General features: G+C 43.6%; 1 protein-coding gene across 1 annotated transcript; it reads left to right on the top strand.

The window, feature by feature from the left end:
- Positions 1–2,110: 2,110 nt before the first annotated feature.
- HSPH1 (heat shock protein family H (Hsp110) member 1) lies at positions 2,111–25,462 on the top strand. The gene is made up of 18 exons (XM_075420135.1): positions 2,111–2,399; positions 3,030–3,087; positions 6,025–6,165; positions 7,981–8,103; positions 9,792–9,891; positions 12,844–12,977; positions 13,458–13,702; positions 14,593–14,821; positions 15,744–15,850; positions 17,187–17,320; positions 19,465–19,670; positions 20,400–20,531; positions 21,250–21,387; positions 21,812–21,937; positions 22,460–22,567; positions 22,660–22,779; positions 23,936–24,097; positions 24,605–25,462. Exons 1-18 carry the CDS (start codon positions 2,293–2,295, stop codon positions 24,803–24,805), a joined length of 2,571 nt encoding a protein of 856 aa, XP_075276250.1. The 5' UTR covers positions 2,111–2,292; the 3' UTR covers positions 24,806–25,462.
- Positions 25,463–60,948: the final 35,486 nt, after the last annotated feature.

Below are 60,948 nucleotides of genomic sequence, written 5' to 3'. Positions count from 1 at the left end.
ATCTCCCCTCTACTCCTCCCTGACCCTCAATACCACTTACAGTTCCGCAGTGGGAATTCACCTCACAGATAGCAAGTCACTATCAATATGTGCTTCTGCTGTAGGTCAAGTAAGAAAAACTTCATTTCTGTACTGGGATCCCAGCTCACCGGAGCCATAGCTCCACCACTGCACCACACAACACTCTACTGCACCGTCAGACAGATCGTGCCAGCAGAGTAACTTCCAAGCTCACTACTGAGCTTAACATTTTTCTCCCTCTAGAGACCAGCTGCAAATGTGGGCAAACAGTCAAGTTTGTCTTATTTCTATTCAAGGATAAACAATTTACAGCAAAGGAGAAAAAGCAAAATGAATGTTTGGTATCTACTTTTATCATCTATGGTGACACTTAAACTAGCGGGTATGCTGTGTGTTTATCATTTGCCACAACAGGATTTTCTAAACAATGACTGAAAATACTAGGCACCCAGCTTCTTGTCACATAGGGCAACAGCTGACACACAGACGAACTGCTAATAAAGGGACTGGATTTTCACCTTCATGCTCTAGAGAAGTAGGCAAGGACTTTGGATGGTCTTGAAGGCGGCGGAAGTATTTTGAGCATTTCTGTACCACCCATGAAAAAGCAGGCTATGTAAGCACCTCAATACTTTGAAGAAGTCTACCTCCTCATTTAAATTTGGAAGTGCATTATCAGGAATATTTGCCACATCAAGTAGGGACAGGAAACCTCATCAACATACACACACACCTTAGTGTTTGGTCAACTGTCAGCTTATTCTCAAGCTAGAAGTTGCATCCTCAGCTACAGTCACACAATGGTCTCAACGGACTTCTCAGCTGCGTGGCTCCTCTGAAACAGGCGAGCATTATTTTAGGGGACCAATTCCTCCCCACATATGCTCAGCAGGGGTCAAGATCCAACACACAGCTGAATGTTACTCAACCCTGAAGCAAAGCTTTAGCAGAGACAGATTGCTGCGGCACAGCATCTAGAAAGGGAGCAGGGGCAAAATACTGCCATTCTGTCCCTCCCACACGGGGTCACTCAGGACTCTGAATGCCAGCGCCTCTCCCTGCCCTCTGTAACAGCCAGGGCCAGAAGGGCCGCATCTAACAGATGTTACCACTGACAGCCAAAATCAAGCTCCGCGTACCTGCCATCGCTCCATACGGAGTGCGGGAGGCTAAGGCCCGCATGCGGCAGGGGACTGGGTCCTGAACCAACAGCTAGAGCTGGACAGCTCGGAGGCAACGGGACATCTGTATTACAGTGGAGTGTGGCACTGGACACAGAGATAAAAGTCCTCTTACGGAGGGCAAGCGATCTGCAGCATTAATATATTTAACCTGTTCTGTTCCTCGTCACTAGCCCTTAAGAGCACCCCAGCAGCAGAGCTGGGAGATGCTGGTAACCAGGTGATAGTCGAGTCCAGGGAGAGGTTTCCCAGCGTACCAGAGGAGCTGGGACGTTACCACCAACAGCTACCTCTCCTCCGTTCCCCCACGCGTAGGGGCTCAGCAAGACACGGGCTCCTCCAGGCGCACAGCTGCGGAACACCCCCGGGCAGCAGCGCACCGCCGCACCGCTGCCCCGGCAGCTTCCTCAAGCGGCCCCCGCCGCCGCGCTCCTCCCGGGGTCGGCCGCGGCCCTTCCCCTCGCCATCCGCGCTGGACACAGGCTCCTTCCCCCCCGCCGCCGCGTACCGCCATTTCCAGCGCCTCAGCGAGGCCGCGGTGCCCGCACGGCCCTCCCCGCCCTCGCAGCGCTCTCTCCACCAGCGAGCTGCAGCGGAGCTCTCCACCCGGTCCCCCCCTCCTGGGAGCGGGCGGCGGGGGGACCGCGGGACCGCGCGGAGGAGAAGCCGCTCAACGGCCGCCACCGCCTTCCCGGCTCGGCCACGCCCCTTCCCGCCCGGCCCCGCCCTCGCCCCCGCCGCGCCGGCTCCGGCACCGGCCGGCGCGTCCCCTCCCCGCCCCGCCCCCTCCCTTCGCGGGGCCGGCGGCGTCCGCGGTCGCCATGAGAACAGGCCGCGTCACCGGGCTGCGGCGCCGCTGATTGGCGGGAATTGTTCGAGAACGCCGCGGAAGGCGGAAGCGGAAGCCGCACGTGGAGCCGGCGAGTGGTTGCCGCAGTTTCTGGAAACTTCGCCTCGTTGTCATATTTAAAGCGGCGGTGCCGGCTGCTCTTCTCCCCCCTCCCGCCTGCGCGCGCCGTGTTGGGGCCGGCGGCCGCAGCAGTGCCGGGAGCGGACCGGGGCGGGGGGGCCTCCCGCTGGCGGCGGGGCCATGGCCGTGGTGGGCTTCGACCTGGGATTCCAGAGTTGCTACATCGCCGTGGCGCGGGCCGGCGGCATCGAGACCGTCGCTAACGAGTTCAGCGACCGGTGCACGCCGTGAGTGGGGGGGGTCCGGCGGCGGGGGGGTGAGGGAGGGGGTCCGGCAGAGCGCCCGAGCTGGAAGGTGCTGGAAGGTTCCGGGAGGGGGGGGGGGGGGTGGTGTGCCTGTTCTGTGGGGCCGGGGCAGTGGGCGGGGGGGGGGGGGGGGGGGCGGCAGGGACCCGGGGCCGGAGCGCGGGCCCTGGCTGGGGGGGGGTGGGGAGGAGGCTCTCGGCGAGCTGCGACCCCCGGTTGCCAGGTGAATCCTCGCCGCGGCAGCGTGGTTTAAATGGGGGACGTCCCTCCCTCTCATTCTCTCTCTGTGGTGGGGTGGGCTCTTATGGCCGCCCCGGCGCAGGCTCTCCTCGCCCCGCGGTCGGTCGGGGGTGGGAAACCTCAGGCTGGATGTGGGAGGCGGCCGTGAAGCTGCGCGCAGCCGGGCGCAGAGGGGTAGGGCGCAGCCGGGACCCGGGAGCTCCGTCGCGCTCGGCTGCCCGCGTAAACCGCTGCCGAGACGGACCCCGGGGCCCGGGACGAGGGCCTGGCCGGAGCGGGCTGGAGGAACGCGGCGGCGGGAGGCGTATCGCGACAGTCCGCGGTCGCGTTCGCCGGCCGCACGGAGCTGATGAAGTCTGTTGTTCTTTTCAGATCGGTGGTTTCGTTTGGATCCAAAAACAGAGCTATCGGGGTCTCGGCTAAAAACCAGGTAGGTCGCTTCCCACCGTTTGTGGACGGCAGTAGATCGCCCAGGGCAAACCGTTCGAGTACCGGTGGGTGCACAGACTTGGCTCTCTGTAGTTAAAACCAAATAACTTCATTTTCCTTGTTACGCCTTTTTATTTTAGAAAGGCTGCGCGATGCTGCCGTGCTTCCTTCAGAGAAACGCAGGGTGTTTTTTCTAGCATGCTGCTGATTTCTCTTTCGTTAGTGCTAATATTTTCCAGTCGAACACGTTGCTCTTCCAACAGCTTAAGGTCATCGGGTTTCTTTTCCTAATGCTTCTGTGTGGGATTTTCCCTGTGCCTGAAGGAGAACGTTTTAAGTGCTGTGTGTGGTTTCCTATAATTAGGTGCCTGGGGAGAGTCTTGGCTTAAATTCGCAAACCTGTTTAGGTAGCTTACTACCTTTGGTTAATCCAAAAGGTGGATTTGAAGGTGTAATTCTTTGGGTGTTTTTTTTATTGAGGTGCTCTGGGAGATTGAAAATACTACTTTGACGAAGAAAACTTTCAATTTAAAAGGAGAGCTTAATTCTGATGAATCTCAGAATAACTAAATGTAATGGCTAAACAAATGAGCAGGTGTGGTGGTGTGCTGTAGGCGGTTATGTAACTGCTGCTGGTGGAGACCAAGGCTGTGCTCGCGGATGTGGTGGAAGAGCTGCCCTGGGTTTTCAGGGAGAGAGCCCTCATGGGCACTTTTTCCCCCACTGTAATAGCTCCCCTCTTAATTTTGAACAGACAAGGCAGTACAAATAGCTTATGTGTTTGCAATCACATGTACACTCTTGGTTAGAGGTTAACATCTGGAGTAATAAAGTAAATGCATATGTTTCTGGTTTTTTCCTCTATTTTCTTTTTAGCGTTGCTTTTGTTTGACTGCTTTCACTGTTTCAAGACAGAAACTAGTATGATTCATCAGTGTGCAGAAATGAGTTGTTGCTCAAAACAGCAAGTGCTCTGAATTCTATGTACTAGAGTGTTGTTTCAATATTGTTAGATTATTCCAGTAAATGCTGTTGAAAATGTGAAGTAAGCTGAAAGTGAAGTAGATTCTGTCTCTTGAATTGCATTTAAAGGCATATATTTGCAATGATGAACACCTTTGACCTCAATTGCCTTCAGACTAACCTTTATAAGATGTTACTCTATTGTCTTTCATGCTTAGTTGTCCTAGCAGTTGAAACTAAATATTTTTGCCATAGGAAAAGAATGTGAGACTTAAAATGATAAAAGATTTCAGAGCATTTATTTTTCTTGCTGTAATTGGTCTGGTTTGGCTGGCCACCTGAGCTGTAAATTGTGTTTGTCTTGTAAATATGGATGTTTCTTGATGTGGACAACAGAGTTATATTTTTAGGGTGTAATAGCTACTTAAATCAAGGAGGAAAAGGATCCTTTTCATTTGAAGGGGTTTCTTAGTTTAAAAAAAACACACTAAAAAACTCAAACAAAAAAACCCCACCAAAAAAATGCTTTTTGACTGGTGGTTTGAACAATGTGATTATGTGCAAGAGAGCTCATAATACTCAGATTACTTTAACACTCGAGATGCTGTTGGAGCAAATTTTCAGAGAATTTATGTTCCCTTTAGGTAAGTCTGGTGACATTGGAGATGAGTGGTATGTTAGTTAACAGACCATAATTCTCAGCTTTCTTAATTGTGACTAAGTGGGAAGATATTAAAAGATGCTATAGACCTAATGGCATACAATTGTGCTAAAAATATCTTAAGATTGTTCTCTTAGAAAAGGCTCTGATCTTAATTCTAAATTAGGCTATAAAAGCTACCAGAGTATTTGTGCTTCTCTGCCCACTGCATGGTAATAACTTTTGCTCTTATGTTCTTCGGCAATACAGCTGTGAATTATGTACTGTTGAAGTACTCCAAGGGTATGGCTATACAAATAGATGAAACCTTGCTGGGAAATAATCTTGGACACAGGAACTTAAATACTTTATTGCATTAAAGTACCAGAACAGTTCCTGGTGTGATTTTTTGCCTGTACTAACTCATGCACTTAGTAATAACTGCTGAGCACTGTTTGGTTATTAGAATAAACCAGGGATGATTCCCAGCAGGGAATTTGGGTGTGACATGTTTTTCTCCCTCCCCCCACCAGCTTTCTTAAAGCTGTTGTTTAGCAGTGTGGGTATGGCCTGCTTCTGTGTCAGGGAACTTTTCTGTTGGAGAACTGGCATAGTTGCGTAGTTTTCTAATATAGCTCAAATTTTTCAATTACATGATGGAAAATTTTGTGTGCAGTAAGAAACTGATGCCTGCCTTTGGGGGCAGTGAATGCTACAAATCTTTCTGAGTATGCTCATTAGTTGAGTTATGCAATCTGTTGGTCCCTGCCTGAATCTATTCTGGAGAGAACAATGCCCTTGCACACTTTCTCTGCAACAGAACAGGATTCATTCTACTCTGAGATACTTGCAGTATCTCTTTCAGGCTGTTGTAGTGACTTCAAAAACAGTTGTTTGCACTTAATGTAATAGGGTTTGAAGTGAACAGCTGGAGGTTGAGGTGGCTGGGACTGGAGTGCGAGCTTATGGGTGTTGCAGCTACCTGTGAAGCTGGCTCCTATCTTTAATTGTATGAATTCTGCCTAAATTAGGTAGTAGATGCTATAGATCCTGTTATTGCTCATGTGATTGCTTCATGGTTTTAGAAGTACTTGTATAATCTCTGTAATACTTTTATATAAAAGTGTGTAAGTATCTATGTCTCTAACTCATATAATCTTTTGTAGTAATGAGTTGATGTAAAGTACCAATAGTAATTACAGGTGTTATAGAAACAGATGTGACGAGTGAGCAGTTGTCTTAAAACTTGACCAATGCTTGGGTGCATACAGAACAGCACTGACCACTGCAGGCTGAGTAAGAGTGTATTTCTAAATGTCTTGTATTTCTTTACAGCAAATTACTCATGCCCACAACACAGTATCTAACTTCAAGAGATTCCATGGCCGTGCATTTAATGATCCTTTTGTTCAGAAAGAAAAAGAAAAGTTGAGCTATGATTTGGTTCCTATGAAGAATGGTGGAGTTGGAGTAAAGGTAAATTTGTAGTGTATATTTTTGGGTTTTATAGCTAAACTTAAAAGTTTACATTTCGGCCCCTAGTCATGAAAATATAGGTTTAGTTTAATTACTCTACAGGTTTTCTTTAACCTTTCTCTTAAAGAAGAGCTCTTGTATGAGTAGACAGCTTTATCTTTAAATAGTGGATGTAAACTATCAAGTAAAGGTTAATGTGTGAGTAATTGCTGAAATGTGAGCTTTCCTGTTGGTGAATTGCACATCCAGCTCAAACATCCTGGCAGAAAAACTGCTAAGATAATTAGGAGATCGTATGGTTTTACTTCAAAGTATTAACCTTTCTGTCGCTCTTCTGTGGAATACATTGCAACAGCCTAATTGTGTGGTTACAAATGCCTTACAAATTAGTGGGAACTCTTCCTTAAAATAATTACTATAAATGAGTGACGTGTTTGTCTTTAGTGGATTGACTGCCTGGTATAAGTTACTTTGCAACAGATGTTAAAAACCAGTTTGTACCGTCTTGGAGGTTTGACTCTTGCTTATGCTACAAGGACTATGCTGATACAAGGTCATCTTTTCCTTAAATAGGTGAGGTTAATAACATCATATTAGTTTACAGAAGTATATAAAAATACTGATGATGAAGCCTTGCTGGCATAACAGATGATGCAGCTTCACTAAGGAAGATACTAACTTAGGGCTTTGCATTTAGTTTGCAGCTTTTCTCCATACCTTGAACGGGTGCCTCAAAGCTTCAGTATAGATCAGGCCTAGATAGTGGATAGATTACAGAAGAGATTACACATTAGAAAGAATTCTGATTGGAAGAGTAGTCAAGCTTTATGAAAGAGGATTTTACAAAAAGAGGCTTTTTCTTATGCTGTTTGTGAGTGGTGAGGTTAAAGAATAAATTCAGACAGAAATTAATATTTTCCTTTAATTAAAGTGTGTGTAGGAGTCTTTTACTGTATAAGAAAGTCTGATATTGGGAGAACAGTGCTACTTGGTATTTCTTCTTTGTTCTCAGGGTGTTTGGAGAAAAAATTAGATTTTTTTTTTCTATTTAACTGCACATAAAAAGCTTTAAGAATTGATTCATTAAGACTGGGATGTTTAGAGAACAATTTTTGTATGAAAACTGAAATGCTTAATTTTTCCCCAAATTGGACTGATGTGAATAAAAGGCAAGTGCTATCTTCAATAATCAATTCTAACATGGTCCTTCACTTAATCATTACCAATAGTTCTATTAAACAGAAAAATGGTCATTCAAGAATAACTTCTTGGTAAGGGGCCACCAAATAAACTTTTTGCTGTGATTCCTCTTAAGCTTTTAGTTGTTCTGTGTGCATAGGTGAACAGTTCTTGCACAGCTCTTCATTTCAGAGACTCTTCACATATTTGAGCAGAAACATAAAAAGGTCAGGGGAAAATAGTCAGCAAATAATTCTGGATTTTTTTTGCAGTTGGCAGTAGTTTGAAGATTGACAGCTGTTTTTATTTTTTTTGGCATACTGCTGTGTGACCATGTCTAGCCTGAGTCACATTTTAGACTTGTGTCACTTTTTAAATCACTTCCTAGCCATTTCCTTCATCTATAGAGTTGATATGGTTCTTGATGATCGAAGCCTGTGGAAATGGAATTATTGTTTCTGTAGACACTCAACTGGGAAATTAAACTGTAAAGCAAAGTTCTATAATGAAATAATGAAGCATGTCATGATTGATAAGAGTATTAGTCAGCAGTGTATCAAAAACCATTAAATGTAAGTAATTTTTCCTCCAGTTGAAATAATGGAGGAAATAATTTTACCTATTTCTTCTGTCCAGGTCATGTACATGGATGAGCAGCATATCTTCAGTGTGGAACAGATTTCAGCTATGTTACTGACTAAATTAAAGGAGACTGCAGAGAGTAACCTGAAAAAGCCAGTAACAGACTGTGTTATTTCTGTAAGTAATTGTAGTGCACAGGAACAGTATGTCTTTTAACTTCAGCTATTGAGGGCATTTTGTTTCTATTCGTGTAGAGTGAAAAAGAACACTGCATAAGCACTTACAAAGGGATTAAACCTAACTATAGCTTTAGAGCTTTTTGACTTAAAGAAATCCCAGGGCTGCTTCCGTATTCCAGACCCTGACCCACTTCATGAACTTGTTCTCTTGGAGATGTGTGAACTTTTAGACCCAGAACACTTCTGGAATCCTTCTGGGAAGGGTGTATATACCCTTCTGCTACAGCTTGTTTCCATGACTAAGCACACTAATTACTCAGTAAAGACACCTTTGTTCATCAAAGGTTGCCCTCTGGCAGCTGAAAACCTTAGTTTCTGTACCATTGATGTTCATCTCAGTAAGTTAATTTTTATTTTTCAATTTATGACTGTCCAGAAAAATCAGCTCAGGTAACAAACAGTCATTCCATTACAAAGCCTGATTGGCCTGTGTGTTCTCAATGACTCTTTGAACAAGCCTGTCTTGTGTCTAGGAATAGTTAGTTCTGTTAGAAGAATTTGTTCTCCAGTCCGTAACTGCAAAGTTAGTGTCTTCTTATGATGTAGTTTGTCCCTGAGGACATCAGAGATCACTATCCAGTGCCACTACTAGAGATCTGTAGCAAGTTTTCATCAACATATTCCTTCAGAATCTATTACCACTTCTTGCCTGAAGTAATTTTGGCCAAAACAGATTATCTTTATTCATTCAAATACTGTGTTCAGTTTTGGGCCCCTCACTACAAGAAGGACATTGAGTTGCTGGAGTGTGTCCAGAGAAGAGCAGCGAGGCTGGTGAAGGGTCTGGAGATCAAGTCTTATGAGGAGAAGCTGAGGGAGATGGGGCTGTTTAGTCTAGAGAAGAGGAGGCTGAGGGGGGGCCTTATTTCTCTCTACAACTGCCTGAAAGGAGGTTGTAGTGAGGCAAGTGTTAGTCTCTTCTCCCAAGTAACTAGTGATAGGATGAGAGGCATGGCCTCAAGTTGTGCCAGGGAAGGTTCAGATTAGATGTTAGGAAAAATTTCTTTACTGAAGGAGTGGTCAGGTGTTGGAACAGGCTGCCCATGGAGGTGATGGAGTCTCCATCACTGGAGGTATTCAAGAAGTGTGTAGATGTGGCACTGAGGGATATGGTTTAATAGGCATGGTGGTGTTGGGTGGATGGTTGGACTCAATGATCTTAAGATGTCTTTTCCAACCTTAATGATTCTACTATTATCCCTTATTCCTTTGCATCTCACATCTGTAATATTGCTGTATTTCCTCCCCTTTACTTTCGTAAACAGGAATACATCTGCTAATTCTGATTAAGGTTATTCCAAGTCTCTGTCTCCATAATACCTGGTTTCCTATTTTGCACCAGTAATTAAGGTTCCTAGCAGTTGTATACAAATAACTTACTTGTTGCTTGCTAATGTGTGCTCATATAAACTAGCTGATGCTAGTTTAATTCCATCTCAGCTTGATTGAATAGAATATTTGAAGTCTCTATTCAGTACAGTAGTTGCATGTTAAAAGACTTGTAGTGATCAAATGTATTTCTCAAAGAGGAGGAACAGATAAAATATTTAAATGGATACTTTCAAATAAACAGTGTAATGTCTTATCTTCTGGAAGTAACTTCACATTCTCACCTGCTTTCTTCAGGTTCCATCATTTTTCACAGATGCTGAAAGGAGGTCCCTTCTGGATGCAGCTCAGATTGTGGGATTAAATTGTCTTAGACTAATGAATGACATGACAGCAGGTAAGCAGGGTAAAATAGCAGTTTCTGAAAATGAAAGTTGTGATAGAGGGTATATTTAGTTACTGTAAGAAACGGGGCTGACTTAAGATCAGTCATGAGACAAAACCTTTTAAAAACTTATTGCACTTCTTTTGATGTACAGTCTTTCATTTTAATGTCTTCTGTGTGAAGGTGTCTTAAGATATGAAGCCTTAGTGGTAGTTATCTGCCTGAGAATTTAGGAGTCACCACATGTGCCTGGACTACTTGTCTATTTAGTTTACTGTCCAGACTTCATGGAGGAAACCTTATGATCCACAATTGTGGGATTTAGACACTGAAAGGAAGCTCCTTGATGAAGTGTCAACACTTCATAATTCCCAAGGCTTTTGTGAGTGCAATTGTGCCTTTAAAACACACACACAGAGGCAAGTAATTTTCCTTGCTAATCTGTTCGGAACTCTAAATACACATTGGCAGAACCAAGAGTTTAATTTGGTCTTTCTTAAAACAAGCATTCTTACCCTGTCTTCCTGTGTTTTTCTGTTTGCATTTGAGAGCGCATTTGTTCCATGTTTTTTAAATGGCTTAACTAGTGCTTGCTTCCTGGGGGATGGGCTGGGAAGTAGAGGTCTGTACCAGAAGACAAATTACTTTTCTGCTCCCACTGCCCACATTAGTTAGTAGTGAAGAGTTTACTTTGGGAGGACATTCCATGTGAGCGTTTTTGGTGCACACCAGCTGGATTCATGCTTTTAAATTTTATTTTATTTTTTTAAGGAGTAAAGTCTTAAATATGCGTTGATGGAGTAGTATCTTAAAATGTTTTTCCAGAATCAGTTTCAGATAGAGTATGTACATGGTAATATATAGGATTTCTAGTACATGGAGTTACTTCATCAGTATTGTGATCTTCACATTGTACAATTATATTTGCACCTAATGAAGAGTAGATCTGACCATATCATTGCAGAAGCTATAGATGCATATTTGTCATGTAGCTTTAGCTTAATTCTTTGTTTATATAGCAGAGTGCTGTAGAATGTGTGGTAGTGTGAATTCTTGAGCTGGGCAAGTGTGGACCCCACAGTAGGTACACTTTGTCCCGTGTGCCTGGATTCTTCTGAGTTACAGGGCTTGTGCATCTTGGGTGAGTGTGGAGAGAGAAGGAGGAAGGACGAATATCCAACCCTCAACTTTTAACCTTCAAATTCCATTTTCAAAATGTGTATGAAGAAGCTTTGTATCCGTAAAGCCAAAGTTGGTTTAGCAGTCAAAAAAGTATTTTCCAACCTTAGCAGTCAAAAAAGAATACCTTTCCAACCCCTTTCTGTATTAAAGCAGAAGTAGTCACATAAGCCTAGTTTTTGGCTCTGCAAGAACCATGAGTGCTTTTCAGGACTTTTTAGCAAGGAGCTTGATGAGCTTTGCCATTGTGATGAACAGTCCCCAGAAAAGTAGATAGTTCTTTCATCCACTTAGCAGAACCAGGAGCCTTTCTTTACTGTGTAGCCCATAGCATTTCTAATGTTCTTTTCTTTAGCTTGCAATGCTGAGTACTATCCAAGTTTTCCTAATATTTTCAATGTAAGGATCTTTGATTATATCTTTGGGAAAGGGGTCCTGAGGTATAGTAGAGCAGAAAAGGAAAATAGTTTTATTTTTTTAAACAAAAGTTAAATTCTGTTATGGTTTATCATTTTTTTGTTCATAAATTTATTTTTAGCTTGCAAACAAGGGCAATGTGTTCAGTTGGCTCAAAAATACAAATGTTATGTGGATAAACAGACCAATACTCAATTTCAATCAAATTTAGATTTCGAGGATCATGAAAGAATTCCTGTTTTTAATTAACCACCTCTTAATGACTGCTTGTGGGAGGGATTAATGAGTGCCGGTATTGGGTTTTTATAGACCCCAAAGAATCCACACAGATGAGAATGAGTGCACCAGCTGCAGGGGAACTTTATTAGACACCAGAATCCATAAATCTCAAGTCTCTGATCAGTGGGAAACTTGGCTGTACTTGTTCCAGATGGTCTGGAACTACTGCTGTTGATGTGAGAGAGGGAGTCGCTGTCGCTTTCTCATCAAGTGAGAATATGTCAGTGTAACTACAAAACGTTGCTCTTCAGAGCATGTATTCCTGGCCTTCCTTACCATCTTCTCTAATGCTCCAATTATCTTGCCTGATAATCTGTTTAGTATCTTGGCTATTATCTTCATCTTGGAATTTTTTTTCGTCATATGCAAATATACATTCTTGCACATTGTGTCTTGGCCAAAATCTGAGCCTTTTCTATGTAGCTATGTAGCCAAGACTCTAGGCTTTTATTTATCTTCAGTTACCGCATTAGCCTCTTGCCTAGCTTTGACACTGCTATCCATCCAGAATCAATGCTGCTGCAAAACTGTGTTCTGTTCTTTGACTTCATCCTGTGTTTACATGCTCCACTGGCTTCTGTTTTACACTTTTGATGCGCTTCACAAACTGTCCCTGCCTAGTGTTCTGTATAGACTGAGATTCTTCCTTTTTGCAGGCTCTGCTGACCATTTATACCATTCTCAGGCAAAACCTTCATGTCTGGTGAACACTCCTTGTAAATACAAAAATAGGTTTTGGTTTTGTTGTAAAGATGCTCTGTGTTTTTGATTTCTGTGCAAAGCTAAAATCTGAGTAGTTAATAAACAGATCAAAGTAGAAAACCCCCAAAAAGGGTTCTTGCTGCTTAGCTTTGCATGCCTAAACACTTAGAGCATATACGTGACTGAGGAAGGGATTTTTGCTTCTCAGATCCTACAACATGTGTTAATGGAATAAAGCTTCTGTGTAGGCAAGACTTTGCATAGGTGTATGTCTGAATTTGTCTTGCTACTCTTGATGCTGTAGCTTAACGTTCACAGGGGTGGAATGGTATGCAATTGGAGACTCACTAGAGATTGCATTGATAGTATCTGACACTTGCTTTGCAGTGGCTCTGAATTACGGAATTTATAAGCAAGACCTTCCAGCTCCTGAAGAGAAGCCACGGATAGTTGTATTTGTTGATATGGGACATTCTGCATTTCAAGTATCGGCCTGTGCATTCAACAAGAGTAAACTAAAGGTAGTAAGATCATATGAAAATAAAAGTTTGAGACATTAGAATAAAATAGTTTGTAAATCTGCATTGTTTTTAAAATTCTGAAATCATTTAATGTGTGGGAAATGACAAAGAGTTGAAAGGTAAAAGATTTTATGTGTGTCCTTCACTTCATTAGAATGGCTTCAAATAGAGGCAATTCCTTGCAGTACACCAGTATAAGATATAAAACAAATTAAAACAGTTTTATCTAAATGGATGTAGGCGTGGATTAAAATGGTGAATGCTTAGGATTGTCACCTAGTTACTTGGTCTTACTTCCACTGTAAAAGTGAAGAGCAATTTTTGGCTGATGTGGTTGATTGAAATGCTTGAGCCTGTGCGTTGGAATATTGACTCCTCCCTAGCCCTTTTTGAAGCAAAGGCTTGCTGATACTGGAAAACTGCTATTCTATTTGATTTCTACTGAGTGTAAGACTGAATAATGGTGTTCTTTCAAACCAGGTACTTGGCACAGCATTTGACCCTTTCCTAGGTGGAAGAAACTTTGATGGAAAGTTAGTAGATTACTTTTGTGCAGAAATAAAAGCAAAGTACAAACTGGATCCAAAAGCAAAAGTTCGAGCTCTTCTTCGTCTGTATCAGGAATGTGAGAAGCTGAAGAAACTAATGAGTTCAAATAGCACAGACATTCCCCTGAATATTGAGTGTTTCATGAATGATACTGATGTATCTGGGAAAATGAACAGGTGAGTTCTGTACAAGACAGGCTGTTGCTTTGGTGGTCATACTTCTTGAACAAGTGTTTCTGAAAGAAACTTAACAGTGATAAAATGAAGTGCAAGTGCTGAGTAGCTGTGGCATTTTTGTAATACTAGGATAACTAAGGCTGTGAAATGTAATGTTCAGCTATGTGAGCAATTTTTTGGTGTAATAATGCATGTATAAGAAGCTTGGGTTCTTTTTGTAGAATGACACATTCTTAAAACAGTGGACGGATGCATGCAAAGCAGATGGGGGGGCAGTCTGTATATTTAGGCCACCTGTATATCTTAGGTAACCTAAGTCCCATACTGCTCTTCCACAGTTGAAGCTTTGTTCCTTTTTTTGTTCTTACTGTACTGTGGATATTGGCAGAAAAATGGAGGACAGAAGCAGTGCTTGTGGGGGATGACTTTATGGTGTGAGTGTAAACGAAGTCTGTGTGTGTGTCTTTTGCACACACAGGCACAATTTAATTTGTAGTCAGTGCTAGTCCTGTAACTGCTGCCAAGAGAGCAGAGCAGTGGGGCTTTTTTACTTCCCTCCAGTATTTAGGCAACAGTTTTTCATTGTAAAGGAAGTACCAATGTCTTCTGTATTGTTATCTGTAACCTGTGCTGAGAGGCAAATGTATAGCACCTGCCCAAACAGTACCTGTATCTTATTTAACTACACTTACAGCAGCATAGGAAAATCTGTAAGCAACTGTTCATCTACTACGTTCTCTATGGTTGTTTCAGCCTACTCACAGGGTTTAGCTTTAAGTCTCTTTGCAGTGTTCTTAACAAACCTGGTCAGCATCAGTTTGGAAACAAGAATACTGGGAAGGCTTAGCTGTGGTACAGGCATTCTTTGGTTAATCCATTTCTTTTCTTAGGTCACAATTTGAAGAATTGTGTGCTGACCTGCTTCAAAGGATAGAGGTGCCTCTGCTTTTGTTAATGGAACAAACACAACTTAAAGTGGAAGATGTGACTGCTGTAGAGATTGTAGGAGGAGCAACTCGCATTCCTGCTGTCAAAGAGAGGATTGCTAAATTCTTTGGTAAAGATGTCAGTACTACACTGAATGCAGATGAAGCCATAGCTAGAGGCTGTGCTCTGCAGGTATAGTACTGACAATACCTGATAAACTGAAAAGTTGCATTTCTTGAGAGCATGTTTTTGAAGAATTAGCCAAGCAGTTGTGAGAATTGGCAGAAGTGGTCCACTTCAAAGCACACAAGGGAACATACATGTTCACTGGGTCTTTTTATGGGACTGCTGTTTAAAAAGTCCAGAGTACTCCTCTGTGGTGCCGTACTTCACTGAAAGTGCTTGTGCTGGGTGTGTCCTGTAAGCAATCCACTCTTCAAAAGAACAGGATGTAGAGTTCATTAATGAGAAGTTTAAGTCACTGTCAAGCTGAGGGAAGATGTATTAATGAACAAAGTGTATAAGAAGTATCTATGGAGACCCCAAAATATTGCAAGTTTGCATTTTCTGGTATCCAACTTTCCATCAATGTGAAACAGTCTTCTGTCTCCCCTATACTTTTACAGTTTCCAACTAGAGAAGTGTTTTACAAGTAAATCACTTATTCTGCTGCCTTCCTTTTCTCCTTTCCTTATTCTCCTATTTCACCCTCTCTTCTTTGACTTCTTTAGCCCATCTCACAAATTGCTTTCCATCACTAGCAATCATTTGTCTCCAAGGAAAGAAGCAGGACCTGTAAGATAAACCCCACTTCTTTTAGGCCTAAGTGATGTAGCACTTCTGTTCTTTACAGTCCTGATACTCATTTAGACTGTTACCTTTTTTCACAAACTATGGTGAAAAGGCTAAAAGTCCCACTAACCCAAAAGGTAAAAAAGCTTCAGTATGAGATTTTTGTTTTCTTGCCATACTCCACTGAAATCAAGCAATTCGCCTAGCTCTGTTTTAGTAAAGTCAACACAGTTCACATATCTTCTTCAAAGATGTTTAGCTGTCTCGGGCGGTTGGAGCAGAGCAGTTAACCAACTTTAATGCATGTCTGTGTTTTGTTTAGTGCGCAATTCTTTCTCCAGCGTTTAAAGTGAGGGAATTCTCTGTGACGGATGCTACGCCGTTCCCAATATCTCTGTTGTGGAACACAGAAGCAGAGGACACTGAAGGGTAGGTAGCTCAAACTCAGTTCTGTGAAGCTTTTGGCCTTCATAATTCAAAGATAATGTTCTTAGTTGCATTTGAATTAGGATCTTGGTGTTCTGATGCCGAAAACCTGTAGGCTGTGATGATTGACAAGGGAGGTAAAGTAAAGGGAGGTGCTGAAATTTTAACCATAAATCCTCATATATTAAAAAATAAGGATTAAAAAAGATATGATTGAGTGAGCTACCAACTAATATTCTGTCTTGCATTGCCCTTATCCGGTTGTTAAGTTTTAGAATACAAAATGAGCTAGAGCAGCTGCTGTATCTCACTTCCCTTTCTGGCTTTTTTTATTCAAGGTGTTCCGATCACCTGTCTGGATTCTTGCTTTAGTAAGAACATTATGCTCTATGTAAATACTGTGATGTTACATAGATGCTATTTATCTGGCTGAGAACAGAAATAAGGATTTAACTCTTAAAGTTTTGTAAGAGAAAAATCTTGCAATTGCAGTGTCTTAAGACTCCAACCTCTCTGCTACTGTGCCATGCCTGTGGGAAATGCAGTTGCTGTCTAGAATGTAAAGATGTCCAAGTTTAACTTATGGGAAGTACAGAGTTCTACAGGGACCTGTTCATACCTTGCTCATGTTCTTTGTAATTCAGCCTTTTCTTATTTGACTATCTTCTCTGGAGAAGCAGAATCTAGTTGTTCTGTCACATGCTTCTGAGAACATCCTGTGCGTTCACATTCTTGGTAAAGCTCTTTTCTCACATTTAGGTTATTAGATGACATCCTTCTGTAGTTAGGAGACAAAACTTAGCTGGAAATTAGAATCAGGCCGCTGTAATAGCGGACAGACCCTAGAGGAGGAACATAAAATAAAGTGGGCTGTCTTTCTGTCATATCAAGGAATGAATAATAATCTGGTGTCAGGGTTCTCAGCTAAGCCACAGAAAGTAAATGAGTAGGGAATGAACAGGGCTATAATTAGCCTTTTGAGACTAACTGAGGAAGGGTGCAAATTACGATTTTGAATTATGCTATTCCAAGCTCAGGATAATGTCTTTGCAGGAAACAAATTTTGGAGGTCTGCTGATAGTCTGTCACTGAATTGCCACCTACATCTAAACTTACTTGCTTCTGAGACTCAGAATTAGTGGAATAGGACAATTTCCCATTACAGTACGCAAGTGGGTTTCTTTTTCCTTACAGTACAGTAGCAAAGTATCTTTCTTGGAATTGATCAGAAGGGTAAATACGTCAATGTGGTGACATTTCTTTGAGGAGTTCAGACCCTAGATCAAAGCCTTTCAGCTCAAATACTCTGCTAAAAGTGATATTTTTCTCTTTATTATAGGGTTCATGAGGTGTTCAGCAGAAATCATCCAGCACCTTTCTCCAAGGTTCTTACGTTCTATAGGAAAGGTCCATTTGAGTTAGAAGCTTTTTATTCTGATCCTAATGGAGTCCCATATCCCGAGTCAAAAATTGGTAAGCAATTGTCCTGGAAATGGTGTTCTCACATTGTTTGGTCTTGAATCAGTTTGGTAACTGTAGTGTGTTACAGTATGGTTATATGACACAAATTTAGGGTTTTGTGTCTAGAGGACTCAATTTTCCATTCTCTGTTCCGTAGGTAACTGAATTTGGAGTTTTTATTTTTCTAGCTTCTAAAGCTGCTTCAGCCTAATGAAGAAATGAGGGGAAACTGGAGCTGAATGCCCAGGACTAGAATGGGGCTATCACTGTGAAAGATAACTTTTAAACTTTTTTATTCTTTTCTGCTTTTTTCTGAAGCAAGCTGGGAGTACTAGAAAAATATCTCCTGCATACAGAGAACTTAAACACATGTTGGGTAACTAGTTGTTCTTTTTGCATATGCTTTCTGGGTTTGACACAATGCTGAATAAGTTTTAATCAAGGCAGCCTGAAATAGTGGCAGCTACAAGACTACAGTATTGATTTGAAATGTCTAGGTAACATTTATAAGCAGATCTTTCCTTTTTGACAAATTACAACATTGACCGAGTTTTGACATGGAGTTTACAACGTGGTTAGAAGATTGTGATGGTAAAGACAGGCCAATTAAATAATTGGTCTTGTTCTAAGCATGCAATTAAATGTTGTATGTTTGCATGCAAAATTAAGATAAAGCTATTACTGGTTGTGAAGTAATTGCTTGGTTTTGTTAGGAAGCTAAACTTTTTTTTCCAAAGTGGTAGAAGAAATGACAAAGCTTGGTTAAGTATTGGTCAATACAGCTGTCCTAATACAGCATTGCTAGAATTTTAGTGTTAAAGATAAACTTTATAAATATTGTTAAAATCTATGGGAGAATATATAGGGCAAAAAACATCTCTGATTTACCAATATTTCAGCTAATCCCCAATGCACTACAAAGTTACAAAAATCTATTATCCTAAGAGAAATCATCGGTTGTTTTCTCTCCTTCAAAGTAACTTATGTGGTTGTTTCATTGAGAGTCAAAGTTCAAATACCATGTGTCTTAAACTATCACAATATTTTGTAGTTACAGAAGCAGACGACTTCTTTTCATCTTAATTCTTACCATAAAGACTGATAGTGGGATTTGTAAGTGTTCAATTTATATGGCTTTAACAAACGAGCAGATGTTTAACTGCTGTTCTACAGACTGGTAAGAACAGAACTGAAAATTGGACTGGTTTTGGCTCACTGATTAACTCTTTCCTCAGAACAGAATTGTTAGTAGTCCTAATGGGCAAGTCTGTAGTTCTGATGAGACAACCGAAAGGGAGGACAGGTTACACCTCCAGTATTACTGGATTTACAAGAGAGGGGAGATTACATTCTTTAGCCTGCAAAGTAAGCAGGTAAAAGCTTGTATGTATGTGGTTTAGATCTATTGATGAAGGAATGGTGTGTGTATGTGAGCATGTGTATAGGCAGCCTGTGATGAAATCAGTGAACTGGTAGTTTGCAGCTGTACAAGCATGGTAATCTCCAGTTCACTGTTTTGGTGATACACATAAACAATGTAGTAGACAAGAAAAATATGTCTGTTCTTAATGTGAACGAAACGTTATTCTTCATATACCGTTAGTCTGTCTGTTTTAGTTTCAGAATACTTGTTTCAAGTATTATAGGAGTTAAAAAATAATTACATTCTGTCCTAGAGTAAATGGTAATTGCAGACTTAGATGGATGTTAGAAGCTGAAAAGAACACTTCTAGAAATACTGTTTCTATGTTGGCCAGTAACTTGTCTTAAAAAGACGTACCACTTAGCACTGGCATTGGCTTAAATCTTTGTGTAGTTTTCTTTCATCCCATGATAGCATCACAGGTAACACAAGAGGGAGTGAGCTTTTGCTTTTTCTACTTCCTTTTACTGTAGACTACTAGAGGCAGGAGAACCTACCCTAGATGATGAAAATAAACATTCTCCCTATTGACTTGTAAGGTAAAGTTGGCTGAAAAGCAGTGTACTCTTTGGTTTTTGTGATATTCATTTCATTTTTGGGGTTGATGAGATTAGTACAGAGGCTTCATCAAATGTTAAGAAAATGTGTCCTCTCTGAAAGAGGGAGGTGTTTTCCTGGCTCTAATATTATTTATTTAATTCCATTGTGTGAGTATTGATTCTTTTGGTTTTAGGTAGGTATGTTATCCAGAATGTGGCAGCCCAAAAAGATGGAGAGAAGTCTAAAGTCAAAGTGAAAGTCCGTGTCAATACTCATGGCATTTTCAGTGTGTCCACTGCATCTATGGTAGAACCAGTTAAAAGTGAAGAGAGTGAAGATGTTGGTGTTGAGACTGAAGTGGAATCTCAGGATCAGAGGCCTACTGAAAATGCAAGTGATGTAAGTTGACCTTTCTTGTGTGTGAATGTCCTTACTGATGAAAGTAGGTTCTGCTGTTACATACTCTGGAAGAAAAATACATTCTTCTGAGGAAGCAGAATGAGTTTTGTTTTGAGATGTGCATAGCTGTCAGGAAATATAATGTCTTTAAGAACAGGAGAAAATCAGTGCTGTCTTAAAAGTGGGTGGACTTCAAAACAATTATGGGACAAAGTGCCAAGTAGCAGCGGGTGGGGTTGCTCGAAGCTGCCACTATTATCAGTGTGTTCCAAATGAGAAAACTTGGTTTGGATTATTAGCTGTTGGTGTTCTGTGTTAAAAGGATTTGTGTGTAATCCTTTGTCTTAATAAATTTTTGAAACTTTTTTGTGTAAGGGAAAACTGGATTGTTTTGGTGCACTTGATATTTTAGTAGTTTTCTGAGGGGGGGCGGAACTTAAAAGCTATGATTCAATAGAATAAAAGCTACTTTTTGTAAGAGAAAGTGGTAACATGCACACACACAAGTACTATGCTGCAAGCCTGGCACTGGTAGCATTTTCACTAAGTCCTTCTGAACTTGCACCTAGCCTGTATCTCCATTAAAACGTGTGTGTTTCTGTGTGTGCACAGAATGCTTTGTAGGGCACTTTGTACAGTACATGCATTAGAAGTGAAGTGCCCTATAACTTTTATTAAATGCAAGTGCACATGCCTTCTACATCCTTTGTGCCTGGGCTTTCATTTCAGAAAAATATCCAGCAAGAGAACAGTGAGGCTGGAACACAGCCCCAGGTACAAACTGATGGTCAGCAAACGTCACAGTCTCCCCCTTCATCAGAACCTCCCTCTGAAGAAAACAAAATCCCAGATGTCAAGAAAGTGAGTGACCCTTTAACTCTGTTGAAAATGTTATGCTCTACAATGGTGGCATTTTAAATGGTAACATATTCCAGGAAAAAGTAAGGAACTTGGTGCTTGGAACCTTTTTAATTTTTATACCTTTTCTATTGTGAAAAATAGTGTATGTATCTTGTGATGAGTTTTGTAAAGAGTTTGCAAAAGGATGCTTTAAAGTCTCTCTACCACTTCCTCATTTCTATGCAGTGCTGTACAGCTAATTTGTTTGGGTTGCAGGCATTTCAATTTGTTGAATGGTTGTTAGAGGCCAATCTGTGAGAAGCCAGGATCAGGAATTCATAGACCTATGTGAAAAATACATGTCTGCATGGTATTTCTAGTAGTTTGCTCTTTCATCTGTATACAGTGAAAATTGTTTTGGGTTAAAATTTTGCCACTGTCAGCATCACCAGTGAAGTGCTAAGCTACAGCTGAGCACTTCTGGAAAACCTGCAAGTACATCATGTATTGGAGAAGTGTCCTTCTAGCTCAGTACTTACTGTCCATGAAATAGACTGTAAGCAGACTCGGATAGGAGATGGAATACCTGAAGGGAAAGTGCTTCACAAGTACATTTTGAAGATTCTGAAAACACAGAACATCTCTGCATGTTCTGCCTGTGGATGTTTCTTTCATCATAGTGCTACTTCATCTGAAGGAACTCAGGAAAATGATCTTATTTTTGTTCTTTCCAACTCAGACAAATGAGAGGAAAGGTGATCAGCCCCCTGAAGCTAAAAAACCCAAGATAAAAGTGAAGAATGTGGAACTACCTATTGAAGCTAACTTGGTTTGGCAGTTAGGAAAAGATCTCCTCAATATGTATATTGAAACAGAGGTGAGTTAGTGTGGTTTAGACTGCCTTCTTGATTGCAGTTATTAACCATTCATCTGTTTTTTAAGGTAACCTCTAATCTTTTACTGTTACCTCGAAGTGTGAACTCAAATGACTTAGTGAGCTAATATGCAATCCGATTTTAACACATAACTGACAAATGTTAGTCAGAAAGATTGACGTGTTGTTTATAGTGACAGTATTAGAGCACTGATACATGGAATGACATCACAGATTGGTTTGACTTCTAATGTAGGGAAGTGAATCCCGTTTCTTCAGGTGAGTCCACGCTGTAGCAATGACAATTCCAGCAGTTGTGTGCGCCAAGGCCTCTGGGAGATTGTGGTGTTTTACAGGAGCTGCACTTCGTAGAATGCTGCTTCAACATAGGTATTTTTTAATTAAAATATTTTCTGTGGTTGTACAGGGAAAGATGATTATGCAAGATAAACTGGAGAAAGAAAGAAATGATGCAAAGAATGCAGTGGAGGAATATGTGTATGAGTTCAGGGACAAGTTGTCTGGACCATATGAAAAGTTTGTTTGTGAAAAGGTAGGTAATGGTTTCACGAGCTTCTCTGAAATTACTGATACTAAATATCTGTTCTGTATTCCTTCATCAAGCTTTCTTACAGCCACCCTGGAAATAGCTGAAAACTAACTCATTTGAATGGTGGCTGGGACTGATCCAGTATTAGGTTCAGGCTTAGCAAATAGTACATATCCCTGAAAATAATTTTGTCACGAATGGAGTAAAGTTTTGATTTCAGATAAAGTCAGTGACTAGAAGAAGCTGTGTCGCTGTATCCATAACCAAAAATATGAATTAAAGCTGCACCCTAAGCATTGGCATAATCAAGGACTAAGGGCTATAAATGCTACTGGTGTCAGAGATGTGTGTTTCCCAGTTCAGAAGCTGGTGTGGTTTAGATGACTTGATTAGGCAAAAGCTGCAGTAGTAATAAAATTTTTTATGTAGGAGGATAAGAATTAATGTGTATATGTATGAGTGTCCAAACACAGTCAATTGGTGCATATTATGGTGTTTGACATGTTGAATTGTATTGATACATAGGATCTGCAGGGGTTCTCTGCGCTCCTAACAGAGACTGAAGGCTGGCTGTATGAAGAAGGTGAGGATGAAGCTAAGCAGGTGTATGTAGACAAGTTAGAAGATTTGAAGGTAGGTCTGTTAGTATGCCCAAACTGCAAAATTTCTAAAATATCACACAAGATGTTGTTGATCGCATGACACATAGGAATTGCTTTTTCTAGAAATTAGGTACTCCAATTGAAATGCGCTATCAAGAAGCAGAAGAACGACCAAAGCTGTTAGAAGAACTGGGACGCAGGCTCCAGTATTATGCCATGATAGCTGGGGAATTCAGGAATAAAGTAAGTGGCCTCAAAGTACCTTTCTTCTACCACATAATGTTTTACTGAGGCTCACCAGCTGGCAGAGGCTTCAAATTAGCTTTCAGATGAGCTGCGATCTACTGTTATATAGGTCACAAACTGAACACTGGAAATGTTTCCCAGTACTCAAAAAGTCTCACATAGTGCGTCATTTTTAGTTGCTTGATGCTTCTTGAAGTTCTTGGGTCAGAAAGGACATCTTATAAAGAGTGAGAGTTAGATTGTGGTCTGATTCTCTTGACCTTTTAAAAGCTAATCTAACATTTTTAGCAATGTGGTCTTGCAGTTCTTTTGGGAATGAGAATTGTGCCATGGTGAGAAGCATTAGTGTAAAAGCTACTCAGGATAAACCAAAACATATACATTTTTTTAATACATATCAGTGATTGGGCGTTTTCTGCCATTGATATTTGAAGACTACTTTCTTAATAAGCATTCCTGCCTTTTCGAAATTTAATCCTTGAGTTCCAACTTAGAGTTTTAATACGACAGCTGAAAACTCAGGCTAATTCAGTTTGAGATTGAGACTTGCATCAGAAACAATTATGTTCACAGCTGTAGATTACAAAATTGCCATTATTAAGTGAAGTCCTTCAGTAGTATTAGTCTTGAAATAACTAGCATCATTGGAAATAATATGTTTAAGAATTAAATCCATAGCTAGAATCCTTAATTAAAATCACAGATTGTGTTGCTGGGTAGGTCCTTCTCCTGGTATCAGTTAAATGTGTAACTGGCATTGTAGGGAGTGCGTCTAAAGTTGCATAGCTGATCCTCTCCTTATCTGTGTACAGCAGAATCGCACTGGGCCTTGGGCCCATGTAAGACTCTCTGGGAGGGAGGAGATGGTTTTCCATCAACCCTGTTAGGAATGTTAGATTTTGTGTGACCTGTTTGAAGCCTCTGTTCCCTCTGTGAGCTAGATTTCTTGTTTGATTATTGGGCAAAGGAGACTTTTTGACATCTGTCTGTCTTGTTGTCTTTTGCTGTAACAGATCTGGCTTGTTGTTAACTTCTATTCATTTTGAAAATCAATAAATATGATAAGTTGTAATTAATTGGGATAGTCTTGCATAACTTGATGACGGTAAACTTGACCATTATTAACCAGTACAAAATGTTTGTGTTTGGGCAGGATGAGAAATACATCCATATTGACGAAATGGAAATGACGAAAGTAGAGAAGTGTGTTAGTGAAGTGGTAGAGTGGATGAATAATGCTGTGAGTGCACAGGCTAAGAAGAGCTTGGATCAGGATCCGGCTGTGCATTCAAGTGAAATAAAGGCAAAGCTACAGGTACGTACCATAAGAAGCTAGCTTTAGAGGCTGGTGCTAAGGCTAGACTGATAGCTGTCCCCCTCAATCTCCCCCGATTTCAACCTGCTGCTCCAGTGTTCTTAAAGGGTAGTTAAGAAGTATGGACAGAAGGAGATTCAGTAGAGAGCAGAAGAGCTGTACTATACTGTATACAATTCTGTGGAGCTTACTGATGTTTTATGTCTTTCAGTCACCTTAACTCAAAACTTGGGTTGTTTTTCAGTGTAACTGAGAAGCACACAATCTTGGAAAAAAAAATGCACGTGAAATCCAAAATATGAAGTTGAAGAACTTTGCCCACAGAACTTCAGAAAGTAGACCTGGTCATTTATTTCAGGGTACAATAAGTACTTGTCAGTTTGGACTCAGGAAACAAATACAGGAGCAAGTTTCAGACAGTCTTTTGGGCACAAGACTCTTCACACTAGTGAAGCTGGTGGGTCCTTACAGTACATATTCTGACCACATCTCTTTTATTTCTTTTAGGAGTTAAACAATGTCTGTGAGCCTGTTGTGACACAGCCAAAACCAAAAGTTGATTCTCCTAAGGAAGAAAACCCATTAAACGAACGGAGTGATTATAAAACTGAAGACATGGGAGAAGATGACAAAAATTCTGAAATGCCCCAACAAAATGGCGAATGTCATCCGAGTGATCAAAACACCATTAGCATGGACTTGGACTAAACCACTGCACTTGCAGCAAGTTATTTCATCCCATGACAGAAGATATTTTTGCTGTTGTATGTGACGAGGGGGGTGGGAATGCGTTGTTTTGGGAACTATTTATATTTCTTAAGACTTGTCTGGGATATGTTGTGTTATGGGAGAAAGAATAGTAATAGTGTTGGTCATGACTATCCTAAAAGGAAAATTGCCTTGGTAACTTTCAGATTCCTGTGGAATTGTGAGTTCATACTAAGCTTCTGTGCAGTATTTAACCATTTGCATCACTAAAGATGAAAAGAAGCCCTTGCTCTGAAATATACTGCTCCTTCAAAAGGTTGTAATCGACACCTTCGTAGGCATTTGTAGATGCCAAGGTAGTTTTCTTTTGTCTGAACATCTAATTGGGTATGTCAGTAAAAGCCAGTGTCTGTCCCATTCATAAGGACTTTTCAGAAGAAATCCTTCTGTTCTAAGGCTTTTGATTATTGCAGTCCAAAGCACTTACAAGATAAGATGGTGAAATGTGTTAGTAGCATGCAGAAACGCTTACGTTTCATCTCTTGCTAAACAATACATTTTTCATGTGGGGTACATAAAGTGAAGGAAATGCTAATTCTGTTAGTGTTATTGTGACGCTTTTTAATGAGCTTTAAAATAAAGTTCATTTTACTGGTATCTCCTGTCTTGTTGGGTTTGGCTGTTTTCAGTGCTTCAGGTGTGTTGCCCTTTCCAGTTTGTGACAGGCTGTTGCTTTGTGTTCCTGTGCATGAGAGTCAAAAAGGCTTAAAACTCTCACACTTCACACAGAACAGTTGTGCAGTGAGTTGAAAGTAACTCAGGTTCTTAATGAGTTATATGCCTCTTTCTTTGCTTTGCCCCAAGGGCTGTATGCACCTGAAAGAACCTGGAGACTTCACAGATGTTAAGTGTAGGACCAAAACTTGTAACTCGGAGCCCTGTAGCTTACAGGCAGTGATCTGCAGTTCAGAACAACGTGTTAAAATCTGATGGAATACTTAGGCCAGGCTCTGCTGTTTTTTCTTAGAGTAAACTGTATGGTAAATGAGATTTCAGCCCATTTTGCTGGGCAGGTGACTCTGCTTAGACCTTGGTAAAGGTTTTTAAAATTATGAATTCCTCTGAAGTAAGTCCCTGTAGTCTGCTGAAGAAGCTTATTTTTATGTGCTTGGAGCAGGGGAGGATGCTGGAAGAAATTGTTTCTATCCTCTGCTTTAGGCATCAAATTACTCGAAGGAATCAGGCACCTGAAATACTGAGGGAAGGATTTTTCCTGGAAGCATATTCCAGAGGGTGTTATCTCCACTGATGTGTTGGAGCACAGACCCCATATAGAAGTATGTGACACCAGATGCTGTGAGATCAGTGTCACTAAATGCAAAGGGTTTTTTTTGAAGGAGTTAGTGTGGCTCTATTTTGTCTGCAGCAATGAAACCAAAAGGAGAAGAGAAATTAATCCCACTGGAGCTGTGGGAGAGGGATTACAGCTGAGAGGACTGGTGCATTCTAGGGCCAACTAATCCTACACATGGCAAGTCTTTTTTTTGTAACTGATGCTTTTAGCAGCCCCCTAAGTCTTCTTGCAGCCAGAGGCAGGAGCAATACTGCAGTGTGTGCAGCTTCCCATGGGAGTGCCCAGTTTTCTTCATTGACTGTAAACAACTGGATTATCAAAAATGCAGATCCCTATTCCTGGGTGCTGTAAGCTGCCTGTTTTTTACCTCTGCTGACCCCTTAGACAATTGCGTACAGTAGGCAACACTAAGAATACTTTGTTTCCCATCCTTTTCCTAGACCTAAAGGACAGGGAGTCAGACCAGGCTTCAAAACCATGTTTGGAGTGTGGAAGAGTTTCTGTATTGGTACCAGTAGAGTGGTAGCAGAGTGGTAGCATCAAGGGTGACATTTCTGGAACAGACTACTGCTGGCTTGGTTTATTGCTGAAATGGAAATTATGGTTCTAGCACCGTAAAAGGTCTGAACTTACATTGCAAAATCAGTAGGATGCCGTAGCAGAAAGCTTAGCCTGATGAGAGAAAAACTTTGTAGAGACATTTAAAGTAGGATTCTGTCAGAACATCTAGTCCTGGATCTGCAAAAAGAAGCTTTGCTGGCCCTGGATTGTCATGTGTTCAGTTACCTCTATAGAAGGTACTGCTCTAATTTTTCCTGTAATGAACCTTCATCAAAGAAATCTGCACTGAGAACAGACAAATCTAGGTTTATTCAGATTTCTGGAACACTGTTTCATAGCAGCTAATGGTGTGGTAAGTGATTGATGCCTTATGTAAGGATTTAAATAAGCCACTTAATCAAGTGCTTGTGCTTTAACCTGGCATGGAGGGGAATGAAAGCGGAAATCATTGATTTAATTTTTTTCTCCTCTCTTCAATTTAGTGAATTTCTTGCTTTTGAATTCAACTTTTACCAGACACATGAAAATTGTGTGTGTTTCCACTTGGATCTCTGTGTCAGTCGTAGGGGGGTGGGGGTGTTCAGGACGTGCTGCAGCATACCAGAAGAACCCTCCGCAGTGCGAGGTATAGATCATTGGGCAGTTAACCTTACTGGCATGGGGACGTAGTGGCCTTACTGTGTTACCGACTAAATATTGCACAAAGGGTTGAACCTTTTTCCTTCCAAAAGAAGAGATCTTCATTACTCTAAAACAAGCTCTTGAAATTCTTTTGATGGAATATTTTTTTGATAGTGTGTTGTTACACTTACAACGTGCTTCTGTAAGTTGATGACTTCATACTGAAGTCTTTGTAACTGCTTTGCTATAGTGACATTACTGATAGGGAGAACTTGCGTCAGTATTCAATGTATTTTTATTTTTGAGGTATGGTTTTCTCATGCTGTGTTCTGAGATTCTTTGGACTCCACTTCTTTCAAAGATCCCAGAAAAGTGTCTAACAAACACATTTATTTCTTACCCAGAAATCTGTGTGAAGTATACAAGGAGGTCAAATTCCCACTAAAAATGTTTAAGGACGCGAGTGGAAAACACTCAAAAACCACTTACTCAGAGTGCCTTACTGGGTCATTATTAACCTTAGCTATGTATATAAATACTCCTTAACTGGCATTATCTTGCTGACACAGACTTGTAAATTAACCATGTCTTTATTTTAAAGTTTATAAGCTCACATCAGATTGCCTGGATTTCAATCTGTCTGTGATTCTGAGTCTTAGATGATTCAAACCTACATAAAATAGGTGAGACTTACAAGAACTGTTGTATTTTACTTTGCTGTTATGGTTTTTTCGAAAGGTTTAGTGGAGCTAAAAATTTTGAAATATGCAGTGTCTGAGAAATTTTCTTGAAAAATCAAATCTTGAAGTATTTTAAGCCACTAAAAGCTTAGAACCACAAAAGGATAAAGACAAATAATAAAAAGGGTAAAATATTAAATTCACTTTTATCTACTGTATAACCGCTTTCATAAAAGTTTGGTCTAGAATGTTTTGATGGACTAACAGTGCATAGACTGACTACTATTAAAGTTCAAATGATGTATTTTAACTCTTGGTCAGGTCTCTTACCCCTCAGGGGAATGTTCCTTGTATTATGTACCGCTTCTCCCATTTTTTGTGATAGGTTTTACTTTGCTCGTGGATGTACATGATGAAAACGATGGAGCCAAAATAGCATAATCTCTATGGAATACCAAATACATTTGCTGCATGTATAACTGAGTTTTCACTTATCAGATGGCAGTGTAATGCATCTCATGGTGGATTTTACCCTTTTGTTCCTTAGCCCATTGTAGGGAATGCAAAGATGTGTCTTAAGTGCACCATCTTGTTTCCATGGCTTGTTTTCACTGGAGGAGGCAAAGTGTGGGCACTGGAGACCTTGCCCATAGTGCAAAGGAAAGCTGCTGCCTGCGCACAGACCTCGGGAACAGGCTTATTCCGAGCTTTGGGTTGCTGGCCCGAGCCAGGGACTTGCAGGGCAGAGGTTGTCCTCCTAGCACTAGGTGGATGGGCAGGCTTTGCAGGTCAGTCAGTATTTCATAGTGACCCCAGGGGTGTTTCCAGGAGGCACAAGTGGAAACCTCCTAAGGCTTAGCCTGGCTGAAGGAAGGAGAGTAGGGAAGGTAACTGTGAAGAGGTGCACAAGGAGGACTTGCCTCTAAGCTCAGGGTAATACCAGCTGTAAAAGTGGTAGGAAATCTTCAGTTGACTTCTGGGGAGAGAGGAGCGGAAAGCAGGACCACAACATATATGTCACAAAGCTCAAACAGAAAAGTGTCATTGTTTCAAACAACCTGTAGAGGAAGAAGGGTCTTCAAGCATTGCTATGACTGATCTTTGGCTCCTGGGTCTTTATTCATGTGAATTTGGGTTACTGGTTCTCTTAACTCTGTAGATGAGGATACTGGATTGCCAGGTGAGTTACTAGATTTGTGTGGAGGTTTTAACTTCTCTGCTATAGCTGAGCACCTGATTTACTAGGGTATCTACTGCCCTGGTACAGATAATGTTTGTGTCCTATGCATATGTTTCTGTATTTTGTATCTCCTCGTGATTAAGCTGCAGCACAACTCTTTGAAAAATATTCCGAAAATAGATACATGTTTATGTAATCTTCTAAGTCAGATGTTTATTATTCCATGGACTGTGATCAATCCCCTCAACTGGTATGGATTTCAGTGGATGTTAATTCAGATGGCTTACAGCTGACATTCAAAAGTGGTGAAGGAGAGAAAACTGCATAGAAGAAAACAGGATTTAAGCATAAAATTTCCACAGATTTTGTAGCTGTTGTTAAAAAAGCAGGACAGGCATAATAAAACCTCTTAACATCTGCATTTTTAGATTCTTTTAAGTGTCTGAGAAGTTGGCCCCTAGTTCTTCTGGCTGAAGGAAGCCAGTTTTAAATATTGTTTGACCATGTTCTTCATCCTTGGAATGTAGGATGCATATGAAAAAATAGAAAAAGCTCAAAGGCATTCTCTGTGGAAGGAAGAAATCCCATCCTCTCACTCCAGTGTAGCTCCTAGTAATTTAAAATATAGATGAAGACAAAAACTGAAGATGCAAGACAGAAAAGGATTAACAAGTCTGTGAGCTTATGCTGCAGGGGCTTACCCACCCCCAGCTCCAGCAGTGGGCTGATCAGGAAGGGCCATGTTGGCTTCCTCCAGGCACTTCTTCCCTGCCCCTCTGCTGTGTGCTGTTTGTGTGCCTACCCGTCAGCCTTGCTGACCCCTGTGCTCTCCAGCCAGACCCCAGAGACAAGCTGTGCCGCCTACAGAGGAGGGTTGCAGGTCTCTTGTCTTCATCCACCCCTTCTGATCTATCAAAGCAGAGGCAGAACAGCCTGTAGGGGCACAGGTGCCTGCCAGGAAACCTGTGCCAATGACCCTAACTTACCCTGCCTGTTGTTAGCCTCTATTGCCTGCAATGGTGGGCAGCTTTAAAGATTGACTTCACCATATGGATGCTCGCCCTTCTCAGGCTCCCCCTCCTGAGCAGAGAGGATCTCCTGGGAAGCAGAGAGATCCTCCAAAGAGATTTAGACAGGGAATTGAGGTGTTGGACTGCTGAGGGGCTGGGGGTACCAGCCTCCTCCGACTGAGGAGTTCTGAGGGCACGTACAGTACCTGCGCCCAGTGCTAAAGCTGTAGCCTAGCTGCTTGTTTTGAGGAGCTGAGGCTCTGTGGAGGAGCAGCCATATCTCAACGATGCTGAAGTAGAAATGGCGCCGTGAATGGCCCTTCTCATGATTTGAGAAGTTATCCCTGCCAGTCACCTCTGGACCATGCAGAGGGCAGAGCTGAGGTTTCCCGTGCTGCCAGGTGGGAGGTAATTAAGTTACCTAATCCCCTTGCCATTGAAAAGCAGCTGGCTACAGCCCTGTGTGCTTCGTGGATATTTCCACAGCCTGAAATGAGCTACCAAAGACTACAGCACAACTGTGTTTATGTGTGCTCATTAAAAATACGTACCTACAGCAAAATAAAGAGTACGTCTGTAACATCCCATGCGATTCGCAGTAGTACTCCGATATGGGTCAGTGGAGAAGAACGTGTCACCGAATGATGCTGTGAAGGGCCAAACATGAAGCCTAACAAATGAAAACTAAGCAAGGGCCTCAGTAACGCTGTTTTAATGCAACAAAATGTTAAAACAGTTTTCATGCAGAGCGTGAAACAGACCCATGTGGGTAAACAGCTCCCGCTGAACTGCAAAGATGTGAATGTCGCAGGATGCTATGCTGACGTCCTTGCTGAGATTTTGCTCAGTCCTTACCTCCTACTGAATTCAAAGTAGGTTTGTCAGCGCTTAGCCAACGGGCCATTAAATTGTTTTACTTGAAATGCTACAGAGGGACGAACTTGGCTGTGCTGAAAACAAGCCACTGCAATACCAAGGACAGATTTATGAGAACGTACAAGAGGAGAAAAGAGATTAATGTGAGGGAGCAGAGGGGATCTTGGTTTGGTTTGGTTTGGTTTTCTTTTTAAACATAGCCACAAATCATAGGCAGAACTTTGCTCATTTAAATCCTTGTTTTCTCTTATCGTCTTTGCTCACATGCACATACATGTGTACAGCCCTTCAAACACCTTATCTAGGTAGGAACAATCCATGTCACGTACGTTGTGGCAGCTCAAGGGCATGTTCCTTGGTGCTCTCGGCATGCACGCGCTCATCGCCGTCAGCCACACAGAGAGCCGGCTCGTGGGGAGCGGCAGCTATGCTGCGGAGCTGCTGTTGCGCTCCAGACTGAGACGGACGTCCAGGCTGGTTGTGTGATTAACCAGGAATTTACAGTCCGTGGGCTGCTTTAGTGGATGTACACTGCGTCGTGCGGGGGCCTCTGACAAACGCGAAGAGGGGCTGCGTGTCTGCAGCAGCTCGTCAGAGAGAAGATGCTTTTCCTCCCTCCTTTCACATGAGGTTTGTCTGCAGCTGCCCGAACGGTGCCGAGCTTGGCTCAGCAGACTGTGCACGTGCCAGTGGGCCCCAGGAGTAGAAAGAACTGGCAGAAAAACAAACGGTGATGGTGAAAACACTCCTCAATAATGGTGGAATCTGGGTCTGTTGGGAGAGATGCACACAGGGGGTGAAATTAGAGTTAGAAGCAGCGACCCCAAACCATCCTCCACTGATCTTTTGCCTAAAAGGTATTTTTTCACTAGTGCTCTGTAACATGCCAGCTTTCTTAGTTTCATTATTCACCTCAGGTATTCTCGGGGTATTTGTCTTCTCATCAAATGATTACTTTCATTCAAAACTTTAACATAAAGAAAGGGAAGGATCAATAAATTATCCACTTGTAATGAAAAAAACCAACCTCAAAACGGTTAAAAAAGATGAGAGCAAGTCCTGCTATGAGGGAAAATCCGAGTTCTCACAGAGGATGGATCACCACATCACGCCAGGGCCAGAGGTCCTGAAGACTTTACCCCACAGGAGAGACATGTTCTGCCGTCACTAGTTAAAGGGATTTGTTTAAAGATGCTGAAAAATGAGCAATCTGCATCTACATGCTCACAGGTGAAAAGCAGAGGGAAGATTAGTTATGACTGCAAACTGAGAAACAACTAATTCTCGGTTTTCCAAATACACATAAGAATAGTCTTTTTCTAAAAAAATCAACACTGTGCAGAGCGTTTAAAAACCCACCCCATACACCACAGAGCTGTGAAACGTGCTTGGACGTGCACGACACCCTGGTGTTAACTCCTGCCGTGAGGCCCACTGGAACTGAGTGTTGCTGCTCCAGACCCCAGCCCAGCCATGCCAGCCTGGAGAAATACCGCTCGGGTACCGCTTGTGGCTGCAGCTTGGAAAGAAAAAGAAAAACATTTGTACATTCACCGTAACCCTGCTTAAATACGCGGGAATTTAAGAATTACTTAAGTTACACAATGCAGAATTAGTTTTCTGTAACGAATGATGTTAAACGGATAAAATACATCATGTTGACACAGCAAGATGTCCCCCTGTTGCTGCGTTGAAATTATAGTAATAAACCCTCCACCTTTTCCTTTTTCTGAAGCAGTTGTAGTGAGATGTGTTTATTAGAGCTGCCCCTTCACAGCCTCACAAGGCCGCTGTTGGTATCGGATATCGCCACTGCTGGCATCGGGTATCGCAACAGCTGGCTTTCAGTACAGCTAGTCAGAGAAACTATTTCTTTTGGAAACTACAGAACTTTTCATCAACATACTTGGTGCTATGCTTAGCCCAATAGGCTCTGGCTTGTGTGTGATGCTGTATCACAAATAGCACCAGTGTGTTGTCCATGGTGTAGCAGAGCAAGGGCACAATTAACTTGTTTTTTCCAGCACTGTCCGACTTGCACACACGCTGTGGCTGGGCAGACCCAGCCATGGACAGCCTGAGCCTGCTTGGCCAGGCTGGGCAACTCCATCTGCTTGCGCTACGGCTCTGCTTGGGTTTATTTTTGTCCTTTTCTTTTCAGAAGCTCTAGTACACGTTTATTTCGGAGGCATACGGATCTGACTAATCCCTCAGGAATGTCTCAGGGGAGGAACTTTGCACAGAAAAGCATGGTTACTTACAGCATAAACTCCCACTCCACGCATCTGGCCCCAGGACAAGGCTCACACAATGTCAGGGAAGACCTTACTTGCTCCTGTTCACTGCTGCACAGGTGCAGTCACAGATCTCATCACATTTATCTTCTGCAGTGAAAAAAAAGCCCAATCCACTCTCATTTGTGTCATAGAATCACAGAATCATAGAATGGTTTGGGTTGGAAGGGACCTTAAAGATCATCTGGTTCCAGCCCCTATGCCATGATCAGGGACATCTTCCACCAGACCAGATTGCTCAGAGCTCCATCCAACCCGGCCCTGAACACTGCCAGGGAGGGAGCATCCACAGCTTCTCTGGGCAACCTGTGCCAGTGTTTCACCACCCTCATGGTGAAGAATTCCTTCCTAATATCTGATTTAAATCTGCCCTCTTTTAGCTTAGAGCCGTTCCCCCTTGTCCTATCACTACACATCCTTGTGAAAAGTCCCTTTCCATCCTTCTTGTAGGCCCCTTCAGGTACTGGAAGGCTGCTGTAAGGTCACCCCGGAGCCTTCTCTTCTCCAGGCTGAACAGCCCCAACCCTCAGCCTGTCCTCACAGCAGAGGTACTCCAGCCCTCTGATCATCTTCATGGCCCTCCTCTGGACCTGCTCCAACACATCCATGTCCTGCTTATGCTGGGGGCTCCAGAGTTGGACACAGGACTCCAGGTGGGGTCTCACAAGAACAGAGTAAAGGGGCAGAATCACCTCCCTCGACTTGCTGGCCGCGCTTCTCTTGATGCAGCCCAGGATATGGTTGGCTTTCTGGGCTGCAAAGCGCACATTGCCGGCTCATGTTGAGCTTCTCGTCCACCAGTACCCCCAAGTCCTTCTCCTCAGGGCAGCTCTCGAGCCACTCTCCGCCCAGCCTGTACTTGTGTTTGGGATTGCCCCGACCCACGCCAAAGTCAGAGGCACAACTCTTGCCAAAAAGGCATCCCTTTTTGGAAGGGAAGAAAGGTTCAGACTCGTCGACCTGTCTCTCAGGTAAGGTTTTCATTTGGCTCCTCCTCCAAAGAAGGTTTTCAAGTGTCAGTTTTTATACTTCTGAGATCTTTGGCAAGATGGAATTAAGTCAATTATTATATGTCGATTGGCTCTTGGCGTGGTATGTTGTGTCATCAGCAGTGGGACTCAGCAGTTTGGCACGCCCTTGGGGCGGGGAGCTTAGCACCTGCTTAGGGGAGGCCTTCTGGTTTTATCTGAAGCAACATCTGGCTGTGCGCCCTTCCTCACACCCTGTGTGTGGATTAGTTGATGCTGGATCAGGACCCCTTACTTAAGATAAGGGAAGCTCATTGTTCAAGTTGAACTGCTCTCTTTTGTTCATTCTTTGGTGCTTGACACACGAGTCCAAGCAGCATCCAGCACAGCTGGGGCTTGTTGCTGCTTGAGTCATTCACCCAAGGGAAAACCCACTGCAGGATCTGGACACACACACGGTGGGAGTGGGAGCAGGACAGGGAGCAGCATAAATAACAAGGAGAATGAGACTTTCAGTCCTTGCAAGCATCATGCTCCTCATCTGCCCCCATTAGGGCACTCCTGAGGTCCTCACCAAGCTGTGCTCTCACGGGCCTCACACCTGCCCGACCACAGGCTTCAGGAAGAAAACCACGACGCAAAATGCTCTCCCCTTCAGAGTGTTTCACTGAAAGGACCCAAGGTAAAACTACAGAGACAGCCTCAACTCTGGCGTTTCCCAGTTCCTGAGTATTTGACTTCAGGTTTTGTAAATGTTCTTCTAATGCCAGCAAAGGGCACGTATTTATTTTGCACAGATAATGTATGAGTTACACATTCATAAATTAGACAATTTCAGCAAATTTGCATAGAAAGAATCAGAATATGATATCACTAGCTTCTGCAGACCTTAACAGTAGACACAGAAAAAATTTCAGCATCTTCTTTAGACAAGTGGAGGTAGAAGATTGGTGCTGTATGGCTTCTGAGCATGCCTGCATATCGGCTGAGATTTCAAGAACAGCTACATGTTAAGAAGTTTCCGCCTGTGGGTTTCTTATTATGCCAAGCCACGTGTAACGGGCCCCAATCTATCAACACTTGTGTTTTGGAGAGCAAGGATGTGCAAGTTTTCTCAGCAACAGCAACTCTTTACATGTAATGGGCCCCAATCTGTTAACATTTGTGTTTTAGAGAGCAAGGATGTGCAAGTTCTCTCAGCAACAGCAACTCTTTACTGCAAGTGAAGAGATACTGCAAGCATTTGCCTGAAGAAAGCGGCTTCTCCTGCTAGTTAGTGTTGCTCCATGGCTTCCATGTGCCCCACCTCTGCCTGCTGCCATTTCCCCTGCAGACTCAGAGTTAACTGGGCTCCTGTCATCGCCTCTCTGAGCAGTACCCAGCAGGTTTGCAAGCAGGTTTGCAAGAGCCTTGGTGGCATACAGTGATGCAGAAGGACCCAGCACAGAGCCAAAAGGCCTGCTCATCTGAGGGGCAGCTGTTTGGGCAGAAACCGCTATAGTATTGAAGGTTTAGGGATGGGGAACAACTCCAGCCAAGCTCCCACTGAAAATAGTTTGTGTTCCTGCAGTGATTTTTCTCTGGGGTTTGTGCGAGTAAAGGGATTGCTGTATTAAGAGCAATGAGCTGCAGTGCTGCTCTCTGGGGTGTGTGGCCATACCCAAAGCAATGCAACAGGGCTGTGCTTTGGAGCTCACGGTCAGCGAAGACACCAGAGCTTCCTGCAGCAGGCACACGGACATGGTTAGCTGGCTGCTCGCCCTCCGCACACAGCTCTGCACCGGCACGCCGCGGTGAGGACTCCCACAGCCCCTCGCCCAGACAGGTTGGGAATCCAGGCTGGACAGCCCGGTCCCCTCCGCCTGTCACAAGCAGGTCGTGCTTCTTGTTGGACACAAAGGTTTTTACTCCTTTGTGGGCACTTAACACCATCTGGTGCTCTCCGGCTCTCCTCGTAGGAGCTCCTATGGCCAAACATGCTCTCCTTCCCCTCCAGGCTTCCCCCTGCCCTTTTCTCTCCTTCACCTGCAGCTCAACATGAGTAGTGCTGGTGGTGCACCCTGGAGAAGCGTGGAAACCTGCCTCAGCACAGCTGGGCAGCTGGGGGGTCCAAGCTCCTCCAGCACCCACCACCTTTCATGAATTCGGCATTATGATCCTGAGTCACTACATTTTCCTCTTTTTTTAATTTTAGAAGTAGTTTACTCCTGTCCTTTTCATCATCTCAATGTATTCCTCCTCCCATACCCTTAAGACTTCCTTATCCTCAGTGACAGTTACTGGGTTTCCCATTAACTGACACAGAGATCTTTGGCTCTTCCCTGACAGGTGAACATGACTTCAGCCCCTGGCTATTTTTTCACCTTTCCTTGAACATCTTCCAGTTTGTTAGCAACCCTTTTCCTAAACGAGCAAGGTGGACTGACTGCAGCTTTGCCAGTGTCTCTGCACGTGCTGCTCATCCCATCACACGGGTACAAACACACCTTGCGCTGGCACCCAAGCCAGCTCTGGGCAAGGGGGAGCAAATGAAAGCATCGGAGGCACCAAGTGATGGTTTCAAAGAAAAGGTAGTAATTAAGAGAAAAGCAAACACTTCTGTCATCTTGCTCCAAAACCAGAATTGTTTTCCTAGTACAGGGGAAGAGGAGTAAGAAAAGCCCAGGAGATACAGGGATCAGTACCACAGGTGGAGTTGAGGTCCTCTCTTCTCCTTTGATAGTCCATTCGCTTTCCACGCAGCCTGGAAGCTGCACAGAGGTAGATCTGGTATGGCTGTGATCTGCTGCTGAGAGGATCCCAGAAAATGCTGCTGGAGAGTTTCAGAGCAGAATAATTGTCTTTTACTAATTTTATAACCTTGAATTAAGCACATTGGTCACTTATGATCTACCCAGGAAAAATGAACTTTGTGAGACTGAGAAGCATTGCATGTTTATAGTCAGATCATGAAGTAAGAGCGTATTTGTGGTTGTGCCAGTGTCAGCTTGTTTAGATAACATTATGTCTGCCTGCTGTCTGGTGTAAGGAAACCATAGACAATGTGATATCAGCCTTGTCTGCAGTTACCACTTTAGGCTGAGAAAAAAAATAACCTTCCTGACATTTATTGGGGCTGCAGTGTACATGGGCCATTAACCTCGTGCACTTTCTTCATACTGCACTGATAATATTATTTGACTAACTCACAGAGTTTCTGTTAAGTAATGACTGTTCTTTGCATTGAGGTTACTGCTGAGAAGGTCCTGTTCTTGCATATTATTAGAAAAAGTGATTTAGGGTAACAAAACAGCACCATTTTTTCTTTTAAGTGCCTGGGGACAGAATGACATAGGGGCTTGAACTGAGAAGGGAAAGACTGAACTCTGGAGGTTTCAGCTTTTCAATCTTCCTTACGAAAATGATGATTTTAAAGAGGCATTGCTCATGTGGTTAGGAAACGAAGAGGATCTTTAAGTAACTGAAACAAAAAGACAGTAGCCTCATCATAACTGTTGTCCTGGATGGCAGTAAAGAATAGCTTAAGGGAAAAAAAATAAGAAATATTGCACCAGCAGTAAATTTGCACTAGTTCCAACAATTCAGCTAAGCCTAGAGAAAAAAATATATGGGTTTAAAGATGGTTGCTATAGAAACCAGAAGAGATTTTATAGTTGCTTATGAGAGTAAAGGAGGTTCTGATTGATAAGACAATCGCGTTCAAATAGTCACTATGGAAACTCAAGGTGACCTGGAGCAGACGTGACTCCTCTCACTCTGCTCCTCTGGGCAGACGAAGACAGCCTGGGTGGGGGAAGGTCTGGGCTTGGTGACAAAGCGCGCTGTAGCAAGGCAGCGCAGCGCTCACCGTGATGCTAGAGATGCTCAGTGTTTCACATTTCAACACTCTGTGAGTGCTGATCTCTATATCGGTGAAATACATTTATTTACTTACCCTTGAAAGAGTTTTTTTTCTCTCAGTGAAATCGATAGGAGCTCTGCAATTGACTTCTTTGGGAGCAAAGCAGTTTTTAGAGACCTTCCTATGTCTTCAATCCATCAAAGCAAGGAAGCACATTTGCACGTCTCCCTCGGAGCTCAGTGTTTGGCAGCTGCCGGTGCTTTGCTGAAACGGGGCCATGGAGCTGCTGAGCACTCCTTGCCTTCAGTAACCAGATCTGTGCTTGCACCCTGGTCCCAGAAATAGGACACCAAGTGAACCGAATATGAAAGTCTTCTTCTTGTAGATTGGATGTTGAAGGACCAAACAAACCTAGTCAGACTGCACTTAACATAACCCAAAAATTAAGTAGCTTGATAGTATGTCATAACCATTTAACATTTATGTTTGATATTTGTTTTTTAAGTCATTGATAAAAAGTTAGGTTAAAGGGCAGGGGCTCAGCACTCCTGGACACAGCTGAAAAGTTATTCCATGTGTCTACTTTTATCTTATTACCTTGATGAATGCAAAGTGTTAATGCCTTGGATATCAGCTCCCCATATTTGGAATACACTAGTTGCCCAGTGAGGATTCAGACTGGACCAGACCACCTCAGGGCCAGACCCGCCTTGTTCCTCTGCCCAAGCCTAGACAGACTCATCTCATACATAATTTAGAAAATCTTTGATTCACACTACCCACTTATGAACAAATTATACAGATATTAATCATCAGAGATTTTTTATCTTGCATTATTTCCAGTGAGATAAAAAGAACTAGTTGACATTCTCAGGAAAACACCAATATTTCTGAGATTTTACCAAGTTTCCAGGGTAAATATGCAGATAGGAAGAAACAATGTCATTTGGAAAAAAAAAATGAGGATGCAGGTCAGGACTGCAGGAGTAGAGTACCGAGCAGCACAGGTTCCTTGCAGCTCTCACTTCCTGGGGTTAGCTGCCAAAACTGGGAAAAATGGTCGGGAAATTCGCTCAACTGCAAGGCTGCCACCTTTTCTAACCAGCATCAATGGGTCTACGAATTGGCCTCCCATGTGGAAGACATAGCTGTGCTTGCAGAACAGGTAATCCATCAAAAATAAACCCAAGAAAAAGAACCCAAAAAGAGAACACTGCTTCTGCTTCCATCATCAAAGGAAAAGTTTCAACCTCAGGCTACTCCTAGAAATGCAGGCAGCACCGGCACGGTGGTGGGGCTGGAAGCAGGGAGAGCTGGTCAGACACACATTGTCTTGAAGGAAATTCCTACTGGTTTTAAAGATAAGCAAAATTGTTACCTATTACTAAAGCTGTCGACTCATGGCTGGAGGCAGAAATTACTGCTTTAGCAGAGTCATAATAATTTAGCTACAAAGAACGAGAGAAAGAGAATAATATTGAATAAAAGATGTGCTCACAGGAAGGTGTAGTCTGCCCAGAGAGTTTCTGTTCTGGTTTTGTGTCTGTAGAAAGGAAATACACCGCTAAATAAATAAGAAGTTAAGCTCTTTGCATGGGAGTGAATGGTGTAAATGTGTACCTGAGCCTTTTATCCTCAGCACACTGCTGCTCACGCTCTCCATCACCAAATGACAGAGCAGCTCCGATATATTTTTTTATTTTTATTTTTTTTAATCCATGTAAGACCTGTCCTGTGGACCTTCCAGCAGATGTCACACTGGGAGAGAGAACGATTGTAGTTGTTTTGGGAAAGAATTCAAGGTGTAAAGGTCTCCCAAAGCACACGTGGGAACCTGACATCTTTCTCCTCTCAGCAGTGAGGATGGGTAGCTCTTCTTTACCAGTGTTGGGAATGGATTGGGAAGATGTTTTTCTGAGAGCTTGTCACCATTTTCCCCTGGGCTGAAGCGGTCTCAGAGCATCCCTCCTGGACGCACACGCTACTCAGTATTCCCTGCAAATCATCCCGACTCGAACAGGCTACCTTGGGCCTCAGCAACCCTGTACCAGGGGCATCAGTTGTCTCTTACAGACTGCTTCTGCAAGCTCCACTTTGAAAACTATCCAAGGAGACGGTACAACTTGCTCTCCTCCTCCCACCTTCCAATTTTAGAAAAAAAGAACCCCAAATTATTATGATGGCGGTGAAGCAGCATTTTGAGAAAACACTCCATGAAAAAAACCAAACTCATAGGGGTTTGAAATTCTAAAGCTCTCAACACTGTGGGATGTGTTTTGCTTTCAGAGCCCAATCCTTCAGCTCTCTGTAAAGTGACAAGTAGCCGTGAGCCTTATAGCTCTTCCCTGGTAAATACCAGAAATAAACTAGTGGATAGTGTAGAGTTTCTCAGAGAAGCGTGCAAAGGCAGCAAGCACCATCTGCTGGCTTCAGCACGAAAAAGGAAACCAGGAATTTTTCATCTGGTTGAATGTCTCTTTGGCTGTTCTGTCTCTAGTTTTAAGGCAAACTCCAAGAAACTGGTGCAATATCATCAAAACAGAGCAACCAGGATGTGTATTCCTAGCCAGAGCTAGACTGCCTGGGAAGCATTACGTTATGCTGCCGACAGACCAAGATAATATAGGACAAAAAGAAGAAAGTTAAACACAGTGAAAATTCTCAATAATTTTGTCAGCATTCAAAATGAGCGTGGACCTGTTGGAGAGGGTTCAGAGGAGAGCCACAAAAATGATCAGAGGGCTGGAGCACCTCTCCTATGAGGAAAGGCTGAGACAGTTGGGGCTGTTCAGCCTGGAGAAGACAAGACTGCCAGGAGACCTTTTGGCAGCCTTCCAGTACCTGAAGGGGGCCTATAGGAAAGATGGGGAAAATATTTTTGAAAAGGCCTGTTGTGATAGAACAAAGAGCAATGGCTTTAAACTAAGGGAGGGTAGATTGTAGACTAGTTATAAGGAAGAAATTTTTTACAATGAGGGTGGTGAAACACTGGCACAGATTGCCCGGAGAGGTAGTGGAGGCCCCATCCCTGGAAACGTTCAAGTCCGGGTTGGATGGGGCTCTGAGCAACCTGGTCTAGTTGAACGTGTCCTGCTCACTGCAGGGGGGTTGGACCAGATGACGTCTGAAGGTCCCTTCTAACCCAAAGCATTCTATGATCATTAAAGACCTTCATTTCTCACCTGGTTTTGCATTCTATTTGAAACATAAATGTTTACCTCCGCAGTGGACAGCAGCCAAATACCAACACAGCCTTAAAAAAAGTAACAGCCAAGAAATGTTTTGCAAGAAAATTGTACGCACAGACTCATTTTCTTCCCTCAGACCCTGATCTCATAAGGATGTGGGCATTTGGCACAAATGCAGTGGGGCAGCACTTTGCAGATGGCTAATTCATGTTGTAGATATTGGTTACCAAAGAACCAGCGATTAAGCCAGCAAGAGCTGAAGGCACACACCAGCTTTGCAAAGCTGCTCAGCAATTTGCAAAAACTGAACCCAGAGCACCAATAAAAGTAATGAATACACAAGAATTGCCAGCTCCCAAATAACCAGCAGAGCCAGCCCCAGCCTTTTGCATTCAGACTAAGACAGAAAATGCCACCTTCACAGTTAATTCACAGGAAGGCCTAATTCTGCAGTGCTGGGGCCCAAGACTTGGGCACATACCCAGTGGCAGGCATGCAGAGCCCCCGGCCCTTCCTTGGCTTGACCCACAGGACAGCAATGCCTCCTCCATCCAAGGCACCTTGTCCCCCTGCCCAGAGTCTGCACAGACCGGCGAGGCCAGCACGCAACGGCTCGGGGGAGATGAAGGGCATCTGTGCGCATCAGAGGGAAATTTCCCACTCTGTCCCTCCGCAAGGAGAGCTGGGGTTTGCGTTAGGAAGAGCTGAGGGAGTGAGGCTTGCTCAGGTGCATCAGCCCAGGCTTCCTCCTCCCTTGCTCAGCCTGAGTGCTGTGCACCCTACTTGTTCTGCCAGGCATCTGGCTAGCTCCAACCAAGGGATAATGCTTTCTCAGAAGATGCTTCAATAAGCATTTGGAGCTGTCTCCTCAGATTACATCTGCAACGGAAAAATCATAGAATCCTAGAATCATCAAGGTTGGAAAAGACCTCTGTGGTCATCAGGTCCAACTGTCAATCCATCACCACCATGCCTGCTAAACCATGTCCCAAAGTGCCACATCTACATGTTTTTTGAACACCTCCAGGGCTGGTGACTCCGTGACTTCCCTGGGCAGCCTGTTAATGTTGAGATTTAGTGGTTTTAAGCCTACTCTTGCTTTTGACTGCAAGATGAAGCCCAGTGAGTAACCTCATCCCGACTAGGCTTGTCCTGCTAGACATTGATGGGAAATGGTGATACTGGCTGTTCTGTGCTTGCACAACAGAAACAAATAGCTGATGGCTCAAGCACTCTGCATTTCTGTGATCAAGTCAGTGAACTAAGAATGCAACATCTCTGCTCTCTGGGTAGATCAGAATGAATCTGTAACAGTTCCTTACATCCACAACATCTGCTTGTTGAGAACAAGATGAATGACAGGTGTTGGAGGTTTCACTTCAGCACAAACACCTCAGATGTCTTCCTATAGTGTCTAATCTGCAAATCAGACACTTATTGGTACATGCTGGGTATGTTAATGTAGCCATAGTCCGCTGAGAATGCCCTACACATATCATGAGCTGTTATTTCAATGCTAATGCCAGCATCCAGGTCATCTAATGCATCATTAAGTACAGCTTGACAGTATCTTTAAACATTAACTGTCAGCAAAACCTGGCTTTATTAAAGTCTCTGTTAAAACATCCTCATTACTCCATTACTGTAGCTCCATAATCACATGTTCATTCATTTCAAGGCTTATTGCTTTATCAACCCACTAACCCAACACTTTGTTTGGCAAAGGTCCTACCCTTACACCTGCTTACAAAGAATACTAAGCTTCCCAGGAGCTTAATTGCTTTTGTTTGCAATACTGCAGCTTAATGTGGGCAGCTGTTTCTAGGTACTTACTATGTATCCTTGTAGTACCTGGTAATAAACTGAAACATCATGTGCGAAATTAACTGGAACATGGATTGTTAATTATAGAAGGTGCCCTAAAGTACATGTTTCATTTAACAAAATTATTAGTTATAAATATTTTATTGCAATAGTAGTCTGTTTGGTATGCTACATGGTAGTTAACAGGGACATGTTGTCACACTGGGCCCAACCCCGCTTATTGTCACTTGAAAGGGAGCAGGATCACCTGTTCACCTTTGCTCAGGCAAATGGCCTCTAACTCCTGCAGCAGAAGGCAAAATGCCTTTCTCTGGGAGGTGGAACAAGTTTTCCCCAATCCCCAGTGTAAAGCAGGGAATGGCTAGGCATGAGGAAGTTTTGGGGTCACTGGCTAAGCCGGTGACTGCATGGCATTGTCAATCAGTGTCATCTCCCGTTTGTACCAAACATTTCTTAGTGTCAGACATTTTGGAGGCAGGTCCTGAACAGGCATTAGCTACATTTCACGTTCACTCACCATCAAGGGCAGGATGCACCCATACACTACCATTTATGTCTGACTTCAAGCCAAATAAACGCCCAAGCACATAATATGGGTAGAGTAATAAAATTAAGATTATAATGAAGAGAGACAAAGTGACCTATTTAATGATATAGTTTTGTACATCCAACAGGACATTGTGGAGAAACATCACGGCAGACTCTAATTGCTGTCAAGGTCAGAGGGATCCAACAGGGCAAGGGGGGACCAGTCTTGCTGTTCCCAGGTGGAGTCTGTTGTACTGTGTCATGGCAGTGAAATTCAGCACCCACTTAGGCTTCTTCTTGACAATCTTCTTCTAAGGAGCAAGCGAGGACGTTGCCACCCCCATGCTCTATGACAGGACAAGGTTCTGCTGTCAAGTCTGGACTCTCTGCACAGCTGCCCCCTGACACCTCTAAGGACCTCAGACACCTCGCAGAGATGGAAGGTGAATATTATGTGACACTCACCAGACTGAGCGCAGTGTAGATTGCATCCTAATAAATATAATGGAGAATGAAAAGCCATCAAGTCCCACCCAGGATGAGCCCCTTGCTCTTTGCCTGTAACACTGGCAAATCAATTATTCTGCAACACCCTTTTTTGTTGGTGGGGCTGACCCTTGCCTCATGTTTTCACAATGTATGGCTGCATTTGGGAATGGCATGGTGAGACTTGGGTGGGTTTTGGAAGCGTGTCTGGCATGCATTTATCACTGTGCAGGTAGAGGATCAGGGACACCAGTGTGGAGCATGCCTGTGGGTCATTTTGAGCAGGATTGGGATATTAGGATCATTTTCCTAACTTCTTGCTCGATTTGTACAAAAGCCAAAAGGAGACTTGGATCCTGCAGGAAGCAAACTGTTGTCTAAAATAGAATGAAAAAGTGCATTTTACAGAAGAATTTTAATGTGAAAATTTGAATGTCATTTAATACTTCCTGTCTTTAATGTACCATAAGTGCTCCTGTCACCCAGCTCCAGCAAATCATGACAACTGGGCTTAATCTCGTGCTTTTTGCAGCCTGATTATACTATTTAATAAAACAAAATCCTGTCTGGCTACTTTTTAGTCATCTGGATACAATGGTATAATTATTGTTAAATAATGAAGGAAAACACAAGCCAGGAAATAAGCCCAGGGCTTTCTCTGCACTGCAAGAAAAATTACGGCCATTTCAGTCTCCTCAGAAGTATATTGTTGAGAAAAGCATGGTTTGCAGCATATGAAAAGTCTATGCAAGTATAGAAAAGTGCTTTAGATATGCTATTCATCAGGTTACATTATGGATCTTATGTGTATGAAGTACAGCCGTGGGACAGTTTTTTCTGGATACCCAAAAGTGTTCCTCTTGCCGCCTCCAGAATAGAGATCTCCATCACTCCTTTCTGATGGGTCAGAGTGGATCTATCTGAAAGGTGCTCAGGCCTGGAAGATCAAGATTTTTGCTGTAGGGTTGGATTAAGACATCCTGCTCATCTATACCCTGGTCTTCAGAAAGGTATAATGCGTTTGGGTGGCCTGTCTGAACAGCAGAGGATGGCAAGGGGTTCGGAATGGAGATGGCTGGTGGTGTTTGTCATCTGCCTGGGCAGTGGATGGGGCAGCAAGCCAGCATTTCTGCAGAGATAGATACCCACTTTGGCCTCCCAGGGCTTGCCAGGTGAAGGTGGAGAGCAGGTTTCACATCCCCAGCCATCTGGGAGTGCAGCCTGGTGCCGCCACTGCAGCCTCAGCTCCACTGCAGCTACCCACCTCTGAAAATGTGAAAATGTGCTTGCCAGGAGACTCCAACCTGAGAGTGACCAACATGTTCACGCTTTTCCTCTCTCCTGCCATCTCTAAAGCTTGCTGTCTGATATGGGCTGATTTTCTTCCTTCTTGCACATCTTCCCCAGCATCTGACACTTCTTTCTCCTTGGCTGCTTGGGCTTGCTCCTTTCCCTGAGCCCTTCAGTCCGCATTTTTCCCATCATGTCCTCAGTTTTCTCTCCTCATTCCTGAGGCTCAGCCTGTTGCAGAGTCCAGCCCGCAGAGCAATTCCCATGGAAAAAGTGGAGAAGTTGGGTGAGCCTGTCCCTTGCTTGCAGCCCTGCCCTCTGCCTGACCTATGTTACCTCCTCACACAGCCCTTGTCTCCTCCTTTCTTTGCTGTCCCTCACGGCCATCAGGGCAGCCAGAGCCACGTCTCAGCGGGCCATTTTCAGGAGGCATGATCACTTCAGGTCATCTAGAAGGCAGTGCTGTCTGTTTATTATTCAAAGGGCCCCAACACTATTCCCAGCTGGGACTTGAACCCCACTCGCCAGCAAGTTCTAGGCTACTGGCAGGGTGCTTTGTCTGCAGAGACCACTCTTTCTGCAGCTGGACCCTCAACTACACAGCAAGCAATTTGCTAATGTAAAAAAACCCTGCTGTTTTCATTATTGCCAGCATTCCCACTCTGGATCAGCATCCCAAGCCAGAGCACAGGCAGAGACCCCAGTTGGCCCTGCTCCCCACCACTCACAGCCATGCCAAGCACCTCCACTATGACTTCAGCGTCTTGTCTCATGAACAGCAGCACAAGAAGGGATATATTTAGCTGACTCATTACAAACATTTTGGAGGGCGAGAAAAGGAATAGACCTGCCTCTTTTGATGTGCTGCAGCCCCGTTTTTGTAGGCTGCCCAACCTACAGCTGCCTTTCTGAGCAGGCGCCAGGTTTCCTCCTCCAGCAGAGAAGACCTTTCCCTTCTGACAGCTCTTGGCTTCTTCCCTGCTACAAGCTCCCAAAAGCAGCTGGAGACAAACCCCAGAGCACACCTCCCTTTTCCCTTTCTCTTCCTAATCTGCCTCCTCCTCCAGAGCCAGACAGCAGGAACCAGGCTGAAGGAGAGTAAACTTTATCACCAGCAAAGTACTCGTGCTGCCAGCAACCACAGGCTGGGCAACTGCTCTGTGCTGGGGAGACTTTCCTCCCTCCACCTAAATCTTGTGCTGGCTAAGGAGATCCCTCTGGGTGAGGGGCTGCATCTCTTGCAAGGGCTTGGCACAGTCCTTGCCAGCCTCAGTGGATCCAGTTGCTGGGAACGTCGCTCTTGGAGCGCTCTGGGCATTTGTTCCCTTGCTCGTGTAGAGAGAACGATTTAGCTGGGAAACCCATACCTGAAACGCAGAATTCAGCCTCTGAAGTTCGTCAAGAGCCATTTGTTGTTCAGTGCTGCAAAGCAACAAAAGAAAGCAGGTGTTTAAGGAAAAAGTCACCCACGGTGCTGTTAGTCACACTGGCAGTAATGCTGTGCGGTGAATTGTCTGGGTGCCTGGAGTGCATGCTTCTAGGAGGGGCAGGTCTGAATTAATTAGCAGACACTTCTTTTCCACTCAGATTATTTTCGTAAATAAATTTACTGTATTTAGGTGAACAACATCCCATTTATGCATATTCCCTCATAAAATTCTTTCCTGTACCTAGTGAAGACGAGGAGACTTCAACACCACCTTTTAAGGGAGCATCTTGTTTTTAATCCACCGGGTCCTCCTCGTTGCAAGCTAAGTATCTTCTCATGAGAGCTGTTGGGAGCTCACTACACTCCTTAATTTGTATATATTCCTAGTAAAATCAGTTATGGCTAAGGAGAAGCAAAATATTTTCTGTACCTTTGCAGTCATTCAAGGAAAGTGCATTTGTCTATTTTCCCCCTCCTGTTCTTCTGATCAGGGAGACACAGTGTTTTCTGCAAGTGCACCACATACTGTTATTCGTTCAGCAGAATGACAGACAACAGTTTCCAGTTTTCACAGAGCTGCATGCATCAATAATTTACTGTATAAATAATGCTCCTTGAGCAGCAGTAATCAACAAGATCCTGAGATGGTAAGCGATGGGACAGAGCAGCAGTTCGCCCCATTATCGGTGTACATACTGCTGATGGCATCAGCCAGGGATCAATCCAGAGCCGTGCTGTCATACTATTGTACGAGCAGCCTAGAGCCAGGGTCTAACTGGTGAACCACACACTGTGGAGATCCTACAAGAGAGGCAGTGGCGTGGGAGCAGCCAACGGGCTGGCCGCAGCAGACATGTTTGTATTAAGCACAGGAGAACTTTGGGCAGGGAGCTGGGGAGAGCAGGAGGTAAGAGGGGCAGTACTGCATGTGATGCAAGTCTGCTCAGCTCTCCCTCTTCCAGAGGCATTCCCAGCAGGGTTGTACAGCCATCTCCAAGTGACCAGAGAGCCCAGCCCCGGCAGTTCCAGCCGCTGCTCCTGTTAGTGGGGTGCTCCATCTGGCTTCCCTTTTTTGTCCCCACTGCTGCATGGGAGGGGAGATGAAGGGGGTGAGCCCCAGGTTCCTGTATCCCAGAGCACGGAGAGTAAGGGGAATCTTCCCTGCATTAGGAGATCTCAGCCAGACTTGACTTTAACTCTATACTAACCCAATGTTATAGCCATCCCAGCCTCTTTATAGCCATCTTTATAGCCATCCCAGCCTCTTTATAGCCATCCCTCCTTCTGTTGCTGATGCCCTCGGATGGAGTTGCTGGCTGGCTTCCTTACACCTCTTTCTTGCATGCCCAGACTGTGACAAAGCTGAAGGACAACCAGACAGACTCCCCACCCCAGCAGTGACAATGCATATTCATGCAGCCATCATAATAAAAGCGTGCAATACTTAGCATTTATGTTGAGTATTTTGCCTCATGAATAGCAGACATAGATTAAAATTCTAATTCTGCTCTTGAATACCAATATCAGCTGCTAGTCTCTCTCTCTCCCCATCCTGCCTTCCTGAAAGCGAGCAAACAACTGGCTGATGAGAGAGAAGGTGTTTCTTTATTCCGGGTGATCGGGTTTGTGGAAATCTGTTATTCACGCCACACATGCTAGATCCTGCACACAGCCTCAGCATTGTCATTCCCCGAGAAGCACTTCATGTCGCTGTGTCCTCTCAGAGACCCAGCCCCACTTAGAAGACAAATCAGCCAGCATTCACAGACAGAAATTTCCTCCAGTTAATTGAATCCAGTGTTCATCCTACGCCTGTCTATCCACATCTGCTGCCAGAGGTTTCACATCACATTATCTTTTCTTTTCTTCAGGCAATCCTGTAGCTTCCAGCATCTCAACTTCTCTTTCTCAAAGGGTTACGTCCCACACACACATTCTTTTATTTTCTCCTCCATCACTTGGAGGCTGAACTCAGGCAGGAAAAGCAGAGTTTGCCCTGAGCTCCACCCTTGGTGGAGTTCACCGTCAGCTTGTGGCCTGGCTGATGCAGGCAGGTGTCTGGGAATTGACATGCCTGAGGAGCAAACTTCAGTTTGGGCAGCTCACGCTATGAAGATGAAAGGTTTGATTTCTCTGCCAGATCAGAGGTGCCTGTTGCAGAGCCAGCAGCTGGGACTAACAGAAGTTTGAATTGCACAGCCACTTGTGTAAGTTTTTGTCTGGCTCAGACTCTACCTTCCACCTGAGCAGCTACCCATGTAATCAGCATGCCGTAAACAAGGGGGTTTTTTCCACATTAGGTTCTCCCAAACCGTTACTGACAGCTCTGTGTCTGTCTGCCTGGCTCCTCTTTGCCAAATCTTATTCACAGCAGAGACATTTAGAAGTTTGCAGGGCTGAAGTGATGCTGAGCACTCTCCAATACGTTTACCATGAGATCGAGGAAGTTACCCCTTTGCTGCGCTTTCCATGCCTCCTTCACCAGCCACACAGGGAGGGGAGAGCCGTCTTCCCAGGCTGCTCCTCTGAAGATGCAGCTTGCAGCCCGAGGACTCCTAGGCAAGCTGGGGCGCTCCGAGGCACGTTGGAGCCTGTGGCCAGTGACCCATGGAGCTCGCTCGGCACCCTGCCAGAGCCAGCTACAGCAGAGTGTGTGGCTTTGTCACTACCCTGCATATACTCAGCAGTAGGGAGATAATCTGAGAGAACAGACAGAAATCCTAAACACACCCCTCTGGGAAGTGGATGGTGAGGCAGATCTCACCCTGCATCAGCATGGTCATGTTTTGTCAGCTAAGTTATTCAGAAACTCTGGATGCAAGCAGAGCATGGCTGCAGTTATGGAGATGTTGGCTGGAAGAGACTTCTGGAGGTCTCTAGTCCAACCTCTGGCTCAGATCAGGACTATTACCAAAACTATATCAGGTCAGCCTTGCATGTCTATCCAAGTGTTGAATATCTCCAAGAATGGATCTCCCCCTTGATGAGGGGACTGAAGCATCTCTCCTATGAGGAAAGGCTGAGGGTTCTGGGCTTGTTTAGCCTGGAGAAGGCTGAGAGGGGATCGTATAAATGTGTATCTTAAGGGTGGTTGTCAGGAGGATGGGGCCAGATTCTTTTCTGCGGTGCCCAGCGACAGGCCAAGGGGCAACGGGAACAAACTGAAGCACAGGAAGTTCCAGCTGAACATGAGGAAGAACTTCTTCCCTCTGAGGGTGATGGCACACCGGAACAGGCTGCCCAGGGATGCTGTGGAGTCTCCTTCTCTGGAGATATTCAAAACCCGCCTGGACGTGGTCCTGTGCAGCCTGCTGTAGGTGACCCTGCTTCGGCAGGGGGGTTGGACTATATGACCCACAGAGGTCCCTTCCAACCCCTACCATTCTGTGATTCTGTGATTCCATGGTGAATCCCCTCTCTGTGTAACCGCTCCAGTAGTGTTGCACTACTCTCCTGGTGAGTCTTTCATGCTCTACCTAGAACTCCCAGGCCACTACTTATGGCTGTTATCCCTGCTTTTGTCATTAGGCATTACTAAGAAAAGTTTGACTCCAAGGTCTTTGCAGGAGTCCTTTGGGCAGTTGTAGGCAGTGTTAGGCAGCTGTTAAATGACCCCTTAGCCTCCATTTCTTCAGAGAATTCCAGCTCACATCCTTCAAGCTCTCCTCCTGGGTTGTGTGCTCTAGGTTCTGACAACCTTGGTAACCTGCTGGACCTTATGCAGTTGCTCCATTGTTCTGTTGAACTGGGAGGCCCCAAACTGGATAATATTGAGTATTAACTTACAGCCCTTACTCAGATACCTGCGCTCTTCATCCAACAACCTCCTCTTTGCCACCCTTCCCACAGAAGGAAAGCTCCCTGTTACACCCTACAGAGCTACTTCCTTGCTCTTCTTTCCACTTGGTAGCAACTGTGGCTACACAGCACAGGGGCATGAAAAAGTCAGTATGTCCAAAGAGCTCACACCTTTTTGCACAGCTTTACAAATCAATATTACCTTGCCCCACATAATAAAGCTTGACCAAACATGTTAGGCCGCTCATGTGCCACAAACACTCTCTGCCATGTTCACTAAGAGTATCTTATTTGTATTTTCTCCTTTACTGTATGACATAGGCTTCCTTATTTTCACGTACTTCATATGTGCGTGTTACATATACTTCGACTGTAAAATCCCATGGTGTAACTTCTTACTTTCTGGGCTTGTGGAGTCACTAGCTCAGTGGGAACCTGCTCCAGAGTCAGGCCTCCTGCCTACAACAGCAGCTACTGGAACGTGCTTGATACTGAAAGCAACAGAATGATGCCCTGGTTGGTGCTTTCCAGCACGTGCTCTAGCTGCTTCTGTGAAAAACACAGATGAAAGCTAATTTAAGGGAAGAAGAAAACTGTGGTATAAAACACAATCCTGAAGAAGTCATTTTCAAATGGCAATGATGCTCATGCTGTGAGATTGCAGATAAGAATCGGTTTTGCCAGAAGAAGAGTCTGCAATTTCCAAAATGTTAGTAATCAAACATACTGCGTAACTGAGAACAATATGCATGTAGCTCAGATCCCTACAATCGGAAAACAGCTTGTTTCTTCCAGGCTCCAGCATGCTGGAAAAAACCCCATCACTGACACACACTTGAGCAGAGATTACAACTGGCAGAACGCTCACGATCCCTGCCTCCTGTAAATCATGGCTGTGAGCATCCTTATGAAATTGTGCGACAGAGCAGTGCTCCATATGGCAGGTGGTGTTCCAGGTCACCCGTGAGACCATCCTGCAGCACAGTGTCAAGGCTTGCCAGCATAGCCGAGCTTGAAATGGTGAGGGAGGTGCCTGGTTCGTGCATTACTGGGATTTTTTTGTTATCTTCTGCAGCCATAGAGTGAGAATTATTTCTCCTAACACACCAACAGCATGGGAGGAGGTGGGGGAGTGCTGTGCATGGCTGCCACGTTGAGCTGTTAGCATGAAATGCATGCATAAAGCTACAAGCAGGCCAAAATTCTTGAGTCTTAAGCTCTTTTCACATCAGGCTGGAATTTGTGTCACATCCATGCAGAAGCCAGTTACCAGAGACTGCTGTAACCACAACTGAGTGCTACCATGTGTTTGTATGTTATCTTTAACAGCCTGTATTACTCCACTGCCTTAAGTACTACAACGGGCTTACAAGATAAAAAACAAGGAAAGACAAAAACAAAAAGGAGAATAGGGAAAATATCTGCTGGCAGCAGCTAAGGACACTTCGGCCACACAATCCCACCACTGTGGCTTGATAAGTCAGTCAAGCCACAGAAAGAGTTGGAAAGGGTCAACTTCAGCTCCAGATTTGGACACCTTGTTTTTGTGGATGTACACTATGAGCTGGGTGTCTGAGCTCCTCCTATAGCCTAGTCAATACAGCTATGCACTGCACCCGGTGCACCACTCCACTGCCTGCAGGGTTTATCATGTGCCCAGCTGCAGGTTCCTAATGCCACCTGAGACCCCCCGGGCTATCCCAGGCATTTGGGAAGGTAGGTATAGCAGCAGACCTGAATCAAGCCCCCATCAATGCAGGCAGTGAAACCAAGGAAGGATTTATCTCGCCCCAAAGTGGGCACCCCTGCTGACCAGCCGAGCCCCCTCCAGCTGGGGCTGGTCAGACTGAGTGGGTCTCCAAGGGCTATAAAGGAGCTTCAACAGCCAGCTCACATGGAGCCACCTGTACTCAACTGCCAAGTCCAACTCCACTTGGACTGCAGAGGTGAATCCCCTCTGTTTACACCCTCTTAGCACTCCCCAGTTGCCAGAAAAAGTAACTTAGCATAGATCACTGTTAGTGAGACATGTGAACACACATGGGATAGGCTATGAGTGGAAATGCACAGTTTCGGCATATCAGTTAATAGTTTGTAATTTGTTAAATTGCCATTACTTGAGTCTCCATCTGATCTACGAAGGAGGAAGAGTCAGAACAAAAATCTGTTCTTGTGAAGATGATTTGTTCTTCCTGGTTCTTCAGCTCGAGTTTTGAACTCTTCATTAAAAGGTCAATATTTGACCAAATAAAGACTTAAATAAATATGCCCACTATAAAAAATTACATTAGCAATCATGCACGTTCATAACTAGGTCTGTTCTCCCTAGCTCAAGGGAAGAGTCAGCTTCTCCAGGCATGTTGAAACCCTGGTTTTGTGTCACTTTAATTGTCCTGAAGACCTGCCTCTCCCTCCCATGGAGCTGCATTCTTGGGCAGTCACAATGCTGTTCAGATAAACAAATGGATTGTGATGGATGGTAAAATAACAAAACATTTCTGTATGTCCTGTCACCATATGACACTACTGAGACCCAGTGAGCCAGAGGTTAAGTAACTTCTTGGACAAAATGATGCTTGTGCCACTCCTGTATCATTGTCAACAATTTCATCTTACTATCTAGCTACTAACCTATGCTGTTACTGGGGTGCTTTTGTTTCTACACTCTTCCTTATGTCCCTGAGCCACTCAACCACACACCTTTCTTTTTACTATATTTATCAATTCCCTTTACTTGACAGCTTCTAACTTATATAATTTTGCATTTTTTATGATGTTTTCAGTACTGTCTAATCTTTGCCCCTTTAGGACACACAAACACACCCACACTATCTATTCCTACTTCAGTCCAAAGCTTTCAGTTTCATTTCCCATTTTTAGTAGCTCAGAGTTCAGACATTTCTTTCATTTTGACTCTGTCCACTTCCCTGGAAACCATTGCCGCAACGTGGCTGTCCAAGAAGTCTTCCTTCTTCTGGATGTCGTGTAGTGAGAAACTTCTTCGTTTGGGAACTGCATGTACTGTCCTGCCTGATGGGCTATTATGGGTTTATAAAGACTTCCTTTTATTCTTCACTCTCTCATGAAGAGACAGACTTCTCAGCCAGAGATTTCTCAAGACAACTGCATGATAAAGGTCCAAAACCCAGCCCCTAGCCCTGAGACTAGGTGACACAGTTTTGGCCACTCTTCCTTAGGGCTAGCTCTATCTACAGATTCTTCTTGGAAAAGGGTAGCTGGAGTAGCCCCAAAGAGACACAGGCTATAAGCTATCATTGTCTTCTGTAGATAGTCAGGTGCTCTAACTGTCTCTCATTTTGCAACCCTGATGCAACCAGAGGTTGCAGAATCAGGAGGCAGGCAGACCTTGCTGCATCTCCAGTAGGTACTTGTCACTAAGCCTACTCAGCCACATGGAAAGCAAACAAATCAACAACAATAAAACACATTTAAAATGTTAGTCATTGGTTTCTTCTGCTTCCAAAGACATTTTGGCATCTAAAACTCATTTCTTGGCTTTTTCACTGTTGCCCAGTGAAAGGTGGCGTGTTTGGGAGGAAGAAACCGTGGCTTGCCAGTCACAACATTTCCAGCAGAAATGTCCTTCCTGAGCCATGCTGTGTCATGGCTGGTCCAAGACAGCCCAGTGGTCGCAGGGACACATCCTGCCAAGTGACACAAGACCAGTTCGGTCACAGACAGTCGAAACCCACTCCATTTCCAGACCTGACAGGAGTGAACGACCGTGGTATGGAAGAGAGCAGCACATCACACACAAATTCATGTTGGCCTCTCTGTAACCGATCACCTCTGGTCAGTGTCACAGCTGGAGGAACGTGGCACGCGGGTGACACAGGGTACAGTGTGTGGCACGGAGCCTGTCACAGTCCAATTGGTCTTGGTCAGGCTCTGTTGAACACAAAGGCACTGGGGGCACATGGCAGCACATGCTCCTGGATGAGTTTTTGGAGGAGAACACAGTTCTCCAAGTGCTTCTAATTACTGGGGGTGATCAGAGTTTGTAATTATTACCAGTCAAGCACTATTCCCTTATCTGACTGTTGCTAGCATGATTTTTTCTAACTTTTAATCATTTTTATGAATTTGTAAAATTGGACAAACCTTCTGCAAGGAACTGGTACCACAGATGAGGAATGGGTCACAAGGACTGATTTAAGCTCTGTGAACTACTTGCCACCACTTATCGTTGCCAGGTGTTTACTCTTTCCTTTAAATCTCCTCCCTGGGCCATAAGCAGTGCGCAGCTTTTCAGTGATTTTTCTTAGAAACCAGAACCAACTTTCGTGTTGCAACTGATGCTCCAGAGAGAGACTAATGGCAAGAGAAAGAGCTCCAAAGTAACAGCTGGTCTAACAAAACCATTCCAATAACATTATTTGCTGCAGAATCTGCATTTGTGTGCAAAAATGCACGTGCTGAGAGGTGAACGTGCAAGGTCTTGCTTTCTTCCTTAGAGACATGGTGTCCTGAAAAGTCCCTGAGCAACTTTAAGACCTGAGCTGCCAGTCTTTGGATATTTGAGGCAGCAGTTTCTGCACGCTGGACACCCAGCTCTGGCAGGCGGTGGCAAATGCATGGGGCAGGTCTTTGCCACAGCTCCAGCCACACACCTCCCTGCTCCCCACTCCTCTCTTAGCATCACCCAGGAAGGTGGGGGTACATGGGGCACCCAAATCCTGCTCTGGGGCTGAGCATTCCCGATCCTGGGCTGGAGGACCCGGTGCGAAGGAGTACAAGCTCTTCTTGCAGCTCTCTTTGCTGTAGCCCTCAGCAAAACAAATTGAAAGCTGTAACCCACAGATCTACACCAGGGAAGACAAATGGCAAAAGAAGATGAGCACAACCTGCTAATGGAGTGGATTTTTTTTGTGTGTGTTAAATTCACTGGGGGGGCTGTAAGAGGGAGACTGTGTGCTGGTAAAAGGATATTCCATAGCTACTTATCCATGTGTCGAGAGTACATGGAGAAGCGGTGCTAGTGCTTTAGACAGTTGCCTGGGGTTTTCAATTTTTGTATATATCTCTCTATATAAATATGTGTTTATTTCCTTGAATTCTTGAACTATTAATGATTCTGAATTCAGAGAGGTTTGTGCCTTGATAAACTACCAGCCTGAGTTTGCAAGTGTGTTGACTGCCCATGGTTTATTAAGAAAATACCTATAAAAAATCTTCAAAACAGATTCACTACCTTTTACTTAACATTTATTCTAGTATGCACTGTTCTCAGTTATTTGTTGATGTTTATCAGACATTTCCCTGTTTTCATGTGCAGGAGCTTCTATACTGTATTAACAGTATAGCAACTCGTTTTTTGGCTGCAAAATACTTCACGAACTATTTTAGATACATGGAAAAATATTTCACCCTGAAGTTGGCCAAACACTGGTACAGGTTGCTCAAAAAAGCTATAGAATTACCATCGCTGGCGATATTCAACACTCGACAGGATGCGTCCCTGAGCAACTTGGTGTATTTGGACCTGCTCTGAGCAGGGATCAAACTGGATGACCTCCAGAGGTCCTTTCCAACCTGCATAATTGTATGGTTTTATTTTACAAATATAACCTGGGGGAGATAATTTATTTTAACTGAATAATTTAGCAAAAGAAAAATAGAAAAGACACAAGACGTGAAAGTTGCTAGTTTTAGGAACTGAGAGTTCCTGGTGTTGCTGTATGCAGGAGAAGCAGACAGTACATTTAGACAAGGTGATTTATTTCAGTTAGGGAAGAGCAGATATGTAAATTTTTCTTTCCATGAAAGAAAAAGGTAAACCAAAGTGCATTGTAGCAGTTTCTGGATCAGGAAGACAGCTCTGCCCTGTGCAAACTGAATGGTAGCTCCTCTTTCTGGTGACAACATATAGGGTGTAATTTCACAACCTCTGCCTCTAGAACATAAATACAAGTGATGGAACAGGGTGTTTCATTTTTCAGTAGTTCCATATACCTTGAGTGGAGTTTTACTTCTCTCACCAACAGTACCGCTTTATTTTCAGAATTCTTCCTTTAAGCTGTCAGCCCGAAATTCAAGCCTGGCCTAGTTGCTCCATCACTGCTAGCTGTATTACTGCATCTCCCATACTTCATTGGCCAGGAAAGAGCTAGAGGGTCCAGAAAGCCCCTGCATGGAGGGTATCATCTCCTGTTGGCTCAGAAAGATCTGTGCTGAATTAGCCGCAGCCATCATTTAGGTATTCCCAAATCAGATGGGTCCCCAAGATTTTTCTTAAAATGTCAATCAATTAATTAATTAATTAATTGATCAGCTACCATGGGCTGAGGGCAGGAGCAGACCAGCAGCTTCACATGGCCCTATGGGGCTGGATCTCCTGCTCAGGCCACCTGTGCATTTCCAGGGTCCCTCCACATGTGCTGTCCCAAAGTGGAGCTGGGAAGCCAGCACATAAAGGGGAGAGAGGAGTGCTTTTTGGGCGCATTTATCTGCTTCACACTTCACAGCCTTGATAGCATCCTCTCTGGAGACTTAGGGGCACCAGAACAAGAATGGGTGAAATCCCTTTCAATTTTTGCCTTTGTAATACAGGTAACAACCATTTAACTGCTCTTTGACTGTTACGATTTTGTAACTATGACTAAGAACAAGCTCTATCATCCAAACCTAAGCCTTCCTCTTGCCTGTAGGAGAGCACACTTGGCTGCCTTAGTCAGACCATCCCATCCATGTGAGATCCAAGTACAGTGCAGATAATTTGCTTGTAATCCTTAGTACAACAGCTTGTTTAATGTTCCACCAAACCAAGCACGGGATAGTCTCCCTTGCCAGATGTCACAGCAGAAAGGTTGACATTATGAGTAGACAAACATTGATGAGCTTCCAAAAAATCAAGTTAATTTGGTGCAGCTGATAAACAAACTTACTTCCTGAATTCCTACAGCGTTTATAGGGCCTTTTCTTCTTAGGAGCTAGCCTGGGGCATGGTGCACACTATCTCTGAATGTTCATTCACCGAAGTCTTTGCAGGATCAGGCCTGGGCTTTATGTGTCACCTGGAAGAAAACCGAATACTGATAGAGAAAGGTTGCTGGAAAAACAACTAGAAATGATCTCCAAGGGCAATCACAATTTAGGCAGTATTTGAGAAGAGGCCAGCATCAAACTCTCTGGAACTGGTTTTTAGGAGAACTCACCAAACATCCAGTCTTCGCTAAAATTCAGATTATGACAAAATCACATGAATTACTATAACAGTAAGTGGAGGAAGAAAAAGATTTCTGTACGGTAAGACATTGCTTTGCATATGCTACTGACAGGACAAGGGGGAATGGCTCTAAACTAAAAGAGGGCAGATTTAGATGAGATATTAGAAAGAAATTCTTCACCATGAGGGTGGTGAGGCACTGGCACAGGCTGCCCAGAGAAGCTGTGGCTGCCCCCTCCCTGGCAGCGTCCAAGGCCAGGTTGGACGGGGCTCTGAGCAACCTGGTCTGGTGGAAGGTGTCCCTGCTCATGGCATGGGGGTTTGAACCAGATGATCTTTAAGGTCCCTTCCAACACTTACCGTTCGATGATTCTATGATTCTAAAATATCCATGTCACTGTATTTACTGTGTAAAACTGATGGGATAAAATGACACCATTATGGCTAAACCCTAAAACAGCATCCGAAGCAGCACACCTAGCAGGCACGTTACTCCCTGCCCCAAGAACATCCACAGACATTGCTCCGTACCCCCAGGTCCAGCGAGCTGCCCCGAGGCATGTCCCTGGGGGAGAAGATGGGTGCCCAGGTGCAGGGAGAGCCAGGGCTGCACACTGCCGTGGGGCAGAGGCAGCCTCTGAGCCCTACATTCCCAGTCAGCAACAGCAACTGTAAAAATGGGTCTCTGCACATCTCTGAGTTCATCATAAAGGAAGTTTTTCCTCTCTTCTGAAACTGCAGTGTTGGTCTGAAGCAAAGGAGTAGAATCTTGCTTTACAAAATGGGAGGCGATATAGAAAAATTTGTAGCAAGTGGTAACAAAGTTTTTTCATGCAATTGCTTCTTTGCTGTGTAGACTGAAATTTTAAGTGTCACAATTTGTAACAGCGTTCTGACTTCTGATTCGTGTTGCAAAGCATGTAATCAGATCTGCTATTTACTGGTGACTACGCGTGCTGAAGAATGCCTGATACCAGCTGGACGTAGCATCTGATTTCTGCAAAGTTGATGCTTCTTCAAGGTAAATGTTCTCTTTACAAGATAATGGCCAAGTATTACATTTCTGCTTACATTTTTGGACAAGAAGAATAATCTTTATCACAAATCTTGATCTACAGATCTGGAATTCCACATATCTTGCTAAAAACCAATGTAACTGCTAGCTGAATTATGGTACTAAACTATAATCCCTGCTTCAGAATAGATGGATTAAATTCAAGGGCAAGAGGTGCAAAACATTTGATCATTTCTTATTAGCAGATTAAAAAAATACATAACTCTGACCTTAGCACTGAAGGATCATCTCAGTTACCAGACTTAAATATCTGTATGTATACAAAAGTACATGTGGAATCACTTCAAACCAATATCAAAGTAAGGGAGCAGTCCAATATTAAACTTTTTAGTGTCATGAAGTTAACCAAATAGCATAAAACTCCAGAGACATCTGCTATAAACTCTATTTGTCTGTTGCTACAATGCTTCAGGGAAAGTAATGGCATGGCAGGGTGAGGAGAGTGCTCCCTTTTAAGCAAAGCACCCAAAAGCAATTTCTTCTCCTGTAGACATCAGAAGCCCTTGCAGATTTGGAATTCTGAGAAATAAAGAAGGCAATTTACACAGTCTCTTCTACACAGTTGCCTGTAGTCCCTGTGCACCACTCTTCATTTCACAGCTCTTCAGTGTGATCATACGCAGCATAATGTTTCCATCTGAATAATTTACAAGCTGAAAGCACTCAGGAAGGGTATGACAATATTTGCAAATATACAGATGCAAAGATGGTTTTCACTAGGCCATTGCAAGGTACTTTTTTGTTGAAGGTTATTCCCATAGGAAAGTACATCCTCCAATGAATAGCTACTTCAAATATAAATCAGTTTAGTGAAACACGAAGTGTATTTTTATGCTTTATTTGGATCTCCAAATCTGAGTTGCTAGTTGCTTAAATCTGAAGAACGCTGGAAAAAATGGCTGGCAAAAAGTGTACAAAAGAAGTTCAGGTCAATCAGTCAGCATTCACGACAACTACCATCAAAGGGCGATAGCATCAGAGGGGAACACATTACCGTAGCCCAAACCATCAGCACAACACACTCTTACTGGAACAGTTAGCACCAACTGAGCTCTTTATTTTTAGTTGAAAGAGTTTTAAATACAAGGAGAAAAAAGACCGAATGGAATGTACATACTGATTAAGAGGACATTTTTTTTTTACATTTGTAAAGAATACTAATGCTCTGCTTAAGATGATTTCTCTGTAGACTTCATACTCACCATGGGTGGTGAGTATTACAGCCCTGTTAAACAAAACATCATTAGTACTGCTATCAGCTGTTATTTTGGAACAGAACATCTTTTTCTGGTTTTGTGTTTTTTTTAAACAAAGGGAGCATATTGTATGAAAAGGAAGATAACATATAGTTGAGTTTCTGTCACCCAAGCCGTCTCTCAGCTACAGTCACACAGAAATGGAAAGACTTAAGAAATCATTTAAGGGTACAGCACGATTCTTTCCAATTATCTTTATAAGAGCTATGTAGCTGGATAAAAGGCATTTATTGAAGCTGTTGTCCAACTTTATGCACCAGCCTTTGAAAATATTGACAATACTTTTAATTTGTGTTCCCAACTCTCAGGAGCTTATTGAGACACATTGTATGAGATGTTTATCCTCTAGAGTGAAAGGAAAATGGAAAAAAACATTTATTCCATTAAAAGGCATGTTCCTTGTCATCGTACTTACCAGGAAAAACCTGAAAGCACAGTCCAGCTTGCTCAAGAAGGAAACAAAATTTCAGATTGAATAATTTGGAAGAAATTATTTTTGATCCAATATTATAATTTTTGGAAGTTAATTTGTGTTGTGGAACAGCTGACACCGTCAGTACCAGATTTATTTTTAGCTAATCCCATCATTCTTTGCAAAAAAAAATCATCCGAAATGAGTAAAGCACAAGAAAACTTTCTCTTCTTCCCCTCCCAGCAAACAAGATGCAAAAATGAGTCAGGTATGCAATGCTGCTACC

Source organism: Opisthocomus hoazin, chromosome 1, assembly GCF_030867145.1.
Source record: "Opisthocomus hoazin isolate bOpiHoa1 chromosome 1, bOpiHoa1.hap1, whole genome shotgun sequence".
Taxonomy (NCBI): domain Eukaryota; kingdom Metazoa; phylum Chordata; class Aves; order Opisthocomiformes; family Opisthocomidae; genus Opisthocomus; species Opisthocomus hoazin.
Note: the sequence above shows the minus strand (reverse complement) of the source record. Positions and strands in the feature narration are given on the sequence as shown.

Excerpts from the sequence above, each read along its gene's own strand:
- HSPH1 (XM_075420135.1), top strand. The coding sequence starts at position 2,293 with ATGGCCGTGGTGGGCTTCGACCTGGGATTCCAGAGTTGCTACATCGCC. Across the intron at positions 2,400-3,029 it reads TTCAGCGACCGGTGCACGCC|ATCGGTGGTTTCGTTTGGAT; the intron begins GTGAGTGGGGGG and ends TGTTCTTTTCAG. Across the intron at positions 9,892-12,843 it reads AATGAATGACATGACAGCAG|TGGCTCTGAATTACGGAATT; the intron begins GTAAGCAGGGTA and ends CTTGCTTTGCAG.